The sequence below is a fragment of the Pezoporus wallicus genome, unplaced genomic scaffold (assembly GCF_028554395.1).
Source record: "Pezoporus wallicus isolate ANWC-B61680 ecotype Strahan unplaced genomic scaffold, APGP_CSIRO_Pwel_v1 contig_8693, whole genome shotgun sequence".
NCBI classification, from domain to species: domain Eukaryota; kingdom Metazoa; phylum Chordata; class Aves; order Psittaciformes; family Psittacidae; genus Pezoporus; species Pezoporus wallicus.
In genome coordinates this window covers 438,344-496,549 of record NW_026641814.1, presented here as the reverse complement: position 1 = coordinate 496,549, position 58,206 = coordinate 438,344, and the positions used below count along the sequence as shown (strand labels likewise).

At 38.0% G+C, this 58,206-nt stretch overlaps 4 protein-coding genes across 6 annotated transcripts in view; 3 read left to right on the top strand and 1 right to left on the bottom strand.

Annotated features, from left to right (window-relative positions):
* Window positions 1–1,112, top strand: part of LOC130607893 (receptor-interacting serine/threonine-protein kinase 2-like) — a 16,486-nt gene extending 15,374 nt beyond the window's left edge. For both annotated transcript variants that reach the window (XM_057425394.1, XM_057425395.1), the window contains exon 12: window positions 512–1,112. In XM_057425394.1, coding sequence (XP_057281377.1) covers window positions 512–834 — 323 coding nt within the window. In that variant the 3' untranslated portion in view covers window positions 835–1,112. The remainder of the gene's footprint in view (window positions 1–511) is intronic.
* A 7,008-nt stretch (window positions 1,113–8,120) lies between these two features.
* On the top strand, window positions 8,121–34,339 carry SLC7A6 (solute carrier family 7 member 6). The gene is made up of 10 exons (XM_057425424.1): window positions 8,121–8,302; window positions 14,441–15,013; window positions 17,990–18,115; window positions 19,913–20,057; window positions 21,706–21,829; window positions 29,237–29,340; window positions 30,099–30,195; window positions 31,059–31,208; window positions 31,934–32,117; window positions 33,474–34,339. The coding sequence occupies exons 2-10, from the start codon at window positions 14,482–14,484 to the stop codon at window positions 33,551–33,553; spliced, it is 1,542 nt and encodes a 513-aa protein (XP_057281407.1). The 5' UTR covers window positions 8,121–8,302; window positions 14,441–14,481; the 3' UTR covers window positions 33,554–34,339.
* A 1,302-nt stretch (window positions 34,340–35,641) lies between these two features.
* SLC7A6OS (solute carrier family 7 member 6 opposite strand) lies at window positions 35,642–40,935 on the bottom strand. 2 transcript variants are annotated; one of them, XM_057425425.1, is made up of 5 exons: window positions 40,772–40,935; window positions 39,347–39,721; window positions 37,340–37,558; window positions 36,335–36,458; window positions 35,642–35,895 (listed from the first exon to the last, which is right to left on the bottom strand). In XM_057425425.1, the coding sequence occupies exons 1-5, from the start codon at window positions 40,931–40,933 to the stop codon at window positions 35,774–35,776; spliced, it is 1,002 nt and encodes a 333-aa protein (XP_057281408.1). In that variant the 5' UTR covers window positions 40,934–40,935; the 3' UTR covers window positions 35,642–35,773. The 2 variants fall into 2 exon arrangements, with proteins under 2 accessions (XP_057281408.1, XP_057281409.1); XM_057425426.1 differs by having other exon boundaries at window positions 37,340–37,534.
* Window positions 40,936–41,251: 316 nt separating this feature from the next.
* PRMT7 (protein arginine methyltransferase 7) lies at window positions 41,252–57,996 on the top strand. Its single transcript, XM_057425423.1, has 18 exons — window positions 41,252–41,271; window positions 41,850–42,021; window positions 42,854–42,890; window positions 43,588–43,737; window positions 44,614–44,722; window positions 45,044–45,156; window positions 46,353–46,594; window positions 46,731–46,908; window positions 47,712–47,839; window positions 48,692–48,833; window positions 49,326–49,409; window positions 50,648–50,695; window positions 51,740–51,829; window positions 52,534–52,695; window positions 54,728–54,802; window positions 55,586–55,746; window positions 56,837–56,933; window positions 57,693–57,996. The coding sequence occupies exons 2-18, from the start codon at window positions 41,927–41,929 to the stop codon at window positions 57,849–57,851; spliced, it is 2,070 nt and encodes a 689-aa protein (XP_057281406.1). The 5' UTR covers window positions 41,252–41,271; window positions 41,850–41,926; the 3' UTR covers window positions 57,852–57,996.
* The last annotated feature ends 210 nt before the right edge of the window (window positions 57,997–58,206 follow it).

Below are 58,206 nucleotides of genomic sequence, written 5' to 3'. Positions count from 1 at the left end.
TAAGTATTCTAATCGGTTTATGAAGAGACAGAACCGAAAGCTCTCGGCTGCTTTGAGGTATTTACTTTTGTTACTAGTTTGGCTTTGATATATATTCAAGTTTCCAGTTTCATGCCACATGTTTCAAACAGTCCTGCTATGCTGAATAATCTATTACCTATTCTTCCACTTTCTAGAGGACAAAGTTTTCTCATCTATGTCAAGACAAACTATTTTGCATGTTTCATACAGGTGTTGGATGAATAGCAGAGGACCTGAAAATCTCCTCCCCTTACAAAATCTGAATACTTAATAATCTTTAGAAATATTTATCCTCTGTAATCAGATCTCCATGAGTTTCAAACAAAAAATGAAAACACGTTGGATTAATTTTGAACAAAGAATGACAATAAACTACCTTCTCCTTTCCTCTACTGAGTTTATATTTCTGGTGTTGATGCTATTACTTGCTAACAACTTCAGGAAGAAAACAGAACTTAGTTTATGTCATTTTGTTTCCTTTTCACTCAAGATCCTTGCCACAAAGGAAACTGCTGTCAAATACTAGCCTGCCAGAGGCAGACCATACTGAACTGCATGACAGAAGGACGCCTCAACCACATCCTTGATGTCCTTCGCTCACAGCAAATGTTGTCCCGAATGGATTATGAAACAATTACCTCTTACCCCACAGTGACTGGCCGTGCTCGGGCATTGTTGGACATTTGCCTTTGCCTTGGAGAGAGGGCAGCCCAGGCAGTAGTGACTGTACTTTCAGTGACCAAATGCAGCCCTCTGGTACAATGCAGCCATTCCCCAGACTATCCTGCTAAGGGAAACAGGTTGATGTTGTGACAAGGTTTTTTTCCAATTTATTGCATGCATCAGAGCCCTGGTAATTTGTAATGGCAATGATTCATGTTAATTCCTTATAACCCATTGATTGAAGTCACTCCTTTCTACAGAAAACATTAATGCAATGTGAAATATCAAACTGCTTAAAGCTTATGGTATAGTGCTTGTACTCAAGCTAGTTCATTAGCTAAGATTTCTATTGTCATTGCCTCCATGTTCTGTAGTTATCCTGATATCACAAAATAATACGGAATAAATTATACCAAGTAAGAGTAAAAGTAGAAGAATCAAATTGTTCTTTAGTATGTATGGGAAAAAACAAGACTCGAATGTGAAGAACATCTTGAATTGCAGTAGGGAAATACAAAACATACTAACTCCGTAACATAAAAAACTCCAGAAACAGCAAAGGGAATAATAAAAAGAAGTCACTTCAGAACTGACCATACAAAGTTATTAGTAAAACTCTCTCTTGCAGTTATTCAGAAAAGACAAAACTAGAATTAACAGATGTTAAAAATTATGTCATATTTAAATCCTATGAAGCTATTTAGATTTATTAAAGGAACAGTAAGTGGAGTAGGCAGATGGTTATTTTTCTGACTTTAATTATATTTTTCTTCTTGATGCTGGTTGCAGCTATCTTTTGTTGACTTGTAAAAAGATGACTGTCTCTTACTGTTTTTCCTATCTGTAGGTGCTCAAAAAGATTTAAAGGCCATTATGAAGACCACCTCCTTTCCCACACCCAGACCAATTAGCAATATTCATGGAACTTTATGTTACCTGAACAAAAGCTGTTGAGTTGACAAAATTAATATAAACAACAGTGATTTGCCTTTTTCCTCAGCCTGCTCAGTTTATTTATTAAAAACACAGATGTTTTAACTGATTTAAGGCATAAATTAATGTATTTTTGCTGGGAGTTACATGAATATTTATAACTGCCTTGTAACTCAATCACAATTAACCACTAAAATCTATCTGTGAAATCATGTGCCTGTAAGTAAGTCAGCTATCAGGAAGACGGAATGGAGAAAACCTGAATTAAAGACCTGTGGATACTATTTCCACTCTCTAGTCTTTCTGTAAATTCTAAAAAAAAAGGCAGCACTTGTACATTTTTCCTTTCCTGCAGATCATGGCTGGTTATTTCTTCAACTAAAATCTTTTCCATCTTTATTAAGTGTCAATCTTTGTAACACAAGATTTCTGTCAATCCCTTAAATGTTTTCTAAGAGAGCCACTAAAACACATCATCTTTTTTATTTAGAAAAATTTGTTAAAACTATTTAAGATTCTTTATTACCCCAAAACTTTTCTTGTCCCCTATGCCTATTTTTACAATGGGATTTTCTTTGTGTTACTATATTGCCCTTCCTCTTTTTCATGAAACCACAGGAACATAAAGAAGAACTTACAACATATAATGTTGAAATGCAAACAAAATCATAGACAAAACCAGGAACATTACTTGTGCTGAACTGGTATGACCTCACATAGAAATCTGATTGTTTTTCTGATAGACTGCATGTCTGAGACAAGCCTTTCTAAAGCCTGTATGAGACAAAAAGATTTACAGCCAAATAAATATTTCAACACAGGGAAACTTTCTGCAAAACAAGCCAATACTCTTTTCTCCTCCCTTCTGCTCTAACTCCTGCAGAGCTGGTTCAAATGCAGCCTGGAATCTCTGGCTAAAACGTGTTCTCTCGACTAAAATCAATTGTATGCTTGTATGCAAAGCTGCAGATTTACTTGTTTTACAGAAATCTCTCAAGTACAGAATTAATGAAATATTCAACAGAAGAGAGATTTGGATGCTGGTTTATACCATCATGTCTTTCAAACCCCAAATTGTATAGTCTTTAATTTCATTTTCTAGATGAGACAAGTAAGAGGATCTGAATACCTCAGCTGTTGCATTTTATTGTGTTTTGTAGGAATGGTTTCTGCTATTCCATTATTAGTGTATCAATGTCGATTTAATTCATTCTTAGAATCACAGAATCGTTTAGATTGGAAGGAAACCTTTAAGATCACTGAGTACCTGCCAAGTCCACCATATTCTTAGCTGAGCTATTTATCTTTTTTTAATCCAATGACAACTCTCAGGTTCTCTGTCCAGACTAGCTCCCAGCAATGAAAGCTGTCATTTCTTATTCAGTGTTCCTTATGTTGATCTTCATCAGCAAGAGAAGGTGCATACACTGTGGCCAGGCCTCTGCTGCTTGTAACAGTGCCAATTAACTGTACCAATTATTGCGCGTCATGACAACTACAGAGGTAAAGGTTCGCTACGGCTTTGATACTTCAAGGTACATGCTTGGGCATGTAGAGAGGATTTTTCTTGTCGTTTTTACAGCTGACTATTTAATCACAGACCTTTTTTCCTGGACAAATGAAGCCCTTTTAAAGGATAAAATAATTTCAGAATTTCACAGGTGCAATTTTACTGTACAGTATATACTGGATTTAACTCCAAAAGCATGTAATGCACCTATCTTCTGATTGTTTTGTACAACCACTGAATGTTTTTAGTTTTAATGACAAAACATCATGGGCAACTACAGTGTATGTTATTCCAGCACAGAATAATACAAAAGAAGAACTTCTCCAGTGATACAACACTTTAGTAATAAAATTTGTTCTTTGCTATAAGGACAAATAAAGTTCCTCATGTGACACTGGGTAACCTATGTGACTGACCGATACAAGTGTGAGGTGAGGACACCTACAGGACTCAACCATAAAGTCTGTTGCATGAGATGACACTGATGACCCATCTTAACAATTAACCTAGCCATCTCCTATAGTTTCAGAATAAGCTGAGTCTTTCCATACCAGTGACACAGAGGTAAAAATACCTCCCTGACCTCCACAAGCAGTAATGTGATACCTGGAACTATGAGGTTTAGGTTTCTTTATCATATTGCCTGAGTTCTGACACAGAAGCCCAAGTGCTTGCTCTCACTTCAATTATTGAGATTCATGTAAAATATAAGGACAGCAATGTCACCAATGTTGCCTAAGTGATCATGTCATATTGAATCAATGCTACAAGTATTCAAAATGTCCTTAGCTTGTGGGAGTTATACTAAGAAAAAAATAGTACTGAAAAAAATAGCCATAAACTTTAACAAAAGTAACTAATTTCTTCTTGAACTAAAATATACCTGTAAGTAACCGCAGCACTGCTTTGAGTGTTTTGAAAGGTTTGATTTATGGCACTTCATGGTATGTGACTGGAAGCTGAAAAGGCTTTTCATAGTTGTGGGGATCTTGCATAACTTGGGAAACTCCTGGATCCTAATTAGTCCACCATGATTTGCTCTGTGGGACACTGTATGCACCAAGCAATCAAGCGCCAAGTGTGGAACAAAGGAGCAAAGTTCACAATACATATAAATAGAATGCTGAGAAATCAGTTCTGAAAATCCAGCAAAGCCAACCATAATTTTAATTTTAGGGCTGAATACCTTTTAATATTAGCAAAGAGTGGATTAGAAATTGGAATAACTGTGTTGGCAGACAAAAGACTAAATTCATTAATAGGGCTATCCTATTTACTACAAAGGCAAATGGACTGGCAGTAAATCCTCATGTGCTTCCCTAATCTTCAAGGGAATCGTGTGGAAATCTCTATAAAAGTCTTTGGGTTTAAATGTTGGAAAACTTCACTTTTAGAGAGAGCCTAAATTTGCAGCAAATACAACTGCAGAATCCTGCAGAAGTCTGAAAGGTTTGGGAATAAAAGCTGTCCTTACTTGTGCACCCAATAATTGTTTCCACCACTATAAAGTACTGTGCTATTTTAAGTTCTTTGAATAAAATGGGTTGGAACTCCTTTATAAAAGGTACAAATTTATTTGTATCGTAAAAATATTTCAGGGTAATTCAGTAATTAGGAGAAAAGTAACAAGAGTGCACTAAAAGCAAAGATGTATCAGTGGGGTCAGCACTGATCAGCTGTACTGCAGCACGCTGAATTCAAAGTAGCTCTGCTAAGGAACATCTGGCTGAATTTAAATTGCAAAGTTTGGACTCAGCATGGTAAGACAAACAAAATGATGACATTGGCTTCAGCCCCTGTTAGCCCCTAGTAACTAGCTGCTTGCAAATAAGGTATCAATGTAACTACTGCCGACTACTAACCGAATCATTGAAACTTTAATTCTGCTGCTTTTAATCAGAGAGAGAGAGGTATCACAAGTATATTAAAAAAGGACTGACAAAAATATAGCGGAATCTGTAACAGGAAGGAACTCTGCTGTTTTGAAGAAAGTCTGAGCAATCATATTAGAATGCCAAGAGTTGCGTAACCTTAAAAAACACCAACAGATGTCTTCAAACTCTCATCCAAAAGAAATTTATCTAAATACTCTGAATCTGAGTTACAAACATTACCACTAAGGACTTCATAATCTAAGTATACCCACATATTTAGCTGGGACCTGAAACACAAAAAAATATTCTTAAGAAGCTATTTTTTACAGCTGGAAATCCTCCTTAGCTTATACATAACCACTTTCATTAGCCTTCAAAACAGACACAGACAAATAGCATTATCTTTGAAAATCCCTGCAGCTTTTTAATTCTTGGTCAAAAAATGATTCTAACTCTTATGCTGTTTTCCAAGAAAAGTGAGCCAGTGATTCACCCAGTCTCATTAATAAATAGCTAGATCCTTATGAAGTTAATTCAACATAGCTAAGACAATTTATATCATCAAAGAGTCTCAGAGTTGCATGATTTATTCATCTAAAACATTGACTCAAACCATTTCTTTAAAAATAATTATAACTACAAAGGATTATTTTTTCCAAATAAACCCCCAAAATTGACTGGGAAAAACATGCTGTACTGCTCATTCTGCTTGTAATAAAGAAGATTACAGTAGCAAAACCAAAGTAAAATGAATACAGAAAGTTTGGGACATTCATCAAAATAATGCTGAAAAAATACTGAAATCTGTTAACATGTATTTTAAGATTTGGATTTTTTGCTGTTGTTTCTTTGCTCTCCTAGCAAAGTTTTACTGATAACATTTGAAACTTCGTCCATATTGCAGACGATCTCTATACCCTCTTCTGCTTTGCAGCATGGATAGCACTGAATAAAAAAGAGCTTGTAATCATGTGCAGCAAAGATATAAGCAAATAAACTTATATGAGAGTGGATGCCTGAGGCAGTGAAAAGGAAAAGGTACCTGAAGGGCAACAGAACCAGGCAGGAAAAATAAAATTAGAAGATGAAATGTTGATGCTGATTTAACAGATGAAATGTTGATGCTGATTTAACAGTCTATTTAAAAAAAAAAAAAAACAAACCTGCAGCATAAAGAAGCCAAGTTTCCCATAAAAGAATGCTTAATGTTAATTTTCAGATTATTTAAATACGAGTGCAGTTGGACAAGACAGAGCAATTCCACAACTGTACATTTCAAAAGAAGGATGAAAGTGATACCAAAACTCACTGTGTATAGAAAAATTACGAAAGGAACCAACATAAACCCTCAAACACATGTCTGGAAGCAACATCTCCATGCTAGTTAGTACAGGAAGTTCTATGTAGCAATCGCAGCAATGAGTACTACTTATATTATAAACAACACATGTTCAGTACTGAGCTTCAAGGAGCACAAGTACATGCTCACTCTTCCATGAATTAAGTCCATGAGCCACACATTCTTAGGGGACTTATGCAGTAGGGATAGGCTTAAATTCACCCTGCACACCAGAAGGAACTTGCTAACAAGCACAAAGCTGATGTCTGAGCTTCAGATCCACTTAGATTTAACAGCAATTTTTACCTTGGCTCTGTCATGTTCCAAGACCATTTAATGAATATCCTGTGGATTTGGTTTCCTTAATCTGGTGCAAATTCAATTTTGGTTTGCTTAGGAGGATTTAATCTGTTTATTCTTAAAGTTTTTTGAGTTGAATTACATTTTCTACAATGACTGTAAACGGAAAAGTTAGGGGGAAAAAAACAACAAACAGAAAAAAGAAAAAAGCAGAGAGGGCAGAACTCACAGACTTACCAAAACTCAGGTGAACTTTGAACTAAAAGAGATGTGATCTTAACTGAATTAGCATCAGATAAAATCCTAAAATCCTAGTGGAAACAGTATGTGTGAGACTGTTGCAAGTACCCATCTACCTGAAAGACACTGTGTTAGTATTACAGAAAATGGAGCACTACCAATATTTGTAGCAATGACTAAATACTATTACCATCTAATTACTGCTGATTCTTATTATCTTTATAATGACAATCAATCAGTTTAATATCGTAGAAATTTAAGTTATATTCTGGAGATAGAAATTTAAGTTATATTCTGGGGATGTCTTTTACTTTATCTTCTACCAGTTCTGTATAAGTGGCTTAAAAACAGTGAAGTCATGTATCAAGGGGGCTGTTAAGCTCACAAAAGAAGGCAGACAGGTTTTGTCTGCTGCTTTGCAACACTGTCAGTAGTTTTAGGTGGCAATAGGTTTAGCATAGTTACATCTACCTGTACTTGCACAAGATCGAAACCCAAAAAAGCCACAGAGTTGGCACAACGAGAATTAAAGAGCTCAGGTGACCAGGTTACTTCAGATTATGACTTGTAAATAGTGCTGTATAATTCGGAGGTCTAATGTAGTTCTCTCCTGTATGTCCACCTAAAAAGTCAACTTCTAACAAAAAAAAATACTTCATAACAGAATTCCTAAAAAACCCGAAAAACAAAAAACCAAAAATAAACACCCCCCCCCCCCCCCCCCAAAAAAAAAAAAAAAAGGAAAAAAAAAACCAAACCAAACCAAACCAAAACCCCAACAAACTTCATTGTTGACCAAGCACAATGTAAGGAGTATCTGGAGATACAGAGGGCAGCGGTCACTTTGTATGCCAATTGTTTGTGACAGTGAAGGGAAAAAAAACACGTCTCGATACATCAAGCAACCTTTGAGAGAGGATGTGGTACGGCAATTAGAAGTGTAAGCCTCGTGGCCACAGAACTGTACTTCACCATCTTATTTGCTGGCACATCTGCGGGTATTACAGGTTATAGTTTGCGTTCCCCTGCTCCTTTACAGCACCGTAAATAGTTATTTGCCCCTGGTTTAGGAACAAACTCATCGTGCACACAGGGCACTGCGAGGCCTACGTAAGCTGGCAGCGATTTCGCCTCTCCGGCGAACGGTCTCAATTCCCCCGCAGACAAGCGAAGGGGGGAGGCAACACGCACGCCTGCTCCTCCTCCTCCTCCTGCCGGAGAGGGCACGCCGCGCGGCGGGGCGGAGCGGCCGCCATGACGTTTCTCTGTGGCAACGAGTGAGCATCCTCAGAACACCAGCGGCGCTGCCGGCAGGAGGGGAGGTAACGTGGGCCGCCACAGCCGCCGGCCGGGCAGCTACAGCCGCCGGCGAGGTTCCGGAGACCGGCAGCGCGGCGGGGCGCGGTCTCTGTCCCACCTTGGGTCGGGTTGGCTTCCAGGGCGCGGCACGTCGTGCCCGGACGTTCCCATCGCGTTTCTCTGCAGCATCCGGCCAGCCTCAGTTGCCGGTGAGGGGTGGCAGTGCGACAAATGCCGTGTATATTTGATTTAATTCTGATTTTTTTAAGGGTGGTTCAGGGAAGCCACCTGTGGGTGCCTCATCCTTGACAGCTCCGGGCGGGAAGCGGCTTGCCCCGCTCCTTATGCCCGAGGCGCTGGGCAAGCCGCTTCCCTCCCGGGGGTGTCCAGGAGGCGTAAAATATGCCTAAGCGTTGCTTATTTTATAAGGAAAACAGGGTAACCGCTATCTGTGGAGGTGAGGAAGCCACCTTGGGGTGAAATAAGCCCAATTCCTCCCTCCCGCGGCGCGACCCTGAGGGCCGGTTTCCTCAAGGCGTTCCCGTCTGTGACAGCCCATCATGTCGCGCACATGTCGGCTTGAGGAACGCTTTCTGGAGCCACGTGTTGTATTTAGTTTGGCAGCATACGGGTTATAAGGGTTGGTTCTCCGCTCGGCTTATAACAGGATGTTTTCTGGTGGCGGGTGCGTGTAATTATAACTGTTCAGTTAATTAGCTGTTGCAGGGAGCTGAAGTGGATTTAGCAGTACCCTCAGGCGAGCCTTCCTTTGCTTACTGGCATTTGGTAGAGATCTTGGTTGTTTATGTGTTTTCTAAGTGACACGTATTAAATGCAGCATGGTTAGGTATGATTCCAAAGTTGCAGCTGAAGAGTACACGTGGGTGTAGATTTGTAGGTAAGCATATGCCTTCTGACATTGCTTTTCTCCTTTCTGAGAGGTTTCCACTTCTGTGCCCCAGCATAAAAAAATAATATGAAATATTTTAACAATGTTATCGACCTTTCTGCTTTTACCTGGGGCTTATTGTATAAATTTCATCAGATGGTACTTCTCATCACAGCTGCTTCATGAATTCTCAGCCTTACTTCTGTCTAAACCAAGACTTGTCTACCACAAAGTCCCCCGTTGTGAGCTTGCTTCTGTTTTTTCCTTGGAAATACAAATTACAAGTGTGAAGGTTATAGTGGCATGTTATTTTCCACTCTAGCTAGCACAGTTCCCTAACTTTGAAGTAGCTTTGCTTGAAATCTAGTTAATATTACTGAGGTGGATTTGTCTAGGATTAGTACTTTAGGAAATTTTGAAAGTTTCTGACATTGTAACTTAATACCTGTTTGTGAGCTGATCATAGGTCTTTCCCTCATTGAATGTTCATAGCTTTATTTAGGATTTGTCTAAACATGTGGGTAGTATGTGCATTTGCTGAACATCTCTTGTGCAGCTGTGTCACGAGTATTCTCTTTCATACCTTTTTACATAATAAACATATCTGGTCCTTTAAAAAAAAGTTGATATTACAACCAATTCTATTTTATCAGTTGTTTTTTTGTTGCTCTAAAGATAGCCATGAGCCCAAAAGACTTCCTTGAACAGATTAGATCTTTACATTACATCCTGTCTGCTAACTGTATGTATAGTGGAGAAGTGATTCTTGTCTCGCCAGAAACAAGAAAAACAGACTAGACAAACTGTAAGCCTTTCCCACTTCGGTGTTCAGACTGTTAGGTGCCTAAATATATACACTGCAAGGAGTAGGCATTTCTGGGACTTACAACCTTTGCTCTGTTGGTGCTTAACTCCCTGAAGACTTTCATGCTGTTTGCCTGTGTAGGGCAATCCTGACTCTTACCCAAAGGACCAATCTTTGTGTTCAAAAATAGGAGTTTTACAGCTGGTATATGTGAATATGAGTCGAAGTATTTATGTAGTGCTATGTTACAAGTGTTTTATGCAAGACAGCTACCTAAGACATAGGCAAGAACACTGGAAATATTTGCTAATGAGCAGGCACTGTATAAGAGTACAACAAAACATAGTAAGCTTTTAGCAGTTTGGTATTTCTCATTGGTCATTAACCCACTTGCAGGTTCACCCCCAAGTTGAACAAATGACAGGTCAGCTGCTGTCCTGCTCAGTGGGGAAGAGGATCTTGGCAGATGGTTCCTCTTCCTCCTCTCTTAGAGGAGAGCCACTCTGTAACCCCAGTGTTCGTGCTTTACTAACTCTGCATTAGTCTTTATTAGCTCATTTGGTACATGGCCAAAGTGTGATAGACCTTATCAGAATGTATATTTTTGGTGAGACTATGAAGTGATCTTAATTTGAGGTCACTGTCCTGATTTCATATCAAAGCTTTCTATATGAACAACAGTGTCATTTCAGTAAGAAAATCTTACACGTACCAGCAAAAAGATTCCTCACAACTGCAGTGATCAGCAAAAAAAAAAAAAAACAACAAACAAAAACAGAGTGTAAAACTTGTATTGCACCAAGGGTGAACAGTGAGGAAATCCATGTGTTATGTGAAGGCATAAGCCTGCATTAGCCACAGCAGTCCTGTGGTAAAGCGTTGACAACATTAGAAATCATTCTAAATTATATTAACTGCAGTCTTACAAGATTGTTGTATGTTAGAAAATATATGCCGTTTGTTCTTCTCTTCCAAGCCTCTTTCCAAAAGACATTCTGTCTGAACAATGTATTTTAATATATGTGTTTTTTCCCTCTATATTGCTAACCTTGACATAGCTTCAGTTTTCTCTGGTCTCATCTCTCTCTCTGTTCCTTTGTAGGTGGGGTTTTTGGTTTTCTTATTTAGGTTGTGGTGGGTTTTTTTTGTTTGTTTGGGTTTTTTTTGTTGTTGTTTTTTTTTTGTTGTTGTTTTTTCAGGTGGTCAAAGCTGCTGGCTTTAGTTCCAGTTAAGATTAAGTGAAGTGTTTGTAGGGAAAAAACTGCCAATAGTTTGTTTCTGTCATAGAGGTGGTGTAACAAAACACACAGCTTGGGCAGATAAGCAATTCCTGCCCTGAAGGCTTTAAGGATATAAAACAAACAAAGTTAAATAGGAGAATGAAGTGCCAAATCTTGAGTGAGCTGTTGCACAGCCTTCATGCAAATCCTAGTTATCAGCAGATCCCTGAGATTTGGAAAAACAAAAGCAGACTCGAAGAGGAAGAAAGAATATTGGGAGACAAAACAATCTAGGTTGAGCAATACTGTGGTTGTTTTTTCCCTGGGTAGAGTAGGGCAAGAAGGATTCAAAGTCATCAGTGACAATATAGAATTACAGTCACGTGCTGGTAATTGAAGTGGAGGCATTTGAACAGTGACATGGTCTGTAGTTATAGGTAATTAAATGTACCTCTGAACTTCAGACCATGAGGTATATCACATTGACTCTTAGTGCAAAACTGCCTGTGTGTGAACACGTCAGATTGATTTGATTTGAATGATTCGATTGATTTGAATCAAATAATGAAAATGTCTGAGTATTCAAAGTAATAATGTTTATGCTTCTGAACAAGTCATTCTTTGAAAAGCATTGTAGGAAGAAATGGTGGTGTGGTTTGACGCTAACTGGCAAATAAGTACCACTCAGGAGAAAATTATTTTGGCTGTGTGGAGCAAGAAATCATAAAGCTGTATAAATATCATGAAAATGATGCTTTACATCCATGAGTCAATTCTCAACATATTACTCAGTTTTGTCCTTTACCTGGAAGGGCTAAGAGGGAACATGGTATATTTTCAAAGTGGTCAGTCAGGTGTCATAGTAAAAGCTGTAATATTCTTGTTTTTTTTTTCTGCTGATATTTGTTCAGACTGATCTGCCTTTTGAAATACATGTGCAAATAATGTCCTGAGTCAAAATAAAAATGAAGAGACTAAATTTGGTGTTGATGCGTCACAGGTGTTCTTTACATCCACTTCTTTCAGTCAAATTAGTCATGAAGGCATCTGCTTTGATTAGTTGTCCTGCAGTTTTACACATCTATGCTTTCTCATGACTGCATCATATTTTGCAATTGATTAGTGTAACAATTTATATTCAGTTACACAGTAATAACTGAACTTTCTCTTGTAAAGCAAACCAAATAATCTTACAAGCTCACAAGCCACGTGCCTTTTTGAAGACTTAGTTCTACTAGACCGGTAACAGGAAATCAACCAGTATGTTGTTGCAAATGAATTTTGCACAAGATATATGTAAGAGTTAGTAACAAGGAGAACCAGTAACAAGGTGATGACATGAATTTGCTTTTGTCATCCATTGCAGTTTTGAGCACAGTTATCTGTAAAAACTGTGTCTATGCCTCTCCCTTAATTAATTTTTTCAGAAATGCTTCATAATAACAGTAAAGTTTTTAAGTTCTGAAACAGCAGATTTAATTTCTGGAAGTTTGAAAACTATTAGTCTAATTAAAAGCATTTTGCTTGCTTTTATGTGTGACACTTTGCTTTGCTAATTAATTAAAAGCAATTTGCTTGCTTTTATGTGTGACACTAGATAAGATGTTGGCTCATGTATGAGTGATAAAATATGTATTTAGTAATCAGCCACCTTTAAACTGTTTTTTAAATATTGAGGGAAAGAGAGGCATCCCACTAAATAGATTGAGGTTCTCATTTTACATTATTTAATAGAACACAGCCTCCATTTTAATGTGGAAAAAGCTAGAAGATTCACGAGTTGGAAATGAATGATGTAATGTGTTTCAGTAAATGATGTGTACTCTATTTCCATGGAAGTTACTTTTTTTCTAAACTGAAAATAATCTTTAGTATTTTCATCTCTTCAAAGGTTCAGGGGTGTCAGGTCAGATTTTCTATACTGCACTATTAGATGTTGCTTTATGGTAAAGGAAGAGTATGATTACAAAGAGTTCCCTGCAGAAAGGAGTGCCTCTGCATGATCAAAACTTAGTCTATTTGTATATTACCTGATGCATTGATACATCTGTAGCTTGGCTGATTCCAAACTGCTGTTTCAAAGTCCCCATACTAAGGGTTGTTGTTCCCTTAGTTGATAAGTTTATTGTTGGAATAACAAGATCTTTTGTCAAATTAGTGCTACCCCCAAAAAGCTGCAAAAACTATTTTTTTTTTCATTCCTACCCCCTGCCCCCCCCCCCCCCCCCCCCCCCCCCCCCATTAAGCTGCTTTATTATAACTGATATTTCTGTCTATAGTAAATGGCTGAAGAATACACTGAGGGTTTAGTGAGGGGCAGGGCAAATAACTCGTAGTGCATCCCGGTAGTTATGTTGGCCTTGTTCTCTAAGCAGCTCATAGTAAGCAAAGGTACAGCTGCAGTTTAAGCTGGTTCCCATACAAGACTGTTCCTTGAATTGATTATTTCTTACTTGAACATATATAAAATGGGCCTTATTCAGGATTGCAGCTAATTGTCAGTATATTTTTGTGCTAATGAATGTCATTAAGCAGTTAACTTTCTTTTGGAAGGCATGGGAGAATTTCCTGGCTCTTCTCTAAGTGGTCAATTCTGAAGATGAGGAAAAAGTTTATTTAATTTCTTTGTTCTTAAATACTGTTAAATACAGTTGGCTAATGGAGGAATTTGGATTTAAACTACTGTGGGTTCTTTTCACGTGCAGCCTGCACTCTTGGATAACTCCAAGAAATGAGGCAGTGGGAACTGGGAACAGTTTTGGGGAGGGAGCGAACTATAGAATCAGTTAAAAGTTAAGAGCTGAATCAAGGAGATTCTGGTGTAAGTATCTCTTCACGTTGCCCTTAGTGGGAGCCTACACTGTATTAACAATATGCACAACCCTGTTATTAGATCACTCATAACTTACAGGTATAAGTACAATAATTTGATTAATCTTTTCGTACTGCAGTATATCTATGTTCATGCTTAGAACTTCCAACTTGGTTTTACAGTGCTTGCTTTCTATATCACCTCTCTTTGCTTCCATCTATTCTTTCTTCCTTTTCAACACTGGAATCCCTTAATAGTGCCCTTCCTATGGTTTTGGTTGTCTGGGTGGTTTGTTTCATTTTGTTTTTTCCCTAGAGGTACAAGTTCCTTTCTGAGTTTAAGTTACATTGGAATTTGTCTCTTGCTCTGTATGTGTTGGTTTTTCTGTTTAACTATGCACGAATTTACCATTGTGTAAGAACATATATGAAACAACCTTTGTAAACTGTAGGGTAAAGAGGTGTAAAGAAGACTTGGCAAGAAAGTCCTGGGATAAAAAAAGTGTTATAATTTAGCTATCTGTGTTTTGTTTTAGATTGTGATTTGGAGTCGTGGAGAATTCGTGGGTTTTCCAGAATGGGAGAAAGGACAGATTGTACAAAGTCGCGTAGTTCACTGGCTGAATACAGCCCAGTGAATAAATCAGACAGGACAGATCCAAGTGACTGCTGTGAAATGCAGGATGGAAACCAAAATACAATGCAACTGAAGAAAGAAATATCTTTGATAAATGGGATAAGCCTTATAGTAGGCAACATGATTGGTTCAGGTATCTTTGTCTCTCCCAAAGGAGTTCTCATCTACAGCAAATCTTACGGATTGTCACTAGTAATTTGGGCAATTGGAGGGATTTTTTCAGTCTTTGGAGCTCTGTGCTATGCTGAACTTGGAACCACTATTACGAAGTCTGGAGCCAGCTATGCATATATCTTGGAATCTTTCGGGAGCTTCATCGCTTTTATCCGTTTATGGACCTCACTCCTAATTGTTGAACCAACTAGCCAGGCAGTTATTGCCATCACCTTTGCTAACTACATAGTTCAACCTTTCTTCCCTTCTTGTGATCCTCCATATTTGGCTTGCCGTCTCATAGCAGCTGCTTGTGAATGTAAGTATTTCCTGAAATTTACTGTGGTAACTTTTTTCTTCAGGGTTAAGTTTTATTAAAGCAAATCCTACCCAGTCTCAGAGTTGCTGCATACTGAACCTGCAGTGGTTTGAGTTACAGTGGGAAAACAAGAATTCCCAACACATGAATTACTTGCAGGTATTCAGTCAATGAATTATCATTTTCTCATTTGGGAAAGGTGTTTAACTCTTTCAAGTTTACTTGCATGGCAAAAATGGGGGAAAAAGTTTGTTTTCCCTCAAAGGTATATCCAGTCAAACCTGAAGGTCCTCTTGGTCTGGTCTAAGACTTGCTGTAGAATAGCTCTTGTGCTATAAATTCTGGTGTAAAATATTTTACAACAGCCTCTCAATATAAACATACATAAATACTTAATGTGGTAGGATTTCAAAAGATCATTTATTCAGGATTATTCTTTATCTGATGATTAACTGTACCTGTTGTAAAGATGTTTTGAAAAGCAGCATTTTGTGTGCACATAAAACATTGAAACGTTTCTAATCAGCCAGTTCTGTTAGTCAGTATAGGGGAACAATGTCCACCTGCTTCAAATGAGGACTGTTCTGCTGTATCAAAAGCATGAAACCATGATTGCACTGTGTGTGTCTTATTTAATTTTAGGTATTTCCTAAAAGTATTTATGTGCATATTTTACATTTCCAGTGTAGATGTAGAAAGATAATGTGATGTCCTCTACGCATGTTGCTCAGAGAGGGGATTTAGCACCATTCTCATTAGTGGAGACATGTGATGTCAAGATTACTATCATACAGGTGGAACAACTTTATTTAACAGTCCATTTTATGGTTTAACTGCTTGTTCTGTCCCGCTCTAGGTGTTAGTGCTGAAACTCACCTCTACTCTACAACTTCATTTAGCTGTTCTGTTAAGCCCTGTGCTTCTCCCTGGCCTGACAGGATTTGTGTGTCAAATCTTTAGCTCTAGATATGATTAGTAATTTATTAATGAAGTTGCTGGGAGTGGAAGGCTGAACACTGGTTAAGTTACAGATTGTGTGTGAGAATTGGTGGGTTTGTTGCGGGGTTTCTTTTTGTTCTTTTTTAAACTGTAGCAATAACAATACTAGATCTAGTGTGAGATCAGTGTTACTGATAAGTAATGCTGTATAAAACTCATTTTGGCAATGGAGGTGGCATCTGGTGCTGCAGAAGTAAACTTGGCAGTTTGCTAAAGTTCTCAGGGACTTTAAGGAGCAAAACAATAATTAAGTTGAGGAAAACAAGGGAGAATAATTGTAATGAAAGAGGGAGGAGATGTGGCTTATTCAGTTTCTTAATTATAAGTTTTTTTAGATACCAGAGACAAAGTAGCATTTCATCTGGGGACAGACCAAGCCCTAACTCACTAAAATAAGGAATTAATAATGTTACTTCTAATGAAAGCTGCTATAAAAAAAAAAAAAGGCTGAAATAAACCCTGTGAGCAAATACGCCATAGATATTACTAATCATGAAAACTCAATAGCAGAGACCAAGCAGAGTTGTTGTTTTTCCTGAGAGCTTTTTGGCAGCTGCAGCAGCCCTGACTTGAAATTTGATGCGATGGTTTTTTTTCCCCTCATCATGCCAAGCCCAGTGGAATCTCATTCAGCTATTCCACTTGGCTGGACTGGTATAACAGTGCCATACTTTTGAGATCATTACCTTTCTTTTGTTTTCTTTTATAAATTATTACTTTTCTATTTGGTAACTATGCTAAGTACATTTTTATCTTAATATTATCACATTAATCTCGGTTATGGGAAAGGAAATGATATATCACATCTTTTCATTTACTCTTGATTGCTACTTCCTTTACTCCTTAAACAATCAAGTTTAGTTTTCATTTAGATGCATATTTAAAATACATAGTGCAAGAAAACTGTTCGGAGATAAAAAGTACAGTAGAAAATAACCACTGTTTTACTAGCTAGAGAAAAACCTGAGATTTGGGGGTAATACTTAAACTTCCTGGTAAGAATGAATAATGTAATTATAATCTGGATAACAAATACATGTATTTTGTTCAGTAAACTGAAGATAGTGAATCATATTCTGTATTCAGCATTTGAGTTCAGGCAGAGGTTGGCTGGCTCTCCATTAGAGGAACAAGTAATAAATGCAAAAGCAAAATGTTGAAAGCCATGAGAACAACGTATTTAAACAATAGTTTGAAAAGTGTTTATTGGGGAAGTTGATCATGTGAGTAAGTTTAGTCAGCCACTGTTACTAAAATATTTGTGAAAACTGTTGAAATGAGTCTAATTTCAAGTTCCACTACAATCTTGTGAAATAGGCCTTGACACTGTTTTTGGATAGAGGGAGAAATACACTCAGGATAGTCATTACTTACTACCAGTTCTTAAAAATACAGATTAATATCACATTAGCTGTAATGTTATTTGATCAGATCTGTTTTAACTTCACTTAGTAATGCAGTTTAATGCAACTGGAAAAGATTATTGAATTGCCTGTGACCATATTCAGTATTGCAAAAACTCCATGGATGTTGAACTCAGCCTAACAGGGGAGGATAAACTTTCTTAAGCACTAGCCTGCTTGCCTAAAGGAATTTCTAGGTAATCTTTAATTTATCAGAACAATATTGATATATAAATATTAATTAATTCATTTAGTGGTTTCTTTAGCTTCAAGGTAGTTGCAGGGTGCAGCTGATGAGGCGTAGTGTTAAGAAAATGGGCATATAATCAGAGTAGGGGAAGTTCTTCCATCTTTTGAAACATTAGGTTTAGAACATCTGTTTCCTGCTGTTTTGTTTAAAAATGTATTTTCAGTACCAATGTGTATTTTGCTGAATTTAACCTAAGTGTTAGTATAACATGTAAGTGTATATTTAGATTGCAATTTAAAATCTTCAAATAATGGATTAAACCAAATATTGTTCAAATAGTAATTTAATTTGTCTTTCTTTTTTTTCCCCTCCTCCCCTTCACAGGTCTTCTAACGTTTATAAACTGTGCCTACGTTAAATGGGGAACACGAGTACAGGATATATTTACTTATGCTAAAGTTACTGCTCTTATTGTCATCATCATAACTGGACTTGTTAAAATATGCCAGGGTAAGCTTATAAAATTAAAGCAAAGGTTTGTATTTATCAGTTTAACTGGGTAGCTAAAGACTGTAAAAAACCTCTGTATGTGTTCTTAAATGCCTTGGTAGAGCATAATATAGCCACTTTGAAAACACCAGTAATACCAATGTTAGGCATTATCATGATATTATATCATGAGAAGCTATCCTATCTCAGTTGACTTTGAACTGGGTAAAAGAAGGTAACTGATTGCTCAGCAGTGTTGTGGAATTTACAGCCTGCAGTATAGAATAATAGAGGAAATGAAAACAGCAAAATACAGAGCTAGCAAAATACAGTGGGAGCAGAGGAAGCTGTAGATTTCTGTAGGGAACATAGTGCTTTACAATGAGATCAACTGATTTTTCATCATCCCCCCCATGAATTTTGTGCAAGTCTGGAAGTGACTAAATTAAAGTAAAAATAAATTTGTAAGAACATGCCAGTAGGTCTCTGAAACCTCAGCTCTTTTTTGTTCATATCCTGAGTTCTCTTATAGCTGTTGAAAATTAGAAAGTTGCTGGGGTTTGGATTTTTTAAAATTTATTTTTATTTGATTTGTGTGTGTGTTGGCAATAAGCATTCAAGTTGGAGGAATTCTGAATTCAGTTTTGTTCTTAGTCCTTGCTTTAGGGAGAATTTATTGGTGTGTTAGCTTTAAAAAAATTATTCTGCTTTCAAAGCTGCCATAAAGGTCTTTCCTGGCAGTTTGTGTCCTTTGTTCTAACCAGTTATTGTTGAAAGTCCATGATCAAGATAATTATTCTGAATGGAACAAGAGTATGTGAGCAGCATGCTAGGATGCTTAATCCTTAGTACGTCTGTCCGTCCCTTGTTTTGTAGATACTGAGCTTGTTCACTACTTATTTCCTTGACATTGTCTCCATTTTCTGTTTTTAACTCAGCAGTTACTCTGCCTATGTCTGTGCAATAGCACATGTCTGATGAGGATAAAAAGTGGGGAAGAGAAATAAGTGAAAATATCCTAGAGGCCAGAAATACTTCCCTGGCTCGTTTTGATGAAGTCTAAATATTTCAGGATGCACAGTACAGGGCACGTTTTGGAATTACATAGTAACTCACCTTTCTCTATTGGGTGGTTTTGTTCACGTGTGCCTGTATATGTAAATTAGTCTGAATATATAAAAAAATGCCATTGATGAGTTTGTCTTGACTTGCTTAAAGTCAAAAGATAGCACAAGTTCTCACAAATGCTGGTGCAAAAGACCCATGCACTTTTAGGTTGGGAAAATTTTATCATGTAATAATAGTATTTTATATTCTGTTAATTGCTCTTGGTTTTCTATTTTTCAAAGGTGAAACTTAAAAATCTATTTAGTTACTGGGTTTTTTTGTTGTTTTTATTGTCATCCAAAACTAACTAATATTTATTTTCTGAACAGGCTAAATGATTGAAAACTTAGAAGTATGTAGAAGGACAGAATAGATTGTAAATATATATGTTATATAAAATACCCTTAGCCTGAGTCATTGCCGGTTGTTTGTAGCTTAGTCTGTACTTAATGTTCATGAATTTATTGTGCCATTATGGACAAAGCGTTTTATTATAGAACAGTATCATGCACAGAGCATAATTTTTAGTAGTTTAAATGCCATGCTTATTGTCATGGCTGACACACAGAGTAGAACTGGAAAAAGTTTAATAAGCACTTTGAAGGAATTAGTATTTCTAAGGTTTTTTGTATCTGTGTGCCAAAATGAAGAAAAAAATATTACTAGCTTATTTTATTATCCTACACCTCACTGCATCTTTTCCACACACAGGACATTCATCGCACTTTGAGAACTCTTTTGAGGGATCCTCTTTTGATATTGGAGACATTTCCCTTGCACTCTACTCTGCCTTGTTCTCTTACTCTGGTTGGGATACACTCAATTTTGTAACAGAGGAAATAAAAAACCCAGAAAGGTAAGCAATTTGAGCTTTCTAAACCTGAATAGTTCCCAAATTGCTTGTTTTGTGGCTGTTCTGAGCTTATACAAAAATGCGTAGAACTGCTCTGTACTTGATAAGGCTGTGAACAGCTACTAGTGAAGATTCATTAGTTTTAAATGCCATTAAAAAGAAGGCAGGGGCAGGGGGAAGGTGAGAACATCTGCTATTTATAGGCATTGTTCTTGTAACAGTTGAAGCTGATGAAGTGAACTTCAGATTTCAGCTTTCTATGTTGTCTGTTTTTGGGAATAATGAGATGTTCCAGACTTATATAAAATTACTCCAAGAATTAAATGTTTTGCATATTCACTTGATTCGTAGTACCCTCATGCTTGTCCAGTCAAAAGCTACAATCCAGAAATCAAATTTGAAAGAGACCCTTGGCTTTAATCTTAGGTGATGCAAAGTCCTTAAAATGCCATTCCAAGTTAATTTCTAAGTGCTTTTCTAATTACATTTCTTCTCTTCACTGAGATTCACAGGTCTCTTACTGTGAGTGTACAACCTGGAAGGAGAGTCAGAACTCCTAGTTACTAATTTACTGATTTATATGGGGGGGTTGTTGTGTGTGTTTTTCAGCTTCCGCAGCACCAGACAGCACCAGCTGGAGTTCTGGGCCTCTTGAAATTTTTGAGGAAACTTCCAAAGTGCATTTCATTTTTCTGCTTTGTTAGTTTTTTATTGTTACTGAAAACCATGTTCATGGCAAATGCTCATCCAAGTCACCATCCTGTGTTTGATTTCAAACTGGGCAAATGTGAGAGTAACACTCAGTTCTGCTTCCGCTTTTGGGACATTTGAATATCCCTGTGAGCTTTGGGGAAAAATAAGGTTGAGAAAAGCCAAAGCCTAAAATTGAAAGTTTGCTTCTGGTCTGCAGTTTATCCCTGTGTTGCTGCAGACTCAGGGCTGTGAGTTTATCTCAGTTTTGAATTAAATCATGCCTGTTTAGATCTAGAGGTTTTCATGTTACTCTAGACTTCTTCTGCGCTACTTTCTAGATGTGTTTGCTAGTAAGGAACACCACATCTTGAGATTCACAGCTGTGTAGCAATTTTGGATCTGCCCTCTGCATCTCTGTTTTCTGCAGTTGCACCACCCAGATAGTTTTCTGCAGTGAGTATAGAGGAGAAGACTGGGGGTTTGGTTTGGTTTAGGTGATCTCCCTGCATCATTTGTAGAAGTAGGTGCTAGAACAACAGTAGCATTCCTTAAGGAGAATAAATACAGTGGCTCAGAGCTCTGCCCTGTGTGTTCTAGTTGTGGTAATTAACATGGCCAGTAGGAAATAATTTAAAGCATGTAAATTTGAAGGCTGTTATGGGTCTGGAAACTCTGAGGCTAGGGTGCTTGATGAGCCCTTGCGCAGAATCCATTTTTAGGCTTAATTTAGGTTTTAAGTTATTGCAAAATCTTAGATTTCTTTCCCAGTATTATACATTAGAATTTCTAGTTTTGACAGAAATAAAAGTCTGCCAGAGATACCTGTTTTGAAATCTTTATTCCGTTTTTTGTTTTTTTTTAATCTCTTAAGGTAAGGAATTTCAATAAGTAAGTTTATTCTGTTACTAATGTATTTTTTCGCCTGGGTTGTGGGTTTGGTTTTGTTTTTATCTTACAGGAACCTGCCCCTGGCTATTGCAGTGTCTATGCCAATTGTGACTGTTATCTACATTATGACCAATATAGCTTACTATACAGTTCTGGATGTTGAAGCCGTTCTTTCCAGTGATGCTGTGGCAGTGGTAAGACTTTTCGATTTTTAGGGATGCATTTGATTTTGAGAAACAAACCAGGAAAAATCCCTAGTTTCCTGATTACAAAACAGCTGAGGACAAAAGAGCTCATCATGAATAATATAATCTTGAAGTTCATCTTCCAGTTTAGCCTGTTATAGTTGGAAACAAGTGTTTCACTTGGAACACCTAAAAATGATTCCTGGTTGAAGCAAACGGTTGTACTGCATGATAACTGGCTGTTATCTTTCTTGGCGCTGTACAGATTCGGTGGGAGAGTTGGGAAAAAGGTGACTACTTCAGTGCATCTTTGAGTGCCATTTGATCAATCCAGTTTACCCTGATGTGCTCATATTGAAGAGCGGACTTGCTTTGCTTCAGCGTGCCCTCTTCCTCAGTAAATGAGGAATGTGGGAGGCTGTGTTTTAGCTGTTCTTCTTTGGCATATAGCTTAGTGATGATGAGTGTCTTTCTTCTAACTGAATTCAGCCAGAATTTCTGAAGTTACTCTTAGACCTTTTGGGTATTACTTCTCTTCTTTCGTTTGGCCAGTCACTGGTTTCTTTTCTGAAGAGGAAAATCTGCTTCTCTTTGGCTGCTGGTGTCGTGTCCCTCTTGTTTTCTCACATTGACGCCTTCCACTAAGGTTCTTTTGGATGAAATGCACATTTTAAACTTTATCATGGAAGAAATCTTCATTGGGCCAGGCAGTTGCATTTAGAAGAGAGCTGGTTAGCTTGCTTTCTTGGAGATAGCACTTCTGTTGCCACTTAGGTTAAAGTCTCTGGCTTTGGAGGCCAAGCTGAAAACCTGAGCTAGAACTCAAAAGAGTGCTACGTAATAATCTTCATTATGAGGAAGGTAAGAGACTTTGGAAAACACTGAACTCTTGTTCTACAGCTAGTTATTGAAAATGCTAAGAACAGCATGAACACCTGAGAAAATTTAGATCTTCAGGACCTTCATGGAGACATAAAAGAAACTGTTTTATTGTTGGAGCTGGCACCTGTAATCTTAATGTGGACCATGTAGAAGTGACATGTCATATGCAGTGGGCATGCAGTATATTAATGGAGTAAAGTAATGCTGTTTCCAGTAAGAGCTGTAAAATTTTATTGAGTGACCTCAAGATGAAGAGAGAATTTCATACTGGACCCTGCACTGCACTGGTACGTTCTTCTTCCAGAAAAGGCATTGCCAATAATACAAGGAGACAATTATGTCTGTTTGAGTAGAATCAATCAACAGGATGGTGCTTGAAGCAAGAATTACAGGAAACCTGAATGTTTAAATTGCTTTCTTTTGCACCGTTAACAAACTTCTGACTCTGTTTCAGTTGATGTGCACTCTCTTTCCTTTATTTAACATATATATGATGTTAAATCTAATTTGGTCAAACTTGAACGTTTGTCGTACAGTATCTTGACAAATGTAATTACGGCAGCGGAAAGAAACTTCATCTACTCAGTGGCTTTTTTGCATGTGTGGTTTCCTGGTTGCCATAAATCAGAGCTTCTTTGTTTCTTTTAGGAAGTAGCTCCTTAGAGGCCTGAGAAGCTAAAAACTGAGAAAACAGACTGTAGTTTTTACTGCCAAATCATACTGTTATGTGGAAATGTATTTATACTCTGCCTTAAGAGAAAAGTCAAAGCAGAATTCACTGCACTTCCGAGATACTAGTCAGATTGCTTGTAGATATTCATTGTTCTGTACAGCTTTCAGGGTAAGAGTATGTTTTACCAGGTGCTGAGGTCAACAGAAAGGACACTTGACACCAACAACAGTAGGCTTATTTTACTGTCTATGTCAAGATAATACAGAAGTAATGCATTTTGCTAAAACAATAAGCTTATTATACTCTAGTTTTAAGCATCAAAACAAATAAGCAGGGTAATGCACCTAATCGTTACTACACAAGGCTAATTGTAGTGAGAAAGCTTCATCACCAGTTGCCCTTATTATGCAGATATGCAGTCACTGGGGAGCCCCGGTTGCAGTGAGGATTTGAAGAACCTGTCCTGGCAGTTGGGAGGTCCTGCATAGCGCATCCACTTGTAGATGAGGTCTCCAAAGTTGCTGCAAGAGGGTCCAGCTTTTACATAGTTGAATAAACACTGGCAGAACTTCAAGTGTGGAAACACCCTCCCTGTTGGATTCCACCCAAAGCCTGGCCAGGACTTAAGGAGGAGCCCAAGGGAGTATCTCCATCTATTTCAGCTTTGACCACATATTTCTGAACAAGAGAGTATCTCTTATCTATTTTTTCAGCAAGGTCAGACACCTGATTTCATGGCCTTGCAGTATGTCTCTAAATAAAGAAGGATTATTCTGCTGGTTACTATTACACAATAAGCATTACAGCAAAGCTTTCATAGATTGGCGTATTCATACTAAAATAGATAATACATTGCATATATGATTAATACTGTGCATTTTAGATGTATACATTGTTGGGGTGTGGGATTCATCCAGAGGTCAGCTTTGCTTCCAGACCAGTTGTTCAGGCCTCGGTACTTCAGAGTATTACAGAACTGAGTCTGGAAAAGCTCACATGTGATAGGATCTTGAAATGAGCTACATAAAGAGGCTTTGTAGCTGCCTTTTAAGCCTAATAGATACATCTCATACGTTTGGCATATAGTTTTCTGTAAGCTTCTTACTCATGTTAGTCTACATTCTGTCTGCATTTATACACCTGATCAGTACCATTTAGTGCTTTGCCAGCCTAGCATGTGTTCACAGCTCCATATCCTCTGCGTGTAGTCTGACAGTTTTTGTGTGCTTCTAAGAGCACTTTTTGTGTGCAGTTAAGTGGTGAAATAGTTTTCCTCTTGTGATTCGTAACATAAATGTGGGTCTTTCTAATTATCTCTGTGCCTGAATTGCTGGTGTGAGGCAGTATCATGTGTGTTTTATTGTGGCAGCTTGTGTAGTGGTAGTTCCCACTGCTTTTAGTTTAACCTGTTTGTATAGAACAGTTGTTCGAGCCTTTAAAAAGACAAAAAAGTGTTCTTGCAAACCAGTCACAAGTTATCAGCAAATGATCATGAGATCAGACTAACCCAAGATAAAAATAAAATGTCAAATCAGTCATTCATATCTTGAAACAAAGCTGTAATTCAGTTTTGACCATTCTTCTGGGAGTAATGTAACATTTTAGTCATGATGAAATAAGGGCAGTTCAGCTGAGAAGTGCACTGCTGGAAACTTCTTCTTTCATTATTATTCCTTGTTGATGGTTTGGGAAAAAAATCCCCAAACCAGTCAGAACAAAGGGGAACAATTCCAGGTGCATGTCTTTCTGCAGTGTGCATGTATGTGTATATCTTACATGTCCAGTGAATGGGAGGGCATAAAAGGTCTTTATCTGTAATTGCAGGTGCGTATCATCCACTAAATTCTGTTTCCTAGCTGTTAGAAGCAGTTATAGTTCAGGTCTGGACTACAGGACTTGTCAGACTGTAGCAGAGATGACAATTTAATGTCTTAATCCTTCTTGCTCTTTAGACTTTCTCAGAAGAAACCTGAGAAGAAATCCATCCCCATAGCGGTGGCTTTCTCCTGTTATGGTGGACTAAATACTTCTGCTATAGCTGCCTCCAGGTAGGCTCCTCTGTCATCCTCCGCACACCCTTGCAAATGCTCCAGTCTTTTCCCTATTGCCAGCTCATTTGTTTTTATAAATGCACTACTCCCAGAAGTAGTGGTAGTTAAAATGGAATTGGTTAGGTGCTCAGTTCAGAGCCCAGGTCTGCCTCATTTGTGGAGGATCTGTGATTGTACAATTGCAGTTTTAGCAGAAAGCAGGCACTAACTCTTCTCCCTCCTTTTTTTTTCCTCTTGATACAGTGCACGTGGTGTATGTGCTTGATAATTTGCTTTTTCGTACTTCCTTCTGACCTTCCTTCTTATTCAGAATAATCTTCTGACATATTCACACGGTTGAATGCTAATTGTAGCCAGTTCTGCTTATGCTTCAGTAACGCTTCCTGCAAGAGACACTGTAGAGGGTATAGCTCAGCTCTGGAGAAGACATTTCTTGGCATCTGTTAAAATGGGAGTGTTGAAGGATTTATAAATGTGTACTCTGAAGTGCAAAGGTGTGTTTATTGTCTGAGTAGTAATACAGGAACTTGGCTGATTTTGATGTTAGATGTGTGGCTAAAGTGTGTCAGAAGACACCTGCATAAAGGCAGGTGGGTCTGTACTTGTCATGTTAAGTTTGTTGGTGTCACCAGAAAGTTTAGCTAAACTTAAGTACCCTCGACTTCGTTTTGCTGAAAAATCATTTTGCAGGCTTATCTACTTGGCAAACCAAGCTGAACTTTTTAGAACATTATCGATTAAAATACTCTTTTGCATTACCTACTTAGGGAAAAGTTAAGCTCTTGAAGTTAATGCTCCATCCCTTGCTCCAAACCACAGTGTTAGAAAGTACATCAGAAATGAGTGTTTGGTAAAGGCTGTCACTAGGTTATTCTCTTTTGAGATGTCTGACTTGTACAGATCTAGGGAAATTAATTATTTAGACTTTGAGCTGGATTAACAGTTGTTATACATCATAAGGCTTGCATTCAGAATACATTGAATCTATAATATCTTGATTTGCATACAATTTCTGGCAGTGATACCATAGCTTTGTCTTAACTCTTTGTGGTTTTAACATCTCATGGGAATGATTGCTGCTTTCCAGGATGTGTGTAACGGTATTAGTATATCTTAGAAAGATAAGGTATGCGTTATAGCATGGAAGTGGTCTTTGAGTTAGTCCCACATCTGGCATTCCACAGTGGCCTGTTACTGGATGTTTCAAAAGGAGATGGGGGAAACTTGCAAAGAAGAAGTGAACCTGCCTTTTGGGAGAAGAAGTTTCTTCAAATGATATATGAGCTAATTTGCATCATGCAGCATAAGATTACATTCATACGTTTTCTCTCTCCTCTTTAGCTGTTAATATTACTTATCTAAATGCTTATCCTTTAGGCAACTTTACTAACATCTTAATTCTATAACATCTTGTTAAGTGAATTCATCTTAACTTTCTATATTAAAAAATGCTTTGAAGTTTGATGTCTAGTAATGTCACTTATTATTTGACTTTGGAAATCAGGAGTCCAAGTTTAAATCATCCTTTAAAGTATCACAACAACTGCATGTTAAAATCTTGTCCTCATTCTCGTTGTGGAGAAGTTGTCTTAATTCATTCACTGGATCATTATGAATTACGTTCTGCTTTGGGAGACCGAGTTTTACAGAGCTGTATTTAGATCCAGCAAGGATCTGAAAGAAGCATTGTGGGTTCTAGTAATTCTTTATTTTTGAGCAGCAGAAATCTTTTATATACAATAATGTAAACTTATGAGTTGCTTGTTCAGTTTCAATTGACTGAAAATGGGTAATTCATGGTATACAGAACACATTTCTTATGGCATTGTCTTGCTAAATTGATGTTCTGATGAACCTTTGGTAGGATTTCCATTGAAGTGATTATATGGTTTTACACTGTCCTTTAGCAACAGGAAATCCTATCTGCCTTTGCTGATAAAGATGGAACAAATTTTACTTTTTAGTGTAGATGATGGTATATGGCTAAGCAGAGTTGGATTCTGAACCTTAACCTGGATAATGTGCTGAACAAAGCACTTTGTCACCTCTGATAAAAGACAAGAAACTTTGTCTGGCCAAGCTTTGGTTTATGTCAGTAAATTTTTCTGCATTTTATGGTTTAAAGATTGACATTATATGAAGGGTGTTGCCTCATGAAAGTCAATCAGTCATTTCACAAAACAAATCACCCCACTTTATTAAGTCATTTTGTCTTTTTTTTGACATACAGAAACATTCAGATAACAGATCATAATGCACTGCTCTGGGTGATCTTGTTCCTGGAGTAATGAAATCAAAATTTGACAAAATCCAGAAAACTTTACAAACAGAGGCCAGTTCTGAATGTTGATCGACTTTGACTGAACTCCTTAGTTCATGAATCTTATGAGGAAGACCAGTAGTCTAAAGGGGAGGTCAAAGGGGAGGTGTTTTGAAATACTAAAATATTAAAAACTGAAGAAAATTTTTGTAATAGAAAAGACAGATCTGCAGAAAGCTGAACTAGAATATATACTTTTTGCATCTGAGGAGCTGAAATTGGTATGCAAGAGAAAGCTAAGAAAGTGATTAGAGAAAGGTTCATAAAAAAGATTAGATTACTACTACCTCCTGAGGTATAAAATGTTCTCATACCCACAGAGTCTTTGGAGTTTGTTTGAATATCGTTTATACATAAGCATATACCTTTATGTTTCTATAAATAGTTATTTCATGCTGTCTAATGTAGACATAGTCCTTTTGGTACCATGACTGTTACTTTGGAACATAGTCCCTTTGGTACCATGACTGTTACGTGGAAGTAATTTAGCTATTGGTAGGTAGAATTGGGATAGGAAGGCTTTCACCCACATCTTTTGGACACAGCATGAGTGGTTTTTTGCTTAACTCCAAACATGATAATGTTCAGATACGTACAGTGCTCAGACCAAGATGGAATTTGGAATAGCTGCCAGTCTTCATGTGTTAAGTTTCTTGATTTTTTTCAAACATTTTGTCTGATATTCTAAGTCTCTGTCCCTTTTTTTCTCCACCCAGGAGGCTGAGCAGAGTTGACAAGGACAATATTTTGCAAATTAGTACCCATTTTTATTATAGGTCCCAGGTCACTGGCAATCGATGACTTCTACCATTTGCTGTGAAACTTTGATGCTGCTGGCTTTGAGGTTTCAGAGCTCTGTGTCAGAAGGTCACTGCAGTTGGCCTGCAGTATTGTCAGGCAACACTAACAAATGACTGCTACTCAGATACTTGCTCTGTCATTTGCCATGTTGTGAGACAGAGCCCAGAGGCCCTGATGGTGGAGCTAAAGGAAAAGGTGTTGCTTAGGGAATCGAGAAAGAGGGAAAATTAAATAGATTCCTAGAATCTAGGAATCTACAGTATAGAGTCTACATCAGGAATAAGCAGTAGGTGTGATGGTGGCTACGTTGATAATCTGCAATGTGGCACTATCCTTTTTGTATATGTAATAATGTTGTTCTTTATTCTCTGTAGTCGCTATGTCCCACTTGAGATGGGTAGCTCAGATAATAAAACATACTAGGTTTGGTGAGAAAATTATAAAACCTTTTTGTTTTCCTTTGTGAGGAGAAAATGTGAGTTCAGGTGGTTGGCCAAGGAAGTTTGTGCTTATTTAGAATCTATAAATAAATAAATAAGCTGTGTGCTTCTTTGTATTGCGTTATGGATTGTCCATACAATAACACTATTTTTCCATACAAACTTATTACAAAAGCTCTGATGTCATTATTTTATGTATGCTTTGTTGTAGATATTTTCATGTTTCCTTTCTTTTTTCCCTTTCATCAGACATTTGCTGACCAGGTATTTGGTATCTTCAGCTGGACAATTCCCATTGCTGTAGCCTTTTCTTGTTTTGGTGGACTTAATGCTTCAATTCTAGCATCATCAAGGTAGTGCATACCTCTTTCTGTTTGACAAACGTTTATAAGTATTTTCATATGTTACTGTTATGCTCATCTGTTTATGAGAGTAGCAAAAATTGTTGGGTAACCGAAACTATAATGAGTAGCCACAATAAAATAACAGACCTAAATAAACCTCTGTGCACGTGTACATACACCTGTAACACTGCCTTACTTTCCCAAAGCACACCTAGGTGTATGTAGAGTACAATTAAAGATCAAATGAACGTTGTCTGTGTGGTGAGTCCTCAGGCCTTCTGATTCTTCGGATTGAGCTATCTTCCATTTTCATTTATACAGTAATTCCTGCAACTTCTTATTTTCAAATGTATTTACTTAAGACTTACTTCTAAAATCAGTGTCTTTAAGGTTTTTTTTTCATTAAAAAGTTTTAAAGGTTGTTGCTGCTATTAAGCTGCAGCCAAAAAGCTGATGATACAGTACAGAAACTTGCCTCTGAACACTGATTATGGATGTGACTAATGAGAGTTTTAAATAGATTAATTCAGGCATTTTAAGATTCTTCTTGTCCATTGAATCTATGTGCAATGCCTCTGTACTGAGAACAATATGAACATGATCTGGTGAAGTACTGAATACAGAACAATTTGCAGTTGATAATATTTATTATTTATTTAATAAATTATTTTGACTGGTATTGTCCTTTGGTTTTCTGCAATACATTGTCTCTCATCTGTGGCATCAACAACTGTTTTCTGGTTTGGGTTGGGTTGCTTTTTTTTCAGGCTGTTTTTTGTAGGATCTCGAGAAGGTCACCTTCCTGATCTGTTGTCTATGATACACATAGGCAGGTTCACACCTGTGCCAGCACTGCTCTTCAATGTAAGTTACTACTGCTTTTCAGCTATTCAGATGTGACTATAGGAACTATTTAAAAGAAAACTTAAAATCATGAACTTCAGATGTAGAATAGAATCATAGAATAGTTAGGGTTGGAAATTAAGGTCATCAAGTTCCAACCCCCCTGCCATGGGCAGGGACACCTCACACTAAAACCATGTCACCCAAGGCTCTATCCAAACTGGCCTTGAACACCACCAGGGATGGAGCATTCTTCAGGCAACCCATTCCAGTGCCTCACCACCCTTAAAGAATTTCTTCCTTATAGCCAATCTAAACTTCCCCTGTTTAAGTTTTAACCCATTACCCTTTGTCCTATCACTACAGTCCCTAATGAAGAGTCCCTCCCCAGCATCCCTATAGGCCCCCTTCAGATGCTGGAAGGCTGCTATGAGGTCTCCACGCAGCCTTCTCTTCTCCAGGCTGAACAGCCCCAATTTTCTCAGCCTGTCTTCATATGGGAGGTGCTCCAGTCCCCTGATCATCCTCATGGCCTCCTCTGGACTTGTTCCAACAGTTCCATGTCCTTTTTATGTTGAGGACACCAGAACTGCACACAATACTCCAAGTGAGGTCTCACAAGAGCAGAGTAGAGGGGCAGGATCACCTCCTTCGACCTGCTGGTCACGCTCCTTTTGTTGCAGCCCAGGATAGAGTTGGCTTTCTGGGCTGTGAGCGCACACTGCCAGCTAATGTACTGTCATCAAGATGATTTCTGAGAGAGTGATTTTTGAGGCATAAAATTGTGCCAAACACCAGACTGTAAGATGGTACTTTAAGTCAAAAAGCAGCATAAACAATAAGTTCCAAACTTCTGTTGTTCAGCTCACTCTTTTTTCTGACAGTGTGTTATGACCCTTATATACCTGGCTGTGGAAGATGTCTTCAAGCTTATTAATTACTTCAGTTTCAGTTACTGGTTTTTTGTTGGTCTGTCCATTGCTGGGCAATTATATCTGCGTTGGAAAGAACCAGATCGACCCAGGCCTCTTAAGGTAGTATATATTTATTACAGAATTGTTTAAAATATCTGTCTTCCACATAATGTAAAAGTACTGTCTAAAATCTGGACCATACATAGTATGTCTAAAGATTACAAATTGAACAGGACATAAAACATTACTTCCATTTTCTATTGTGCTGTGAAAGCCAGTTTGTCTGCTAGATGAGAATAAGTGATTGTTGTAATAGTGTATTCTTTTATTGCCCATTAGTTCAATCAGTAGCCCTTCTCATCAACTGGAGAATGTCTGAAAAGGTTAACATAGTAGTTAGCTTTTTCTCTTGGATTAGTGATCTCTAATTAGGAATGCTAAAGTTAATTGATTCTGTCAATGTGGAACACATTTCATACTGATGGCGTTTCAGTTCAATGTCTGATCCTCTTAACCATCTTCTTGTAGTTTAACTTGATGCTCTGCATGAGAAAGTCATTCTTGTTTCCTCAGTTTTATTTGATTTATCTAACAGCACTTTGTGCTGCTATGCAGTTTCTGGCAGCACAGCAGAGTTACCACACTTGATTACTTCTGCAATTTTTAGCAGCAATTCTGTTCAAGAATAATTCTGCAATTTGCTTATGGTTCCAAATAGCCAGATATAAAAGAGGAAGAGCAGGTAGTTTCACAAAGGGTAGAGAGGGAGAAGTCTGTAACTGTCACCAAAATGTAACTGCAGACGACAGATATTAAAACATTCTGTTCTGTTTTTCTCTCTCCAGCTGAGTGTGGCTTTCCCAATAATATTCTGTATATGCACAGTATTTCTGGTGGTAGTGCCACTCTATAGTGATACTATAAATTCGTTGATTGGAATTGCCATTGCTTTATCTGGAATTCCAGTCTTTTTCTTGGGAGTCTATTTACCTGCATCAAGGAGACCTCGGTTTGTCAACAAGATTTTAGGTAAGTTTCTTTATAGACAGAGGTGTTAGGAAAGAGGAAAATTAAATAAGTGAATCTCAGTTTGTTGATGAAAAATGTTGTGATCAGGTGACCCCAACCAGCAGCTAAGTACCCACAGAGTCACTTTCTCACCACCATCCCTCCCAGCAGGATGAGGGAAAGAATAGGAAGAACAAAGGTGAGAAGACTTGTTGGTCAAGATAATGACAGTTTAGTAAGTGAAGGAAAGAGGGGAAGAAAACCTACTGCTGCAAAGGCAATAATCGCCACCTCCCACAGGCAGGCCTGTATGCAACCAGATTCCAAGCAATGGTCACCTTTTGGGACACCTTCCCACTTCTTCCTCTACCTGTTTTTATATCTGAACTAGAAAATGTATGGCCTGAAATACCTCTTTGCCTAGTTTGGGTCAGCTGTTCTGGCCATCTCCCCTTTGAACTTCTTGCCCATGCCTATCCCCATTCTTCTGCTTGAGGGAGGGCAGAAAGGAAGGGGAAAAAAGTAAAAAGCCTTGATACTGTGCAAGCATTGTTTAGCTATAGCCAAAACATTGGTGTGTAAAACTGTTGGAGCCACAGATCCAAAACACAGCACCATATGGGCCACTGCGAAGAATGTTAACTGCATCCCAGCCAGAGCCAGTTAAAGGGGTATGCTGATTTATATATATATATTACATGCTGTGCCAGTGAGGGGCAGAAGAAGCAGGGAGGAAGCAGAGACAGGACATCTGACCCAAACTAGCCAAAGGAGTATTCCATGCCACAGCACATCATGCCCAGTATAGAAACAGGGGGGAGTTACCCTGAAGGGATTTATCACTGCTTGGGTCAGGCTGGGTATCGGTCAGTGGGTGGTGGGCAGTTTGTATCATGTGTCACTTGTGCTTATTTATTGTTTTTCTTTTCCTTTTTAGTTTATATTCTCTCCCCGTGTTACTTCTCGTAGTAGTAGTAGTAATTTTATACTACACCTTAGTTACCAGACTGTTCTTACCTCGGCCTGTGCGATTTACATTCTTTTGATTTTACTCCCCATCCCGCTGGGAGGGGAGCAGAAGGGGGAGTGAGCGAGCGGCTGCGTGGTTGTGAGTTACCAGCTGGGCTTAAACCACGACAATTTGGCAGGGTGCCAACAATAAAAATACTCTAGGATATCAACAGAACAAATCTAAACATTATTTGTTTAAAAAAAAAATGTGTAGAAAACAATATTCTGTAGTAACTTTTATAATTTGTTTCCCTGAAGAGGTGAGGCAGCATTCTTGACAGCTAGTTTTCCTTAGTCAGATGCATATTGTGTAGTTAAGAGTTGAGATAGGTGGCAGTTCTGATTTATCTCCAATCTCCTATGCAGGTGCAGTCACACGAAACATGCAGCTGCTCTGTTACTGTGTTCTAACAGAGATGGACCCAAGTGAAGAAAAGAAGTTATAGATCAAATCCAACAAATATTTCAAAGCCATTACAAGAAACAGAAGGGAGGCTAAAGCAATTATGACAACAAAAGGGAAGAGGTGGGACTGGAAAAAAACAAAACAAACAAGAAAAACTGTTCCCAGTGATCTTTCAGAAACACTGAAACTGTACTTCCTTGCAGTTGGATTCCCACACAGATCACACCCTCGCCTCACCCTTCTGAACTGTGGCATGTTTCAGGGCATGGTTTTTTTTTCTCATTGGATATTGATTACCTGCTCAGTTCAGGCACACAAGTTATGCGTCAATACTGTTCCTTTTCCAGAATTGGTATTCAAATGATTAGAGCTAATAGATCAAATTAGATTTTTGCAGAACCAGGTGGTGAAGTAATGCATTTGGTAAGTTAGACTGAAAACCACTTTGACTCAGAAGACCAAAAGCCGTTTCCAGTTTAATTCTATGGATGCTTGCATGAAATTATTTGCTGTGCTCAGTTTTCATCACAGAAGATACCTGGTCACAACAAACTACCTTATTAGTCACTATAGCAGAAAAATGAGCTAAAGTTGTGCTACATTATTTAAAGACTGAACCAACTTTCTCCCTTGAAGATAAGTATTTTATTCCATATGCTGTGTGGAAGTGTGCCAAGTGTGGCAAGGACATAATCAAGAAAGCACCTTGGCACTAAAGATTTGATTAAAGGTTGATGATTCTTTCCTGTTAGCTTGTTAGCACATGGTCAACTTCTGTTAGGCTTTATGAAAATTTCAAAATTAAAATGGTGTTTGAAGCTTGTAAGCGTTTGTTTCTGAACTTTTTTCAGTAAGCACACATTGTGTTGCCTCAGCAGTACTAAGCTCTGTTTCTAAATTTGTCACAAAGCTCTGTGTCTAAATTCACTATAAAATGGCCATCCAAAACCTCACAGAACAAACCGCTTTCTTTTTTGCTTCTATAGCAGAAGTAAAAGTTCTGTATCAGCTGGGGAATTCTGTGCCCACTTGGCATGTAAACACGTAGGATCTTTCGGTATTTGATGAAAATTAGCATTTAGTTATTATAATATAGCTTTTAATCTTCCATATGATTAGAATAAATTCAGTATGTTAAGACATCTGTCCAGTAAGCAAGAATAGCTTTAACAGGCTTAGGGCTGTGGCACAGGTTAACAGCAGTATTAAAACCAAGGAAAAAAAATTTTGCCTCCACTACCTTGACATCACCAGTCAAACCTAATTTACCTAAAGTCTCTGCTGCAACCTACAGGTTGTGAATGGTGTTGATCTAACATCCTATTAGCTATTTTTTACAGACTCGGGTGGGAGAGTGCTGAAATAGTTAGTATGCCCAAACAGGTAAGATTAATTTAAAGATCTATGAATGTAAAGTAAAATACTGACATGGCTTCAGCTGTATCAGCTTCTATGATCTTTAAACAAGTAAAGAAAACTTAGTCAAAAATTGTTTATTTAAGTGCACATATATTGTTCTACTCCAATGGCAAAATTACTGGAGAGAGATCAGCAATAAATGGACAGGTCAAGGCATTTCATATGCTCAAATACTTGTGAGGGAAGCAACTTGTGAACAGTAGAATGTACTAGGACAGAGCACCCTTTTCCAGGACTTTCACTTGCTGCCATGGAAGACATGCTGGTCTTCATGTGAAACCTGGCACATTAGTCATGACCAGAAAGGCTGCTCCCAACAGTACCTCCATACTTTATGTGGATGCTTTAAAACAAACAAAAATGTTCCTTCAGAACCACAGCACCATAGAATGGGCAGAAAAATATTTTAAAGTATACAGTATCTTTTGCTTCGAACAAAACTCTGTTTTGTTTTTGAATATGTCAAGTGGACATAAACTCATCTGTTTAGTAGCTACCAGCTGAAGCTGGCTGCTCAGATGGTAAAAAGTTTTACCTTTTACTGGAGTCCCAGTCTTGTATCTAATCTCAAGCCTAGTCAGTAAGCGCGAGGGTAAACCTGTTAGTCACCAACAGCTTCTGAAGGTCAGACAGCTCATACATGTGAAGCACAACTTTTATGGAAAAGGGTGTTCCAGGGTTTGTTTTGTTGCTTATTTTGGTATTTTTTTTTCTTTTATTCCTTCCTAAGTTGAGTTCAGCATTCTTTAAAATAGTTATCAGCAGCTGTCTGGATTTTCAGTTATGTTGCAAATGTAGAATTTAATCTTCAGTGTGCATTTAATCTTCAGAAAAAGGGCTGTTAGTCAGACTCCAAATCCTGGATCTCTTCGTATCCAAATTCCTGTAGAACCTCTTGTCGGTATTTGTTCCATGTTCTTCTCCTGTAGCACTGGTCCTCATCACTGACGCTGTCTTCAGACTCTTAAAAAAAAAAAAAAGCATCAACTTTTAGATAGGTTAATCAGACTATTTTAAGCTTCTTCAGTAATTAACAAAGTCTGAGCAACTTCTGTATTGAGGTTTGAACTGTGTGTGGCGTGTACTGGAAAGGGAGTTAAGAAAGCAGAGGCACTATCTCAAGCATGGGGAAACAAGTCATCGATTTATTTCAAAATAAGCAATCCTTTGCCATAGCAGCAGCCTGCAAAGTGAAGTTCTCAATTTTGACTTTGCAAAAACATTAGGAGCTCTTGTAGTTCCAAGACAGATTATCCTTCTCTAGGCAGATTTAACCCATTACAAGAGGAGAATACTACCCCAGCAGTGCTTACTTATTTGCTTTTTTAGAGATGGCATCTAAAAAGGATGAGATTTATACATGCACAGTATGAAAGCAAACAAGTGTTTATGACAGGCACACCTTTTTCTCCATCACTATCTTCCTCAGGTAAGAATTCATCTTCATCGGGATAGTCATTACGCCAGTTATTTTCGTCATTTTCATCATCTTCATCTGTTTCCTCTAGAACATGATCATCATTTACCTGCATGTCAACACAACAGATTAACATTCACTATAAATACACTTAGCATTATGGTGGTTTTCATTCACCTATACCACCCTGTGCAGATAATAAAAAAGCCAAGAGATACTCATCTGCTGCATGCATAAGTAATTCTGCAGTTGCACACAGGGCACTGCAGAAACATTTGTGTTGTCAGTATGTGACAACATTTGTGTTGTCATAATACAGCAATCTGCTTTAGGTGAAAAAACAGTTAAGTGATGCGTTTACTTCAGCATTTAAATGCTAATGTTAACGTCTAAAGTAATCCTACTCAGGTCAGCAGCAGTGTAATACATCAAGGAAAAGAAAGTATATTCAGGTTCCCAACCTGCTAATCTATTGATCACAGTATTTACTATGGAAGACTAAAGCTTACATTAAACTTCCTAACTCCACAGCAACTGAAGGGACAATTTTATTACAAGAAAGTATCTCATATTGAGATTAAAGTCAAGTTCTCAAATACTGGAAAAAAGCATGTCTCCCTTTGCTCCTTTTTTCACATAACCATATTTACAGCTACATTTTAATCACTGCCTCTTAATCACAAATAAGACATGTATTACTGAAATTTTCATCTGTGCCAAAATTTGGCAATTTGAAGCCAGACACATTCTTATGAGTACATGAGCTATATCCCTTTAGTTTTCATTGTCATAATGTAATTTCCTGGAATCAGCAGTAACCTGTAGGAACACAGAACTGGCAGCTGGAAAAAGCCCAACACATTAAGTCCCTGAGCATATGTGTAGTATCTCAAAGCATCTTTCTTGGTATGGCAACTTCCAATGATAGGATGTTAAGAATATTTATTTGTGAGCTTTATATTTAAGAAAGCTGTTTTCCCAAGACCTTACCAGTTCATATTCTTCTCTGTAGGGCTGTACAGAAAGAATATTTTGGATCCAGCCAGGGGCTGATGATTCCATATAGTAGATGTCATAAACATACTCATCTTCTTTCTCGTGTTCCTTTTTACTATCTTCAGAAACATTCAAACGCTCACGGATCATCTCTACTGCATTGCAGAGGATCACATCTGGATCAGTCTTCTGCTGAGAAAAAATAAAAAATGGCTATTTCCACTGAAGCCACACGAAGTTTTAGTTACAACCAACAGTTTTCATTGTAGACAGTAGCCAACAAACAGCTAGCTGACAGTCTGAAATCTTAGACCAAGACACTTCCCCGTTGTAATGCTGATATTTAGAACATTAGCAAGCTAAAATATAAACGCAAAAAAAAAAAATTCCAATTACTGTAGTACTGTGCAGCCATGCCTTATTTCAGGTAATAGCAGAAAACTTCTGGGACAAATCTTTAGAAACTACTGAAAGGGATACAACTAATCCCACAGAATTGTTCATCTGTTTCTAATGACATGTTGGTTGAAAAGGCAAGTCTTCAGCCAGCCTGTGCTTTGTACAACATTACACTTGGAACACTGCAGGAAAGATATGCATTCAGCAGCATGGATAATATGCAAACAGATTACAGTGTACAAAGTGTGGAGGAGAGACAATGAAAATGTGGTAACAGGAAAAAGCTGACCAGCCCTACGGGTTAAGTTTTTTATTTCTTTTATTTCCTCACTTCAATATTACCAGCAGAAGACATTTCTTCATGCTTTCTCCTTCCTAATAAATTATTTGCGATGTACCTGCTTTAGTGACCCGCACTTGAAGGTCTACGTGGTCAGGTTTTTGCTGCTTTTAATCTGCTAGAGCTTTTCAGAATATTTTGTTCAATCCACAGTCTTGTCCTGTGAACTACTTACGTAACTCTGAGGAACAGCTACAGACCAACCTTTCATTAACTTCTAAATATGGAAACAAAGCTTGCTTCATGCTTTCAACACCTACTGCTAGCTCTAAAGGAGTATAAGGAAAATTCTGATGCTACCTCAGTTTCATTTCTGTTTTTCTAATCAGCATAATGATTGATAGCAATTAGCTAATATCTCAAATGTCTGCTTGAACTACCTGCTTAATGGAAAGTGAGAGTTTGTATTAAAGATTGATGGCAAAGCCCTGAAATAACCTATCAGAAATGCTGAAGGGTGACAGCTGGTTAGGTTCTTCCTCACCTAGGTTATCTTTTTTAACATCAACCATTTAAGTTTTCCTTGGTACTCTCACAGCTGCATAAATAAAGCATTCATGTGTACTTACATACAGTGAAGGCATTAGAGAAAGCATAGACAGCCCTCTGACCTTTCACATATAAAATCTTAACACTGTATACAAGGCAACCCTACACAGAATGCAGAGCTTCTTCATACTTAAAGCTATGCTAGATATTAAGCAGATATTCTGCCAACTGAAAAAATACTTATAATACCAATGAAAACAGGATGTAGCAGCTCAAGTAAGTGTCAAACACCCAGAATTCTAAAATAAAACTGTATGATAAAACCTTATATTGAAATTATGAGAAGGGGAGGCTCAAAAATGTCTTTTCCTGGAGTGACTCTTGCCTACAAGTGACATCCCTAATCATTTGCGTAGGTGACACTGAATTAGATTTTTTTGGTTCTCTCGGTAGAGAATTAAAAAAACTCAGAAATCCACCCAACAGATGGATCTGAGAGTTTATACATCAGAATAGGGTACAGAAAAAACAGGGTAGTACAAGCCCTTCCTGTAGCAATTTCACATGGCTGTCTCAGCATTAGCGCACTTAAGGATCCTCGTGACAGTTCCTCCCTGTACAATATTCCAAGTTGCAAATACCTAGTTCAAGCTCCCAGTAAACTTCGGAATACTTACAAAGTAAAAAACCTTCCACAGCAGTCAGTCTGCCCACATGTACCAGTCAACAGTGATTTCAAAGCACCTCAAGTACATTAAGTTCCATTTGCTGACCTGCACGTTTGCAGCAGTTATGCTGGAGTCTCCCACCACCTCCTCTTCTTGTACAATATCAAACAACTGGAATTGCCCACAGCAGTCCAAACTCTCAACAGCACTGCTCTCCTTTGGTGAAGTATCTTCCCTTCCTTCAGAGTCTGATCTGTCACCATCAGTTGATGCCTCACCATTTACGACAGGTTCAACATTTTGACTACAGTTAGGTCGATTGTTAGCTATTACATGGTAACGGTTTTCCTTCCTTATCTTTTGCTTGGAAGAACGGAGTTCCTTAAGGATTCGCTGAGTGCTTCCTAAAGAGGGTCGCAGGCTTTGAGCTGCTTTGTCTCGAGCGATCACTTCCTGAACGTATTTATGAACTGGTTCATTCTGAGTAGAGGAGCAAAACGGAGGAGGAATATAATGATACCATCAACACATAAGGGTTTTAAGTTGTAAAGGTGATTAATAACTATTACCAGTGCTTCCTATTTGAGCACTGCAGTGCCAGCGTTTCTAACAACATTCAGGTAACCTCTTCTACTTACTGCTTTAAGCAACACAACTACCATAATTCTTGAAACTCTCTACTCTGAGAATTATGAGACACCGGCACAGGTTGCCCAGAGAAGCTGTGGCTGCCCCATCCCTGGCAGTGCTCAAGGCCAGGCTGGACAGGGCTTGGAGCAACCTGGTCTAGTGGAAGGTGTTCCTGCCCGTGGCAGGGGGTTGGAACTGGATGAGCTTTGAGGCCCTTTTCAACCCAAACAACTCTGTGATGCAATATTCTCTCAATATGAGGGGAAAACACATAAGGTATCTATAAATTGTGAAACTGCTACAATTTGATTTTTAAAGAATGCATTTTGTGGTACAGGACAGCCTTCCAAACAAAACCACATGCCTTTGGAAGACTGGTGTTGTCCAGTCTGTGATGGTCCTATGAAGACCTGTTCCCAAGAAAGACCAGTTTCAAGATAAAAAGCCATACAGTGGGTGCAAGTTTTAAGCCCTGTAGGGTTTAGCTTCAGAACCCCAAACAGCAGAAATTTAGGCTCAATTTACTGAGTACTCTGTGGTCTGTATGTGAAGAACAGTTCGTAAGTATAAGATCCAGGGCTGAACCGAGCTTTTCATGGTGGCCACTCTGCGCTTTATTTACCCAGAAATACCCAGTAAACAAGCCCGCTTCGCAGGCAGGTACGGTGGGTCCGGTGGCAGGGAGCAGAGGCCGCCGGTTTATCAGGACAGGACACCGGGACGCTGCTGCCCAGGCTACTAGCCAGAACTTCGGAGATCCCGCACAAGGGATCCTGAGCTTGCCCCGCTCAAAGGCCCCCTTCAAGAGCACAACGAAACTCCCCGATTGGACCAAGCCACCCCCGGCCGCCTGAGACGCGGACATGGCCTACATCGGCCCCGGCGGCAGGGCCTCTGTACCTTAGAGGCCACGGTCGCCACCAGTTTGAAAAGGTTCCTCTCTACTGCCTGGGCACCGCCGCCGTCCTCCGTGCGCAGCCGCTTGCAGGCGAGGAGCAGCGCCTCGGCCGCCTCCGTCCCGCTGCGTTTCCGCTTGACGCGCAGCACCGCGGGCCCCTCCATGGCGCTCGCGGGAAGTGGTGGGAGGGGACCCGCTGCTCCCTCCCCGCCGCGCGGTGCATGCCGGGCAGGTGACGGTTGCGGGAAGGCGGCCTGAGTGGTAGGTGTTAGTGGGGGCGATGGGTGTGGGGTGGTGCTCTGCCGGCTTCGGGCTGGGGGAGGAATGAGATCGTGGTCCCGTCGGCGCTGCTGCTGCCCGGAGTTTGTAGGTCCCTTCTCAGGCAGGGTCGGGGACCGTCTTGTTTAGTCTGGAGAAGAGAAGGCTCAGGGGGGACCTTACTGCTCTCTACAGCTACCTGACGGGAGGCTGGAGCCAGGAGGTGGCTGGTCTCTTCTCCCAGGTATCAAGTGATAGAAGAAAAGGAAAAAAAGCTGCATCAGGGGAGGTTTAGATGAGTATTAGGAAACATTTTCTAGCCAAAACGGTGGTCAGGCATTGGAACAGGCTGCCCAGGGCAGTGGTGGAGTCACTGTCCCTGGCAGTGTTTGCGTCCCGTGTAGACGAGGCCCTCAGTAGCATGGTTTAGTGGCAGTGCAACTTGGCAGTGCAGGGGTGACAGTAGGACTTGATCTTAAAAGTCTTTTCCAACCTGGTTGATGATGATTCTAGAGATTGGGTGCTTGGCCTTCCCCCGCCCCGTGTGCTTTCCCTCAGGGAGAGGCATTTTTCCTGGAAAATTTACCCATGATTTTTTGTTTTGTTTTTTTTTTTTTTTCTGGGCTGAATTCCTGCACGGGGCTAGGTGACAGATGTGAGATTAAAATATCCGTGTAGTAGAAGTATAAGGCAGTCACGAGTGCTGCTGGCCCAGTATGGAGTATGTTTATCTGTGTATCCAGAGATAAAGTGGTGTCTGTTGCTTTCACTGCAAGTTTTGTGGTGTTTTGTTATTTTTTTCTTTTTTTTTTTTCCCCAAAGCAAGTATTTTGGGTATTCTACTGAAGCCAAAGTGGGAAAACTACATAATACATAAATAATACAAATTGAGATTGATCATGAAGACCTTTTGTGGAAGAGCTAATCCAACCACTGGTGCAATGGAGTGGTTAGAAGAGGATGAGAACTATGACTACCATCAGGAAATTGCACGGTACACTGGAAAAAAATATGCTGTTGTTCCACTAAAGCTACCAAAAAGAGCAAACACAACTTGATTTTGTAGCAGTTTTTGGGTTTACCTTTATACAAATAACAATGGCATAAGATGAACAGACTGTTGAGTAGTCTAAATGTTACAGTGCCCTGTGTTGTTCAGGAACAGATTTATATATGTAGAATTTTGTCAATTAATGAAGTAGCTTCCCTCTAAATTATTTTAAACATTTTCTGAGGTTATCTTAATACTGAGTTGTGAAAAAATTCATTGACTAAATTTCTTTTTACTCCCCAGTGCAATAAATAATTGCCAGTTGTCTGTTCCTGTAGTAACTTTGTAAGAGCTTAATGTAACAGTTGTAGACATTGGGAAGATTAGATTTTGGGATGTTTTTAAGTAAAGTGATCCATGAAAAAATGGGAACCAAAGAAATTTACATCTTGGTAACAAATGGTAGACCATTAGTAGGCTGTCTTTCATTGCTGCGTATTGCATTGTATGAACCTCTGTTTGTCCCAGCTGTTACTTCACAGCTATTTGTCCATAGATTAACTGGGACCATGTATTGGATCCATGGCTAAAGAGAGGATACATGGCAGCAGATAATGAGTTCATTTATATGGTGATGACAGATCACTGAAATGACATTATTCCTTAAATTTGAGAAACAGTTCAGATCCTCAAGGAACATGTCAGTTATCTGTGCATTTATGGGCCATGTAGGACAGTTGCCTTAGTAAGAGATACTGAGGCAGCTGTATAAGATCTATCAGTTTTGTTGTGCTTTGCGTTATGTAGTATTTTGACTGGATTTTTTTCACTGTAGGTCACGCTATGCAGATATGCTTCATGATAAAGACAGAGTAAGTATAGAAGCAAAACACTTCTGAATAGTTAGAAATGCCCACTTCCTTTCTCTTGAGTAGATGTCACTTCATGATTACACAGGTTTCTCTGGAAGATGAGATGATCAAATTTGTACCTTTTATGATACCAGACCTGCTTTTAGATCAACAGATGTCTTCTTGCATCTGACTCTAGTGCTCTGTTGTTTATTGCAGAGCATAATATGTACATTCAGTAGCTATTTTTGCTGGTTTTGTTTGACATTTTTGATGAAGAGCACTCACTAGATGAAATTTCAAAGGCTGTAAATGTGAATCTAGGCTGTTAGTTTTTGTAGTAATGTAAGTAAAGTATTTTTATTCTTTTGTGGTATTTTTAGCTTTTATTTACTGCTTAGGATTGAGAAGAAAATTCAGATACTGTATCTGTGGGCATGATAAAGTCTGGAGTGAATGGTTTAAATGTTCCTTCTGCTCTGTAGCCATTTAGAGAGGAATCTAAACCCAAGATACTTTAGCTCCTGTGCTGGCATAGTCAGTATTTGAGTGGTACTGCTGGGAAAGAGTAATCAGAAAAACAGGAGTATCTCACATGGATCTTACTTGCTTCAGAAAATATATTGCATTTGTAACTTACGCATAAGGTGTAAATAGCTGAGTGAAAAGTATAAATTAAGAAAAGGTCATTTTTTGTTTGTTTGTTTATTCTCCACAGAATGAGAAATATTACCAAGGTATTCGTGCTGCAGTGACCAGAGTAAAAGAAAGAGGTGAGAAAGCAATTGTTCTGGACATAGGGACTGGCACAGGACTCCTGTCTATGATGGCAGCTTCAGCAGGTGCTGATTTCTGCTATGCAGTTGAGGTGAGCATTTTTTGTGGGTTGCACATATTTCTGTTGGTGTGTTCATGGCCTCTTTTTAGAGCTTCAGTGCGGTTGTTCTATCTACATGATCAGTGGCGTAGATGCACTTGCTGTTTTGTGTTGTGGCTTCTGAAGTGAAAGCTTGATATTTCTATGTGTCAGAACAGCTTAGGTCCTAAAAGAATATAACTGAAAAGGTACAACACACTTTTAATTTTTGGACAGATTCTGTAAATGCACAGATTAAAATTACTGAGTGAAGTTTTATAGTATTGTCTTCTCTACTTCTTATCAAGACTCAAGTGTAATATGGAAAACTTTTAACCAAGCTTTTAAAAAATGTATTCTTCAACCATATTGCTTATCTTCATAAATTTCAAGTCTTGGAAATGGGTTCTCAAACCACTTAATCATACCATGGCCTGCGTCATAATAAAGAGACTGTCCCATCAACTGACTTTGCATATCTTTATGATTAGGTAGAGCATCTCCTTTTTTTATTAGCAGTTAAGAAACATCCTCATGGTTATTAGTAGCAATTACTTATATTAAGGATAATAAGAGGAACATTTTGTCCATTTCAGCTTTTTTTAAACACATTTGAAGAAACAAGGAGAAGGTTCACTTGTCTGTAGGTCATAGTTGGAAGAGTGCTGTGTGATTTTTATCCAAGCGGAAATCTACTGGTTTGGTTTGGTTTGGTTTGTTTTTTTTTAATTGAGGATCGTTGATGTCTTGTTTCACGGTAATGAACTTCAAAGAGGGAAAGATACAGAAGATGTGAAGTTTCTGAGTTACTGCATCTTGTGTTTGTGTCCTTTCATTTCTGAAAGCTAATCACAGCTTTCCAGTTTGTTATGCTCTTGTTATTTACAGGTTTTCAAGCCCATGGCTAATGCTGCTGTGAAGATAGTGGAGAAAAATGGGTTTTGTGATAAGATCAAGGTAATCAACAAGCACTCCACTGAAGTCACAGTTGGTCCAGGTGAGAAAAATAGGTTGAGGTTAAAAAAATTGGCAAGTAGCTCAAAACCTTGAAGGAATATGCCTTATTATATATGTGCTTTTAATTAAAACAATCTAATCCTTAATCTGTAAAAAGTAATATTGAAAATTTACTTCAAAAGGGAGTGTTATGTATCAGTAGTCATTTATATTTCATAGTAAACTTCTAAAGGAGAACAGATTGCAGTCCTCAGGAGGTTCTCTTACAGAAATACATTTTTTTAATTACTTGTGTTTTCAGGATAGCATCTTCTTGAAAGACTTTTATATAACTCTTAAAATACTCAATTCTGTCTTTTAGATGGAGATATGCAGTGTCGTGCAAACATCCTAGTAACGGAACTGTTTGATACAGAGCTGATTGGAGAAGGGGCTTTACCAGCCTATGAGCATGCACACAGGTATCTTGTACAGGTAAGAAAAATAGCTATTGATAGTATGCCACATTTATCCCTAGAGAACCTCTCCTTTCTTTTTTGGAGTAGGGTAGAGACTGTGCTTGATTTAGGCCTTTGTATCCATTGTGAATACGCCATCAGGTGTGTTAGTTATTTATTCAGTAAATAATTCCCTGCATTCATGCCTAGCTGTTGGAGTTCATATTGTAAATCACAGGCTCTGAAATTACACTTAGTTGCTTTGTATTAAAACCATTAACTTTGTGGTTAACAAATGTCTTTCTGAAAGGCATCGAGTTCTGATTTGGAGCTTTCCTTAGTAGTTTGTTCCAAAATGTTATAAAAATAAAATTTCCCTTCTAAATTTGATGGCTTTCACCTCTCTGGCATTGGTTCAGTTTGGCTGGTTTTCTGTTTTTTTTAACTAAGGAGGCCTTGCTACTCCGCATACTTTTTGGTTATGGAAATACTTTAAACACTATAATTAATACTTTTTTTTTTTTACTTATAATCTATTGGTATAATTTTAGTGTTTCCTCTTTTACCCTTTCTAATTTTTTCCTTTAATTAAAATGTGGATGGCAAAACTTTATTTAGTTTTCCAGGTTTCATTTCACCAGGTTACATATGAAGACAATAACATTCTATAACTTTTTGCTGGTCAGCATACATAGTTCTAAATAGTAAATAGTCGTAAAAGTATTGTTCTTGGACTTCGCTCTTAGCTCTTAGTTTTAGAACAACGTACATGTTTTCTACTCTTTAAATATGGATACAAGGTTTTCTTTGCATAAAGATTTGAGCCATTATTTTTCTGATTTACTCACCGTGATCACAGACTGTTTTAATGTTGATAGCTTAGTACTTTTGTGCCTTGAGAAGCTCAAGATAGATCTCTTGTTTCAGAATGAGAATGGGCATGCAAGTTTAACTGAGGCTAGGAAAATGATAATGTGGTGTGTTTAATAGTAACCTGGTCTTGCTGAGTCATGCTGAATAGGATAGATACATATATTATACTTTACAGATACAGAAGCAAAGAGAAAATGCTGTGATTTTTATAGAAGTCTCTGAAATCATTTGTGTATAAGACTTCAAAGCTCCCAGGCCAGCTTTTCTTTAAATTGGTTCACATTCCAATTGATTTAATTCTCATGCATGTTAATAAGTCAGACTTGTTGAATGCTTTTACCCTTTGTTTTAAACACTCAGGAAGGATGTGAGGCAGTGCCTCACAGGGCAACAGTATATGTCCAGTTAGTGGAATCCAAAAGAATGTGGGCCTGGAACAAACTGTTTCCTGTTCATGTCGAAGCAGAGGATGGTGAAAAAATTATTGTCTCCCCTTCAGAAATGGAGAACTGTCCAGGTGTTCCTTCTGTTTGTGATATCCAACTGAACCAAATGCCTTCAAGTGACTTCACTGTCCTTAGTGATGTGGTAACAATGTTCAGGTAAGGTAGGCATTGTTTTGTTCAAACCAGAATTTTCCTGTTAATACCTTTTATGTAAGTTCTGTATTCAGTTAGGAAGTTGGTGAGAGCTTCTGAAGAATGCTCTTTGTTTTACAACTTTCCTGCTTCTCCACAGTGTGGATTTCAGTAAGCCAGTAAGGAGTGCTTCTACCTACTATAGTGTGCAGCTGGAGCCTGTAAAATCTGGCAAGGCACAAATTGTACTTTCGTGGTGGGATATTGACATGGACCCCTCTGGGATGATAAATTGCACAATGGCTCCATACTGGGTAAAACCCACTTCCGCTTTCCAGGTAAATACCAAGCCTTCAGATGCTATCATCAGATGACTGTCAGTAATTACTTTGAGTAAAGGCCATGCTGGGTGTTTTACACATCTGTCTCTTAAACTGTATAGGAACTTTGGTAATGTTTTATATATTGAAATGCACTAAATGAGCAAATCATAGAAATGTTAACTCTATTATATACCTATTTTAGGTTTTCTTTAATGTAAAACTTAAGCTTTATGTTAAAGTTTAGATTTAAAACTTGTAGTTTGTCCTCCATATATTTTTCTTATATTTCCTTGACTTTCAAGAAATCAATTATTTCCACATATTTTTCCATATCTAGTCTCTATCTCTGGTCAAAGCATTAGTCTGTGGTTTGCTTCCATGTAGTTCTGTTAAATTTCCAAGTAAGTGTTCAGTTTATGGTAATATACACCCATAAAAAAGGCTGGTGTGGGAAAAAGCTGAGTTGATACTGGATAATTAGAGGAAGAGGAGATCACTATTAAATTAGACTACTGTGGTTTTGTATAAATGTATTTACTAGTAGGATGAATTTAGTCAAAAGCAAGCTACAAAATGATTTCACTTATTGTGCTTGAGAATAAAATTTGAAACTATCAAGCTTTGGGGCATCCAGTCAACTCTGGAATGACCAATCACCTTGGAATATTTGCAATGCAGAAAATAGCATTAATAAATGCCAGGTGTATTTTGGATTTGTTTTTTGTTTGATTAAAATACAGGCTTAGCTAGTTCAGCAAGCTGGTGGTCTCACTTCTAAGTGAAAAAGTTCTAAGGTTTTGATTATCGATTCTTTTCAGTGGCGAGATCACTGGATGCAGTGTGTATATTTTCTTCCAAATGAGGAGCCAGTTCTTCAGGGTGAGAGGTTGTACCTGATTGCCAGTCGTGATGAGTACTCTTTGTGGTATAAGCTGCAGAAAGCCAGGTAACAATACATGTTTGTTAAAAAGGGTAGTACTCCAAGCTGAAGTATTTGCAGCTCTTAGAGCAGCTGTTTTGTAGAAGAGCAAGGTAAGAACCTAAAGATGAGAAAATTACTAACAGACTAATTCATGGGCAGTGCACAGCTGGAAAATTATTGTATGTTGTATATCATGTATATTTATGATATGATTTATTATACATTATATATATTATTATTGTAAATCATGTATATTTATTATACATGAAATCACAGTTCAGCTTTTTTAAAAGCTCCTGCTTTATACCTGGTAGCATTCTGTGTTACAGAAACAAAGAACACTCATAGTTGGTTCATGGCTACCCTAAAATACAGCTCAGCTGAGATGGCGTATGGGTAAATGAGCAAAATAATTGCCATTCTGTCTGTCTCTGTTTTTTATTTTCCTAGTCAGCTCTGCCTTTTTGAGATTATTGCATTTTGTTAAAAAAAGAGCTTAATCATGTTGGTTGTGATGACAATAGCAGCTAACATTTTTAAAATTCAGCGATAGCTTTAAAAGTTAATGTCTGAATTTTATGTGCCTTTTTCACCTAGGAATCCAAATCAAAGTGTAAAATACCTAACCATTAGAATTGGTGGAAACGTTTGGGGGGTTCTTGATTTCATCTTTTAGAAAAGGTGTAAATTGGCCCTTTCTCTTCATTTAGAAAAGCAAAACTACAAAAGTGTCTCCAGAGAACTAGTAAATTTGAACAAGTAACAGTGGAGTCCATATGCATTGATGTGCATACTAGACAGAACACATAAATATATCTGTTTGCAAAAACATGTTATTGATGCCATAATTAATACTTCATTTAATTATTTTTCCAGAGGAGAAGAGGAGAGCAAAGCAGATGTTCTTGTTGAGAGTCCTGTTTGTAGATGCCAGGCTCATCTTCTTTGGAATAGACCACGCTTGGGGCAATTAAATGATAAGAACCGAACACTCCAATACACCAAGTCACTGATGAAAGTGAGTGCATGTTGCCTTTAGGTTTTTTGGCTTCTCTGATAGCTGCATATATTGTTTATTTGCTGTAATTATTTATGGGATTTGTTTCTCCCTTGCTGAAGGACTTCACTCACAAAGTGTATCTTATTTACATCAGCAGATGCACGTTAAATTTTGTCATGAAAATGATACTACTTTTTTTTAATTGTAAGCAGCCATTTTCGATAGAAATCTGTAACAGCTCTGTGTACTTGTGAGAAGGAGTATTAGTAGTTGAATAAAGGAACCCAGAACATTTTTGTGCAGACTTTTTCTGGGCTAAAAATAAGTGGATTACATGAACATTTCTTGCAGTATTCTTTTGTGCTTGAACTGGTTATGTTAATCACTGATTCTCCCAGTCCTTATTTGATATGAAGTGCATAAAGTGGGAAAAAGCCCCACCAAAATGTCTAGAATTTGGAAACTGTTTCATCTGGAGTAGGAATAACAATGGCTGTTTATTTTCTGTAGGTTCTGAAAACAGATAGTGTTTGTCTTTGTATTAGTGATGGCAGTCTGCTGCCTGTGCTGGCTCACTATCTTGGAGCAAAGCAGGTACAGTACTTCCTGTGTTTCTGATCTTTGTGTTTTCACTTGGTATTTTTAGTTCTCTCATAGTTCAGTGTTTCTGGCCCATTATTTAATTATTTCCAGTGCTTCTTCAGTGACAAGTGAGAAAGAGGCTTCTGTTGTGTTCAAGTGGAGGTTAAATTCATACCTGATCAAGCTGAAGTCCAGGGAGGAGATAATTACCAGTTCTGATGCTTACTATTGTGGAGTCCTGGATGCAAGTGGTGTTTGCTACTTCCCCCTGATTCTTTTTGCTTGCCATCTTGTATCTCAGTGCTTTTGGAAATACTCTTTCTACTGACCTAAACGTTTCGCAGTTGTTTTTCTTCTTTTATGTTTGCAATTCCATAATTATGTTTATTATCTAGTCTGAAGTGAAGGTCTGCAACAGCAAGATAGGAAGCAGTAAGAATACTGAGTTTGTGTATAAACGAAAGCTGAGAGCTCCCTGGCTGCCTTGCTTAGGTATATACTTTACTTGATGTGTTCCGTCATGGGGCTCTTGAAAATAAAATGTATTACAGGTGTACAGAATATTTGGGAATGTGTAATGTAATATCCTGAGGAAGATGCTAGGCAATTTGTAGAAATGAATAACCGTGATGAGTTAAACCAGCGATCCATGGCTCCTGTATTTTTGCCTTTAGCAGTGGCTAGTCACAGACAACTACTGAGGAGAGAGGAAATTAATAGGGCAGACAGATTACTTAATACTCTCCTAGCCCTGTAGCAGCCTATTGACTAACTACGCACCAGTTTTGAATAAAACCTAATTTTTTTTCTTGCTTCGAATGGCTGGTGTGCTGCAGTGCACATCTGAGCTATTCCTGGCTGATTCAGTCGAATCATGTTCAACGGTGCTCACAAGGAGTAAGCGCTACTAGAGGGTGGGTCAGCACAATGGTAATATGCTTGTGTTTGTTCAGGAGTAAATATATGCCTAGAGCAAATACTAATATATTGTGTGCATCTTAAAAATGGAAAATAAATATCTGCATTCTGTTGAGGTTTTTCATGTATGGTTGTGAAAACAGCATGATTTAGCATGTAGTTATTTGGGGTGGTTTTGTTGTTAAAAAGGTGCGTAACTCTGGGTTAGCTTCACAGTTTTTGTGAACTCTGTTCACCAGGGCATCAGAATTGTTCCTTCATTGTTTATTTACATATTCTTTTAATTAAAAATTATAAAGCTAGTTTGACTAACTGTTGTGTATTTTCTTTAGGTATTTACACTGGAGAACTCTGCTGTGTCCTGTTCTGTCATGGAAAAAGTGAGTCTTCAGTTTTCTGTTAAAGCAGTAAATGAACTCATGCCATTTCTAAGGCCAGAGTTGATGCCTTTGATTGTCCTTGCATCAATTGCTTGGGAGTTAAATTAGTTTAATGAATGTATTTGATCATACAGTTTGACAACACTGTGGGAGGTGGGATATATTGGGCAGGAGGAGTTCTTATTTTTTCCTGGTATTTGTACAGAGCTTTATGCAGATACTTGGAGGAAGACATCCTGTTGGAGAGAGATCCAGTCTAACAGCTTTAGCCATAAGCTGAATAGACCTCTGGAGAAGTTGAGCTGAGCAGAGGGAATTATGGTTTCCGCTTGATCTCTCCTTGCAGATGCCTGTTGGCTTGTCTGCTTGAGCTGCTGCTCTGCTACCCCTCATTGTATTGGTGATAAAACTCAAGGGTTTCTGAGAGTGGAATTTGAGAACACCTGTTTTACCAGAAAGGTGGCATCTAGCAGTATGGTCGTACAGCTGAGACAAGCTGGAAACACCTGCTGTGCTGTTTGGATATTACGAGACAGTAGGCAGTAGTGAAGTGGAGGCTGCTCAGGAGAAGCAGCTAATGCCTAAGAAGTGACTAGAAGCAGCTTCCTGAGGTCACTGTTCAGCTGTTTTAGTTGGCACTGTATGTTTGAAAGAGGTCTATCCCAGCCTGTGGTTTAGGGGTACAAAAACATGAACAATAGGCCAGTTAGGTTGCAAACCTGGTCTCAAACAGAAGCTAAATATGCAGTGTATTCATAGGTGAAGTGATTTTTATATCTCTTGACTGTCCTTCCCATATGCTTCAAAGTACAGATGAATGAAGGTGAGGCAACTTATGTGTTATCTGCCTTTTTATGTATTTAACTGAAGGAATACTTAGGGCATGTGCTTTAGTTCACTAGGTGTGACATGTTGGCTCTGACTGCATGCACACTTCAAAACCAGACTTGTATCATCCTGGTGAGTTATGGTAGGCAGTATTTTTAGGAGTTTGAGTCTCAACTGCAGCATTTGATAAAGACATATGCTCCTTTTTCTCTTCAGTTTTTTAAAGCAAATCATCTTGAAGATAAAATTAAGATAATAGAAGCACGTCCCGAGTTGCTGACATCTTCTCATTTGGAAGATAAAAAGGTATGTTACAGTTGTCCAATACTGAATTTCAGTGGGCAGGAGAGGAGAAGGTGAAAATGAATCTTGCTTTACTATTGTAACTACAATGAATCCCATTATATCCCAGTTCATATATATATAATTATATATATAATCTATAATATATATCATATATAATGTATATCTATTATATATAAATATAATGGGTAATGGTTCAGACCTTGTCACACTAAAGCTAAATGGGACTAAAAAGCTTTGGGAGGGTTTCTCCTTGGTTTTGAAAGGGTATGACTTCCCTTACCGCATAATCTACACCAGCTGTTAAGGCAGTTAAACTGGTTTAACTGCACATGTGCTACTGGGCTGCAGCTCTCTTTTCTCAGCCACTCAGAAGATTGCAATCTATTTGGAAGCACTAACATTCTTAAACTAAAAATTTCAAAATTGTTTGGCTGTCATTACAAAGCCTTCCAATCTAAAACTGCAGTATTTTCTCTCAAACTCTGTTTCAGGAAAATTAATATTAAAATTTGCTAGCTAAACCCACAAAAAGATGTCTGTTGTGCAGTATATGCAGTAATTAAGTCCTTATAGAGCAGTAAAAGGTTTTATGTAGATGACTTCACTGGCTACATTGCATTGTTGGCTATTGAAGATATATACAGCCTGTGTTATTGAGCTGTTCTTTATTATAATGCTTTTTATCTCCTCCTTTCTTTGCCAAGATTTCTGTTCTCATGGGAGAGCCATTTTTTACTACAAGTCTGTTGCCGTGGCATAACCTGTATTTCTGGTATGCCAGAACAGCTGTGACCAGTCACCTTACCAGCGACGTCACTATCCTCCCTCAGTCTGCTTCTTTGCACATGATGATTGTGGAGTTTCAGGTGAGATTGTTCAGAACTATCTGCTTGATATTTATACAAATCCATTTAAAATTGAGTACCCTTCTGGGGTTTTTTAGGGACAGATTTATCTCAACTTAATACTGTCCAGTATGTTTTGCGCTTGCCACCTGAGAAAGGAATATTTGACATCTTGAAGATGAGTTTTGCTATTTCAGCCATGTCTCATCAGAAAACTATCTCAAGTAATATTACCCTTTTAAATGAAAGGGATGAATGTTTTAAAATAAGTATTTTCATAATTAATATGCGAACTTTTTTTCCAGTAGCTAAAGTGAGGGAGCTCTTTAGTCCGAAATTGTGTAACTGAAATATCCATATCTGTAAAAAAAATCCTATAATCTAATGAGTTTTCACATAAGCATAACCTTCAGTTTATCTGTTAAAATTGGTAAGTCTTTTCTCTCTTTTCTTCCTTCTGCCTGGATCACCAGCTGTGTAGTTTTCTGTCTGAGCCTTGTCTCCCTACCAGTTTCCTTATTCGAATGCTCTTTAACCTTGTTATTTTACTTCTGCCTTTTATTTGTGAAAATGTGTGTTCTTTTTTCTCTCTGAGACTAGTCAACTACACTGCATGTTTTTACATACCTTTCAGTTTTCTGCAAAGATGCAGAGAATTTAAATACATACTGAGTAAATAACATAAATCTGAACCTGGTAATAGGAAGCAGATGTTTAAGACTAATCAACAGTAATCAGATTGAAATAATATCTAGAAGTTTTACTTCCCTAGAACTCAAAGCATTTTCTAAGGAAGTAAGCATTATTCTCTTCATATTCTGGATGAAACTGAAGCATGCAGAGTGATGACTGAAAATTATTCAGCAATCTAGTAGCAGAATGTAGAGTAACATTAATGCCTCCTATTTTAACTTTTTATGTACAGGGTTTGTGTTCAGAAATGATTCCACATAGTTGTTTTGGTAGAACATTTAACTTGCGTTATGTTCCATTAAGCTATTCCAAAAGCTATTGATTTAATTATCCATTTTCCCCTTTGTTGAGTGGTTACTCTGTACTTGAAGACTAGCATCTGTGGGGTTTTTTAAATAACCTCTGCATTTAACAGTTTTTGGTTAGGCAGAAGGGACAGACATGGTGGTGTAAGGTATTCTGCAGAACTGGTTCTTTAGGCTGTTCTGTCTTCTCAGAATGGGGTATGTCATTACAATAAAGCAATTGGCAAAAGCTAGATTTGGGAGAAAGAATTTGTTGAAATTACTTCAGTTATAAACTTACTTAGTCCACAGTTGCATTTTTGGGAGCAGGATGCTGATAGTTTTATCAGGTATAGCAGTCAGAGGTTCTATATAGTCACTCTAGTTCATGCAGTATTCAGGCATAAATTAGAACAGTGTTTATGTAAATTTATAGTGGTCCTGCTGCTGTCTTGAAACACAGGAATATTTGTGGTAGCTAAGAGCAACAATGAACAGGGCATAAAATGTCCACAGCTAGTGAATGCTCGTGTTCTATTAGGAGGCCATTAATGCAGTATGAGAAAAGGCAGAATTTGAATCTGAACTGAATTCTTGTCTGTCCAGTGGATTGCTAAAGTCAATGAGAGGCATGGCATGAAGTGCCTAAAATGAGTTTACTAATTGTTGGAGTGCTAAAGGGAAGTATGGTAGTCGAATGGGCTGTAGGATGTTTCATGCAACTGGCAGCACTTAGCTGTGCTGGGTAATAGAAGAGGGGAGGAGGAGCTGTAAGGGTTTAATCGTAGCAGATCCATACCTACTGTAAAGTAAACTTTACATAGAGATGGTAGGAAATGTGGCAGATTCTTTGGAAGTGTTGAAAACAGTGGCTGAAAAATTATGTGACTTGAAAAATATTTTCCCAGGATTACACTACCTTCTGATTTTTGTAGTAGTCCTAATGGTTTAGGAATGTGTAAGATACTAGAGTCTTTATCTGACTTGTTATCGAATGTCTTATCTACAGCTAAAATTATCTTGAGGTTTCCTATTTCCTTTAATAAAGCAAAACAAAATCCTGATTTCTTTTTTAGGACTTATGGAGGATCCGGAGTCCATGTGGCACCTGTGAAGGTTTTGATGTCCAGACTATGGATGATATGATTAATGTAAGAAAACTGAAAACAGTTTCAGTGCAATTCTCAACAAAACAGAACAAGACTCAACTTACTTAAAACAGTATTTAGTGATGAAAAACTTGTATGTTGGGCAGAACACCATTGGATTAGTTTCTCATAAATATGGTGGCTATTTAGTTCTTGCAAAAGAGTAACTTCTGTGGCATGGGTTTTGAGGTAGAATGTTTCTTCTCATTTGTGAAGCTCATCGGTACTTTGCACTGTTTTGAAAATACTTCAGTCAAAAAGAAAAATAGTGTTTTCAAAATTTTATTCTGAGCTTGAAATTAAATTACCTGGGAGTTGTTCATAGATGGACCCTGCTGCCCTTACTTGCCCTTGAAGGTACTTTTGAAAGAGAAAAAGGCTTTTTGACTTTATTAATAAATATGGAAAGTGAGATTTATTTGCATCAATTTCTAAAGCTGTATTGTTGGTATCCATGTTTGAATTAGCCATTTAGATGACTCTAAGCATTGTGGAGGAGTACAGGCAGTGCAGGAGTAGAATTCTTCCCAAGGGAGAAGAAAAGTTAAATGCTTTGTATTTTGAAAGCGCCTGTTTCTGTTTCGCAACTGAAGACTGTAGTCATAGCAGTTATTCATGCATGCAGTACATGGTTTCGCTTACGCCTAACAAGTGGAGTCCCATCCTCTGGCAGCTTTATTGCTTCAATACTCTGTGTTCAGGACACATAATTAACTTGAGAACAAGGACTGTTTGCCTTTGGATTGTTTTTTTGTTTCAGATAGTTTTGTTACTTTCTTTCCTCAGAACTCCCTGAATTTTAGGGAATCCAAGGAAGCAGAACCTCACCCTTTGTGGGAATATCCTTGCAAATCACTCTCTGACCCCCAAGAAGTTTTGACATTTGACTTCAGAAAGACTGTACCACAACACTGTCTCAGCACAAAGGGTTCTGTAAATCTTTTACGGTGAGTTTTCTCATTGCAAATACTGTTCTTGTCATCATCTATTTTTTTTACCTTGTATTCAAGCTCTTAGTGTATTACAGTTAACTAATGGGATCATAGTTGACACTATGACAATATTTTTAATAATGTGACCTAAAGTTCCAGTAACTTCTGGAAGTTACTCTGACACGAATTTCCTGGGTCTGTTCACAATAGGCTATATTATATAATAAGGGTAATTTCTTAGATAATATTGTTGTATTTCAGAAATAACATTTTTTCTAGATGTTGCCATGATTTCAAACTTCAGTAAATTAATTTATAGTTTAGAGAAAATAAGCAGTTTTCTGGATGTTTTTAATCTTTCTGTTTGTTCCTTGCTGATGAGTTCTTGCAGAAAAAGCTCCTATTTAGCTTTCAAAATCATTCTGTTTAATAGCTTTTAAGTGTACATTGTTCTTCCTTTTAACTGTGATTCTGACAATCTTCATATTTGTCATACGTCTTCTAGGACATTTTCACTATATTCTTTTTAAACTTGAAATGCTGTTAAGAATTAAAAACCAGGGGAAAGGTATTTTTAACTATGTATAGCTTGTGTAACTCAAACACCGCTGTAATTATACATTTCTCTTTGTGAAGCAAAATTCAAGGTTTCGCAAAATCTAGAACCATCTAGAGGTCTGTACCTCCGCACTGATAGTTACAGGCAACACAGTAGCATGACCTTTGCTCCATGTGGAGCAGACACTTGAAGTGAGATGGTGTCTGTGGTAAATACTTCCTCAGAATTCAGACCATGCTGTGGTCTCTAAAGGAAGAATTCTCCAGATATGCCGTATAACTTACGCCATGTTATCAAATGACTGTTAAAGGAATGTGAATTTGAGCAGATTTAGGTATATTTTCGTTTTGTCTTTTTTAGATTTTACATCTGGAAACACTTTAAAAGTTGCTGCCCATTTAACAAATCATTCAGCTGTTGAACTTTTTTTCAGGGAAACAAGTTAATCATGCTTTTACAGCTCTTACCTAAACTATGTGAGGAATAGGTGCAGCATTTAAGCTGTCAGTATAAATTAACAGGTTTTGAACCTCCACCTTTCCCCAGGAAAGGAAAGAGCCATGGAGCAGTTCTGTGGATGGAATATTATCTTGCTGCTGATACCTCCGTTAGTACAGGACTGGTGCAAATTTCAAATGAAAAGGTAATTTTTCAATCTAATTCATTATGCCAGAGTCCATGGGACTACAGTACTGAAAAATGGGTATCTGTTGGCCATGCTTGGTTTGTGTAGTACTCTTTGTTATGCTGTTTGAACTATGTAGGCAGAACTGCTAGGGCTACCTGGTCATAGATTTAGGGGAAGCAAATGTACCTTGGAGTGGGAGAGTGTGGATTGAATCCAAATGCTCCCATAGTTTGGAACCACATTCAGAACTTAAATGTGATAACTAGCTCAAAGTAGAATTTATTCATACTTCTTTCTCAGTCTGATGAAAGCAGAATTTTTGAGAGGAAAGAGTAAGTATTTTTATATATATATATATATTTTATATATATATTCTTTGACCAGATCTGCTTTTTCCTCTACAGCTTCACTGTGCATATGTTAGTTTAAGTTATGTGTTCTTAAGTGATCACTTCTTAAGTGATCAGCTTCTTCTCAGTGAGGGTGACAGAACACTGGAACAGGCTGCCCAGGGAGGTTGTGGAGTCTCCTTCCCTGGAGACATTCAAAACCCGCCTGGACACATTCCTGTGTAACATTATCTAGGTGTTCCTGCTCCAGCAGGGGGATTGGACTAGATGATCTTTTGAGGTCCCTTCCAATCTCTAGCATACTGTGATACTATCTGATCATTGTATAGTGGACTGGGAACAAGAATGCTTACTGCATATTACTGTCTAGTAATAATATCACAGGTTTTGATTGCTTTCACTTGTATCTCTCTCCCTCCTGTAGGGAAACTGTGAGTGGAATCCCCACTGCAAGCAAGCTGTCTATTTCTTCAGTTCTGTTATTGAATCAGAAACTCTGTCAGACCTTCCTAGTGCTGTCACGTATGCTATAAATTTCGACACAAAGACAGGAGAGATTGCCATGGATTTTAAGCTGTTGTAAAATAGCTTAAAATTTTAATTACTTTCTTTTTATTCATGTTCCAAAATTGTAATAAACTTGTATAGAATTTTTTGTATGGCAGAGGGGTTTTATTTGTTGTGCTCAGAGAGAAAGCTGATTGTTCTGAAATACACTTTAAACCTTTCTGGGATTGTTTGCAAGGTAGATAGTTGGGGAAGTAGAAAGGAACTTTTTCGTAAGGACAACTATTCCTGACAAGAATTCCTGACAAGGTTTACATACATACATGCACATACATATGCTTCAGTGTGAAACTGGTATTTTGGGTTTTGAACAACATTACAGTGCTAAAAAAGGGTTGACTTCCTGGTTATTGCATGGTATATCACTGCAT

What these genes read in the sequence shown, in the direction of transcription:
- PRMT7 (XM_057425423.1), top strand. Translation starts at nt 41,927, where the DNA reads ATGAAGACCTTTTGTGGAAGAGCTAATCCAACCACTGGTGCAATGGAG. An exon ending in TGCTTCATGATAAAGACAGA is followed by an intron (nt 42,891 to 43,587) that starts GTAAGTATAGAA and finishes TATTCTCCACAG; the next exon opens with AATGAGAAATATTACCAAGG. An exon ending in GATGTGGTAACAATGTTCAG is followed by an intron (nt 46,595 to 46,730) that starts GTAAGGTAGGCA and finishes GCTTCTCCACAG; the next exon opens with TGTGGATTTCAGTAAGCCAG.
- SLC7A6OS (XM_057425425.1), bottom strand. Translation starts at nt 40,933, where the DNA reads ATGGAGGGGCCCGCGGTGCTGCGCGTCAAGCGGAAACGCAGCGGGACG. An exon ending in ACAGAGAAGAATATGAACTG is followed by an intron (nt 36,459 to 37,339) that starts GTAAGGTCTTGG and finishes GTTGACATGCAG; the next exon opens with GTAAATGATGATCATGTTCT. An exon ending in AGATAGTGATGGAGAAAAAG is followed by an intron (nt 35,896 to 36,334) that starts GTGTGCCTGTCA and finishes TTTTTTTTTAAG; the next exon opens with AGTCTGAAGACAGCGTCAGT.
- SLC7A6 (XM_057425424.1), top strand. Translation starts at nt 14,482, where the DNA reads ATGGGAGAAAGGACAGATTGTACAAAGTCGCGTAGTTCACTGGCTGAA. An exon ending in CATAGCAGCTGCTTGTGAAT is followed by an intron (nt 15,014 to 17,989) that starts GTAAGTATTTCC and finishes TCCCCTTCACAG; the next exon opens with GTCTTCTAACGTTTATAAAC. An exon ending in GTTTGTCAACAAGATTTTAG is followed by an intron (nt 32,118 to 33,473) that starts GTAAGTTTCTTT and finishes TCTCCTATGCAG; the next exon opens with GTGCAGTCACACGAAACATG.